The sequence below is a fragment of the Chiloscyllium punctatum genome, chromosome 37 (assembly GCF_047496795.1).
Source record: "Chiloscyllium punctatum isolate Juve2018m chromosome 37, sChiPun1.3, whole genome shotgun sequence".
Taxonomy (NCBI): domain Eukaryota; kingdom Metazoa; phylum Chordata; class Chondrichthyes; order Orectolobiformes; family Hemiscylliidae; genus Chiloscyllium; species Chiloscyllium punctatum.
Window position 1 is genome coordinate 5,479,580 of NC_092775.1, and position 71,905 is coordinate 5,551,484.

Sequence of the window (71,905 nt, forward strand, 5' to 3'; positions counted from 1 at the left end):
GATCATTGTAATCTCTTTTGGGGTAGAAGTGACCTGTACAAGAAGGATGGTTTGCACCTAAATTGGAAGGGGACTAATATACTGTCAGGGAGATTTGCTAGAGCTGCTCGGGATAATTTAAACTAGCAAGGTGGGGGTGGGGGGAAACCCAGGGAGGTAGTAAAGAAAGAGATCAATCTGAGACTGGTACAGTTGAAAACAGAAGCGAGTCAAACAGTCAGGGCAAGTATTTATTTCATTGCAAGGGGCCTAACAGGGAAGGCAGATGAACTCAGGGCATGGTTAGGAACAGGGGACTGGGATATCAGAGGAATTACAGAAACATGGTTCAGGGATGGGCAGGACTGGCAACTTAATGTTCCAGGATACAAATGCTACAGGAAGGATAGAAAGGTTGGCAAGAGAGGAGGGGGAGTGGTGTTTTTGATAAGGGATAGCATTACAGCTGTGCTAAGGGAGGATATTCCCGGAAATACATCCAGGGAAGTCATTTGGGTGGAACTGAGAAATAGGAAAGGGATGATCACCTTATTGGGATTGTATTATAGACTCCCTAATAGTCAGAGGGAAATTGAGAAACAAACTTGTAAGAAGATTTCAGTTATCTGTAAGAATAATAGGGTGGCTATAGTACGGGATTTTAACTTTCCAAACATCGACTGGGACTGCCATAGTGTTAAGGGTTTAGATGGAGAGGAATTTGTAAAGTGTGTACAAGAAAAGTTTCAGCTTCAGTATGTGGATGTACCTACTAGAGAAGGTGCAAAACTTGACCTATTCTTGGGAAATAAGGCAGGGCAGGTGACTGAGGGGGCAGCACTTTGGGGCCAGTGACCATAATTCTATTAGCTTTAAAATAGAGATGGAAAATAATTGACCAGATCTAAAACTTGAAATTCTATATTGGAGAAAGGCCAATTTTGACAGTATAAGGCAAGAACTTTCAAAAGCTGGGGACAAACGTTTGCAGGTAAAGGGACGGCTGGAAAATGGGAAGCTTTCAGAAATGAGATAACGAGATTCCGAGAAAGTATATTTTCCGAGAAAATCGGGGTGAAAGGAAAGGCTGGTAGGTATAGGGAATGCTGGATTACTAAAGAAATTGAGCGTTTGGTTAAGAAAAAGAAGGAAGCATATGTAAGGTATAGACAGAATAGATCGAGTGAATACTTAGAAGAGGACAAAGGCAGTAGGAGTATACTTAAGAGGGAAATCAAGAGGGCAAAAAGGGAACATGAAATAGCTTTGGTAAATAGAGTTAAGGAGAATCCAAAGGGTTTTTACAAATACATTAAGGACAAAAGGATAACTAGGGAGAGAATAGGGCCCTTCAAAGATCAGCAAGGTGGCCTTTGTGTGGAGCTGCAGAAAATGGGGGAGGTACTAAACGAGTATTTTGCCTCCATATTTACTGTGGAAAAGGATATGGAAGATATAGACTGTAGGGAACAGAGGAGGAAGTGCTGGATGTCTTGAAATGCATAAAGGTGGATAAATCCCCAGGACCTGATCAGGTGTCCCTAGAACTCTGTGGGAAGCTAGAGAAGTGACTGCTGGGTCTCTTGCTGAGATATTTGTATCATCGATAGTCACAGGTGAGGTGCCAGAAGACTGGAGGTTGGCAAACGTGGTCCCACTGTTTAAGAACGGTAATAAGGACAAGCCAGGGAACTATAGACCAGTGAGCCTGATGGTGGTGGGCAAGTTGTTGGATGGAATCCTGAGGGACAGGATGTACGTGTATTTGGAAAGACAAGGACTGATTAGGGATAGTCAACATGGCTTTGTGCTTGGGAAATCACATCTCACAAACTTGATTGAGTTTTTTGAAGAAGTGACAAAGAGGATTGATGAAGGCAGAATGGTGGATGTGATCTATATGGACTTCAGTAAGGCGTTTGACAAGGTTCCCCATGGGAGACTGATTAGCAAGGTTAGATCTCACGGAATAAAGAGAGAACTAGCCATTTGGATACAGAACTGGCTCAAAGGTAGAAGACAGAGGGTGATGGTGGAGGGTTGTTTTTCGGACTGGAGACCTGTGACCAGTGGAGTACCACAAGAATCGGTGTTGGGTCCTCTATCTTTTGTCATTTACATAAATGATTTGGATGCGAGCATAATAGGTACAGTTAGTAAGTTTGAGATGACACCAAAATTGGAGGTGTAGTGGACAGCGAAGAAGGTTACCTCATATTACAACAGGATCTTGATTAGATGGGCCAATGGGCCAAGAAGTGGCAGATGGAGTTTAATTCAGATAAATGTGAGGTGCTGCATTTTGGGAAAGCAAATCTTAGCAGGACTTATACGCTTTATAGTAAGGTCCTAGAGAATGTTGCTGTACAAAGAGACCTTAGGGTGCAGGTTCATAGCTCCTTGAAAGTGGAGTCGCAGGTAGATAGCTTAGTGAAGAAGGCGTTTGGTATGCTTTCCTTTATTGGTCAGAGTATTGAGTACAGGAGTTGGGAGGTCATGTTGCAGCTGTACAGGACATTGGTTAGGCCACTGTTGGAATATTGCATGCAATTCTGGTCTCCTTCCTATCGGAAAGATGTTGTGAAACTTGAAAGGGTTCAGAAAAGATTTAGATTAGATTAGATTAGATTACTTACAATGTGGAAACAGGCCCTTCGGCCCAACAAGTCCACACCGCCCCGCCGAAGCGTAACCCACCCATACCCCTACATCTACATCTACCCCTTACCTAACACTACGGGCAATTTAGCATGGCCAATTCACCTGACCTGCACATCTTTGGACTGTGGGAGGAAACCGGAGCACCCGGAGGAAACCCACGCAGACACGGGGAGAACGTGCAAACTCCACACAGTCAGTCGCCTGAGGCGGGAAATGAACCCGGGTCTCCGGCGCTGCGAGGCAGCAGTGCTAACCACTGTGCCACCGTGCCGCCCATAAGGAAGTTGCCAGGGTTGGAGGATTTGAGCTATAGGGAGAGGCTGAACAGGCTGGAGCTGTTTTCCCTGGAGCGTCAGAGGCTGAGGGGTGACCTCATAGAGGTTTACAAAATTATGAGGGGTATGGGTAGGATAAATAGACAAAGTCTTTTTCCTGGGATGGGGGAGTCCAGAACTAGAGGGCATAGGTTTAGGGTGAGAAGGGAAAGATATAAAAGAGACCTCAGGGGCAACATTTTCATGCAGAGGGTGGTACATGTAAGGAATAAACTGCCAGAGGAAGTAGTGGAGGCTGGTACAATTGCAACATTTAAGAGGCATTTGGATGGGTATATGAATAGAAAGGGTTTGGAGGGATATGGGCTGGGTGCTGGCAGGTGGGACTAGATTGGGTTGGGATATGTGGTCGGGTTGGACCGAAGGTCTGTTTCCGTGCTGTACACCTCTCTGACTCTATGGCCTGATCAGGTGTACCCTAGAACTCTGTGGGAAGCTAGGCAAGTGATTGCTGGGCCCCTTGCTGAGATATTTAGATCATCAATAGTCACAGGTGAGGTGCCGGAAGACTGGAGGTTGGCTAACGTCATGCCACTGTTTTAGAAGGGTGATAAGGACAAGCCTTATAGACTGGTGAGCCTGACATTGGTGGTGGGCAAGTTGTTGGAGGAATCCTGAGGGATAGGGTTTACATTTATTAGGAGAGGCAAGGACTGATTAGGGAGTGCCACTAGGATTCGTACTGGATCCACTGTTTTCATTATTTATATAAATTATATGGATGTGAATATAGGAGGTATGGTTAGTAAGTTTGGAGGTGTAGTGGACAGTGAAAAAGGTTACCTCAGAGAACAATGAGATCTTGATCAGATGGGCTAATGGGCTGAGGCATGGCAGATGGAGTTTTATTTAGATAAATGTGAGGTGCTGCATTTTGGAAAGGCAAATCAGAACAGGACTTATACACTTAATGATAAAGTCCTGGGGAGTATTTTTAAACAAAGAGTCCTTGGAGTGTGGGTTCATAGTTTCTTGAAAGTGGAGTCACAGGTAGACAGGGTAGTGAAGAAGGTGTTTGGTATGCTTTCCTTTATTGGTCAGTGCATTAAGTATCGAGCTGGGAGGTCATTATGTGAATTTCTGGTCTCCCTCCTGTCGGAAGGATGTTGTGAAATGTGAAAGGGTTCAGAAAAAATTTACAAGGACGTTGCCAGGGTTGGAGGATTTGAGCTATAGGGAAAGTCTGAATAGATTGGAGCTGTTTTCCCTGGAGCATCAGAGGCTACGGGGTGACCTTATAGAGGTTTATAAAATCATGAGGGTCAAGGATAGGATAAATAGAAAAGGTCTTTTCCCTGGTGGGGTGAGTCCAAAACTAGAGGGCATAGGTTTGGGTGAGAGGGTACAGATTTGAAAGGAAGCGAAGGGGCAACGTTTTAATGCAGAGGGTGGTACATGTATGGAATGAGCTGCCAGAGGAAATGGTGGAGGCTGGTTCAATTGCAACATTTGAAAGGTATCTGGAGGAGGGGTTTAGAACATAGAACAATACAGCACAGAACAGGCCTTTCGGCCCTCGATATTGCGCCGACCTGTGAACTATTCTCAGCTTGTCCTCCTACACAATCCCAAAATCATCCATGTGCTTATCTAAGGATTGTTTAAATCTCCCTAATGTGGCTGGGTTAACTACATTAGCAGGTAGGGCATTCCACGCCCTTACCACTCTCTGCGTAAAGAACCTGCCTCTGACATCTGTCTTAAATCTATCACTCCTCAATTTGGAGTTATGCCCCCTCATACACGCTGACGTCATCATCCTAGGAAAACGTCTTTCACTGTCTATCTAATCCTCTGATCACCTTGTGTGTTTCTATCAAATCCCCTCTTAGCCTTCTTCTCTCTAATGAGAACAGATCTAAGTCTCTCAGCCTTTCTTCATAAGACCTTCCCTCCAGACCAGGCAACATCCTAGTAAATCTCCTCTACACCTTTTCCAATGCTTCCACATCCTTCCTGTAATGGGGCAACCAGAACTGTATACAATATTCCAAGTGTGGCCACACTAGCATTTTGTACAGTTACAACATGCTATGGCGGCTCCGGAACTCAATCCGTCTTTGAATGAAACCTAACACACCACATGCCTTCTTAACAGCACTATCAACCTGGGTGGCAACTTTGAGGGATCAATGTACATGGATACCAAGATCCCTCTGCATATCCACACTACCAAGAATCTTTCCATTGACCCAGTACTCTGCCTTCCTATTATTCTTCCCAAAGTGCATCACCTCACATTTAGTTGCATTGAACTCCATTTGCCACCTCTCAGCCCAATTCCCCAGTTTATCCAAGTTCCCCTGCAATCTGTAACATTGTTCCAAACTGTCCACTACTCCACTGACTTTAGTGTCATCTGCAAAATTACTAATCCGTCCACCTATGCCTGCGTCTAGGTCATTTATAAAAATGACAAACAGCAGTGATCCTTGTGGCGCACCACTAGTAACTGGACCCCAGGCTGAATATTTTCCATCAACAACCACTCGCTGCCTTCTTTCAGAAAGCCAGTTTTTAATCCAAACTGCTAAATCACCCTCAATCCTATGCCTCTGCATTTTGTACAACAGCCTACTATGTGGAACCTTATCAAAGACTTTACTGAAGTACATGTATACCACGTCAACTGCCCTACCCTCATCTACATGCTTGGTCACCTTCTCAAAAAACTCAGTGAGGTTTATGAGACACGACCTGCCCTTGACGAAACCATGTTGACTATCTAGAAATCAAATTGTTGTTTGCTAGATGATTATAAATCTTACCTCTTATAATCCTTTCCAAAATCTTTCCTACAACAGAAGTAAGGTTCACTAGTCTATAATTACCTAGATCATCTCTACTGCCTTTCTTGAACAAGGGCACAACATTTGCAATCCTCCAGTCCTCTGGTACTAAACCTGTAGACAATGACGATTCAAATATCAAAGCCAAAGGCTCTGCTATCTCCTTCTGTAGCTTCCCAGAGAATCCTCGGATAAATCCCATCTGGCCCAGGGGACTTGTCTACTTTCACTCCTTCTAGAATTGATAACACCTGTTCGTAACTAACCTCGATCCTTTCTAGTCTAATATCTTGTACCTCATTCTTCTCCTCTACAATATTCTCTTTTCCCTGAGTGAAAACTGATGAAAATGTTCGTTTAGCACCTCTCTGATCTCCACAGGGTCCACACTCAACTTCCCACTTCTGTCTTTGACTGGCCCTATTCCTACCCTAATCATCCTTTTATTCCTCACATACCTATAGAAAGCTTTAGGGTTCTCCTTTATTCTATTTGCTAAAGACCGCTCGTGTCCTCTCTTTGATCTTCTTAACTCTCTCCTTCAATCCTTCCTAGCTAATCTATAACTCTCCATCGCCCCATCTGAACCATCTTGCCTCATCAACATATAAGCCTCCTTCTTCTGCTTACAAAAGGTGCAATTTCTGTAGTAAACCATAGTTCCCTCACAGTTCACTTCCTCCCTGCCTGACAGGGACATACCTATCAAGGACACGCAATATCTGTTCCTTAAACCAGCTCCACATTTCCATTGTCCCCATCCCCTGCATTTTGCTAACCCATTCTCTGCATCCTAATTCATGCCTAATCACATTATAATTGCTCTTGCCCCATCGATAACTCTGGAATGTACCTATCCCTTTCCATCACTAAACTAAACGTAACTGAATTATGGTTACTCTCTCCAAAGTGCTCACCTACAACTAGATCAAACACTTGGCCTCGTTCATTACAAGTACCAGATCCAGTGTGGCCTCCCCTCTTGTCGGCCCTTCGACAGACTGTGTCAGGAAACTCACCTGTACACATTGGACGAAAACTGATCCATCCAACATACGAGAGGCTAGAGGGATATGGGCCAAGTGCTGGCAAAAGGGAGTAGATTAATTTAGAATATCTGGTCATCATGGATGAGGTGGACTGTGTTTCTATGCTGTACATCTCTAGGCCTGTGACACTATCCAGTTGCAGAGAGTGGAGCCGAGACCAAGGCCAAGTAGTTTTCAAATCAGACTAGGGGGGATAATGGTGTTGAAGGTGGAGCCGTAGTTAATGAACATCAGTCTGACATTGGCATCCTTGTTTTTCAAATGTTCCATGGATGAGTGCAGGGATCGGGATATGGTGTCCGATGTGGATCTGTTCCGTTGCTAGGCAAATTGCAGCAGATCAAGGCAGGCTGGGAGGCTTGAATTGATATGGATCATGACCAGCTTCTGAAAGCACTTCATTGATTATTGAGGTCAGAGCCACTAACCTGAGATGTTCATCCTATTTCTCTCTCTGCAGATGCTGCTCAGAACTTCCAGAATTTTCCATTTTTATTTTGGAAAAGTGTAAATGTCGGCTCCATTAATAATCTTTTTTTTGCAAGCTTAATTTGGATGAGATTTGGAGCCACTGCAGTTAGATGGTATTGGATTCAGGTCGCAGCCGTGAACTCATTAATGAGTGGGAGAGGCTCAAAGGGGCTGAATGGCCTCCTGCTGTTGCTGACGGTGTATATTGGTGGTCATTGATCCCTATTGACGAGGTGAATCTTTGAACTGTTGACACATCTTGTATGCTAATTTGTGTGTTCTTCAAATAACTGTGTAGCACCTGACAAGAGGTGAGAGCTAATGACCGGAGTTGAAATTCTGCTATGGGGAAAACAAATGTCCCTTAATGTTCCTGTTTAACAACAGGTGCAAGTCAGCATTGCTTCAGTTGTGATGCTATCTCTGTGGTATAGCCCAGCGCAGGCTTTATGAGTGAAGGAATCCATTGCTGCATAGCGTTACAGGGTGGGATGGAACATAAAATAATATATAAATATTGTGGTGCCTGTGTCCCAATCATTCCTAACAGTGCAATTAAAAAGGAACTGATTTGGCCACGATTCAAACACCATAATAACGTTAATGGCGACACAGTATTCCAGGTACCTGCCTGGTATTAACAAGTTTATTTATCTGTTCCTATGTCTCTGGCCCCACCCCCCTGTGACACTTGCTGAGACTCCATCCCCAGGATAATTTCCCAAAGGAGGGAGGACTGTTGCCTTCATGGAGGTTGGGTTAAGAGACCATTGCACCTTTATCAGATAAATAAAATATTTTTTTTATATATTTAAAAAAAAGCAGAAACAGCGTCTTTAAAGTGGAACAGCAACAGGACGGCGTTTGGTAACCGCGGTTAGTAAGAACTTTATTGCTACTGACTTAACTGTTTGGTTCAAGTTTCACTGGGAAGGTTTGCAGCAAGTATTTGAAATCCCCAAGTTGGGATGATTGCAAACAAATGCTGGGAGTCTTTCGGAGAGACTTTTTATTGACTTTTTTTTCAGGGATGTTTTTTCTCTCTCTCGAAGTGCATCACGTTGATTCCCTCCTCCTATCCATCCCAGGCCAGGCTCCAGTCAGGAATTCGAGTAAAAGTTTCTTCAAGCCTTCCTCAGGTCTGCACGAAACTCTTCCTTATCTTCATTAGAGAATTAGAGGGTTAGGGAGTTAATGAGACAAACTCCGAGAATGATGCAAAAACTCAGCAGGTCTGATAGCATCTGCGGAGAGAGAAAAACAGTTAATGTGTCAAGTCCAGCGAAAAAAACAGGGGCTTTGTGTAACTTGATGCAATCCCGATGGGTAATTGGAAAGAGTTCTTCAGTTATCATCGGTGAGTAATTTTATAACAAGGATTCTGACCACGGAGAATTTCACTAGGACTTGGGTCAAAGTTCAATTCATCCCAGTAATGTTTCAGTGGACAGTGGCCCCAATATTTTATACTCAGTGTTAACAGCAATGCTCTCTCTTGTTCATATAAACATTAAAGTTGTTCCTCTACATTGAAAGACCTGCGAAACAAACTGTCTCCCCACAAGTATCTTTTCACTTTTTAAAAAAAAATTAAATGGGAGGTTAGGCTTCCTCAGGTTTGAACTGGTCAAATGCCTACCATCCTCAGCTCTAACCCGGAACTACATTTCAGCTAATATTCCCAGAGGTGAAAGTATATTGAGTTTCTCAAGTAGGATACAGTTCGTTTCTAATGTTTACTGTTCAGAGGGAAAGCAGAGGCTATTTTGGAGGGACTGTAAGTTGATCTAGTAGCAATAGGGAATCTCTCTTCTAAGATTTATTGACGTTCAACTGCATGGGTGCATTTTCAATGAGTGTGTTTGGGTGTTGGAATAACTAGAGCACGTCCATAAGGTGTCATTACCACATTGCACTGGGTTCTGTTTGTTTAACAATATCGCTGAAATGCAGCAGCTACGACTGTCCAAGGTCTGCATCTAATTGTTGAAAGGCTTAACTTTAATATTTTTCTCTAGGATGTGGTTTAAGCCATTAACACCATGTTAACAAATGGGAATGTAATAGAATCTATTAACAAAGATGCCTTTGTAAAGTAAAATCTCCACAGCCTTAGGGAGAGCTGGTTTAACCTGGAGGGTCACCATGCCTTGGGGAGGGGAGAGGAGGAGGAGGGAGAAGTGGTGACCTCAGCCAGTGCAGGAATTGAACCCATGCTGTTAGTGTCACTCTGCATCCTAAACCAGCCATCCTGCCCCTGAGTTAACTGATCCCTTGAGTTTATATAATACCCTTCACAATGATCAGACGTCTCAAAATATTGTACAGCTTATTTTTCTGTTTATTCACTGGAGTGAGAGCATTGTTGGCTGGCCTATTAATTGCTTGTCCCTTGTTGCCCCTTGAGAAGATGGGGGTGAGGTGCCTTCCTGAACTGCTGCAGGTAGACCCACAATGCCATTTGGGAGAGAATTCCAGGATTTTGACCCAGTGACAATGAAGGAATGGTGATACATTTCCAAGTCAGAATGGTGAGGGGAACTTGAAGGGGGTGGTGTTCCCATGTATCTGCTGTCCTTGTCCTTTTAGATAGAAGTGGCCGTTGGTTTGGGAGTTGTTGTATAGGGAGCCTTAGTAAATTTTAAGACTTTTTTTAAAACAGACTTTGAATAATCATTATTTGTAACTGGGAAATGGCATTCATTTTGTGCACAGCAAGCTCCCACAAACAGCAATAACTTGATAATCTGTGTCTGATGTTGATTGGCCCCTGGACACTGAAGATAACTTCCTTGCTCTTTTCCAAAGTACCTTTCCTGGGTCTTTCACATTCACCTGAGGAGGTAGGTTGGGCTGTGATTTAATGCCTCCTATGAAAAATGGCACCTGCCAGTATGGTGCCCTCTGGTGCAGGCACTTCAGTGTTCACCCTTGTGTAGGAATTGAATATGGAGCCTTGTGTTTCAGTTACCACTGAGCCCTGGCTGAGTCACAATGCGGTGATCGGATCGAAGCTGTTTTATTTTTAATGAATTTTCCCTTCAACTTTGGCAGTGTATTTTTCCCCCATGTTCATTGAATCTACACTCCCAACAACATCTCCTTACTACTTCACCCCCAATGTATGTTTTATTGTTCAAGAAAACAAATTTGTTCCTTTTAATACCTGGGCTGAAGGGACGCCATAACGAGCCCTACCGAGTGAGAGTTTAGTGACTGTTGAACTGGGGAGGTATCATGATTAAATTTTCTCAACTTTTAATAAGGTAAAGTCTCCCAGCCCCTTAGTCCAATGAGACACTCTCAGTGGAGAGATAACTGGTGATGGGTCACCATGCCTCAGGAACTGGGGGGGGGGTAGGTGGTTGAGGAGGAGAGTCCTTCATGGTGTAACCTCATAACCTCAGCTGGGACAGGAATTGAACCCACATTGGTATCATGCTGCATCATGAACCAGCTGTCCAGTCAACTGAGCTAGATCTATAGCTCCTTGCCAGCAAGGGAAGGCATGAGTGGAGTTGGGGGAAGTCACAGGGATGTCTCAGGATAGTGATGAGCTGCCTTTAGTATTGATTTTTCTGTTATGTCATTGGGAAATTCTCTGCCATAACCAAAACCACATGCTTTGTCTTTACCTATTCTTTATCTAAACACTTAGGATATGGAGCAGAAGTAGGCCATTCAGCCCATCAAGCCTGCTCCATCATTCAATGAGATCATATCTGATTATCCTCGCCTCCACTTTTCTGTCTCTTCCCATAATCTGAATTCCCTTCCCTGTTAAAAATCTATCTCAACCTCGAATAAACATGATCTAACCTGGACAGCTCTCTGCAGTAAAGAACTCCACAGACTCACTTCATTGTAAGAAGAAAGTCCTTCATTTGTCTGAAATGGATGATCCCTTACTCTGAGATGATGCACTCTGGTCCTAGACTGTCCCACAAGGGGTAACAACAAATCCATATCCACCCTGTCAAGCCTCCTAACAATGTCTATTCCAAAATGCCCCCCTCCTCCTAAAGAGTACAGGCTCCACCTCTCCTTATAAAAAAATCCATCGTATGCGGGGTCAACCAAGCAAACCACCTTTGGGCTTTTCCTGACATCAGCTGAAGCATCGAGCAGCCTAGTCCCCTCCACTGCCTGGAGGGGGCCGTGTGTTGTTTAAGAAGATTCCAACTCTGTGGTAATTGTTTCTGTTGGTCCTCACTGAGAAAACTCTTGAAATGTCTTTGTAGAATTGAACAGCTGCAGCCAGCAGAAATGAATGCAGCTGGGCCTGGCTACCCGATTGCCTCCCTGTATGTTGGGGACCTGCACCAAGATGTCACTGAGGCAATGTTATATGAGAAGTTCTCTCCTGCCGGACCTATCATGTCTATCCGAGTTTGCAGAGATGTTGTTACCCGCCGCTCCCTGGGCTATGCTTACATCAACTTCCAGCAACCTGCAGACGGTGAGTGGGGGCGAGTGAGGCCTTTCTTTGTTATAATTCTTTATGGAGTGCAGAAGCATTCCTAGGAATGACGGGACTTCCAAATTGATCCTGGTTATTTACAGAATCTGCAATTAATGTATGTGTTTAGCAAGGTATCCTAAGAGACATGTAGGGACCGGCCTTCAGGCCTACTTTGCCAGCTTGGACTATGATCATCTATTTCATGTTCCCTTGATTAATCAGTAAAATGGCATGGTGGCTCAGTGGTTAGCACTGTTGCCTCTTGGTGCCAGAGACCAGCGTTTGATGCCAACCTTCCACAACTGTGTGAAGTTCTCACGTTCTCCCTGTATCTGTGTGGGTTTCCTCCCAAAAATGTGTAGGGCAGGGTGGATTGGCCGTGCTAAATTGATCATGGTAATGCAGGCAATGTGGATTAACCATGGGAAATGCAGTGTTATAGGATAGGGTGGTGGGTTTGGGTGGGATATTCTTTAGAGGGTTGGTGTGCACTCAATGGGCCAAATGGCCTGCTTCCACATTGTAAGGATTCTATAATTCTTTGAAAACACAGGAGTTGGAGTAAGCTATTCATTCCCTTGAGCTTATCCTATCACTCTATCAGATCCAGGCTGCATCAGTATCATATTAATAGCTGGAAATTTATCAATGGTTGCATTTTAGGAACAGAGTACTAGTAGTGAAAGGAATCTGCATTTACATAGTGCCTTTCACAGCTGAGGAACTTCCCAATGTGCAAAGCAGAAAATAATTTTGCTGATTGGAGTCATTCTAATACAGAGAAATGCAGCATTCTGGATTAGTGGTGCTGGAAGAGCACAGCAGTTCAGGCAGCATCCAAGGAGCTTCGAAATCGACGTTTCGAGCAAAAGCCCTTCATCATCCCTTCGAAGCTCCTTGGATGCTGCCTGAACTGCTGTGCTCTTCCAGCACCACTAATCCAGAATCTGGTTTCCAGCATCTGCAGTCATTGTTTTTACCTCCAGAGAAATGCAGCAGTTAATCAGTGCACCGCAAGCTCCCACAAACAGCAGAAGCTCCTTTTGCTACATCCTGGTGGGAATAGTGTGCTGGAAGTTGAGCCCCACCCTTCCCAGAGTCGTCACAAATGGGTCAGTGACTAATTGAGTCACTAAGATGGTTAATTTGTCTGACTGGCCATTATCTCCGATAAAAGAAACTTTTTGTTATAATTCACTCATGAGATGCGGGCGTGGTTAACTGCCAACATCTTCAGAAGGTGAAGATGACCTGCTGCTATGAACCTCTGCATCTCTGGGGTGTTAGCTGGACCCACAATGTTGTTGGAGAGGGAATTGCAGGATTTGACCCAGTGACCGAGGAATAGTAATAATTCCCATGTCAGGATGCTGAGTAGTTTGCAGTTGGGTGGGTGAGGGGTGTTGATGATGGTAGATTCTAACATGTTCTCTATTACTGATGTCAAACAAACCATTCAGTCGTTCTACCCTTCCTCCCTTTGTAAATAATGGAGTAAATATTTGTTGCTTTCCAGTCAGTGTTCCCATGTATTTTCTTGCTTTTTTTTATTTTCATTTCCAGCTTCTAGCACGTGCAGTTCTTTTTGTTTTGATTCTTTATTCCTGTCTCAAATCCGAATGAATGGGACATATCATTTGCCTTTCCGATTGTGTGCTGCAACTACTTTCTATACTACCTTCCCAATAACTCTCTATTTAAGAAATATTCTGCCTTTGTTCTTTCTACTAAAGTGAATAATCGCACATTTATTCACATTTATATTCCATCTGTCATGCTCTAGTCTATTCACTTAGCCTGTCTAAGTCCTCTTCAACTCTTTCTACACTCCTTGCAATTTGTGTTCCACCCAGTCTTACATCCTCAGCAAACTGGGGAATATTATAACTGGTCTTCACTGCCAAATCCTTTATATAGATTGTAATTCACTGTGGACCATGCACTGACCTCACTAGTAACAGCCTGACACCTTGACAATGATCTGTTTAATCTTTATTTCTGTTTGACCAATTTTCAATCCACTTGAGTATATTTTGCCCAATCCCATATTGTTTAATTTTAGTTACTCGTAGGATCTTATCAAAAGCTTCTGAAAATCCAAATACACCACATCTGCTGGGTCTCCTTTATCAAATACTACATGTAATATACTTAAAAACTCCAGGTTTATCAAACCTGATTTCTCTTTCATAAATCCATGTTGACCTCCCACCCCAACTTCATTTTTTTCTAAATATTCAGTTCTCTCAATCTTCACAGTAGACACTGACATCTTCATTTCTACTGATGTCAAACAAACAGTTCTGTGGTTCTCTGTTGCTATTCTTCCTCCCTTCGTAAATAGTGGAGTTACATTTGCCACTTTCCAGAATTGACAACGTTTTGAAAAAAAAAATTGGTCAGAGGGCTAGCAGATATATCAACTTTGACTCCGCTGAGCCAGGGGATTTATCAACCTTTATCCACTTCACTTTCCATATACTACCTTTTTACCTGTTTCTTTTACTTCCTCAATTTCACAAATCTATTGTTCACCTGCACTTTCTGGGAAAGTTTCTGTATCCTTGTAAAGACAGACACAAAGTACTTGTCTGTCACTTCCTTTTATCCATAATAAATTCTCCTGTCCAGTCTTGTAATGGGCCCTAGTTAACTTTTTTCCTTTTTGCAGACCTAAGGAAGCTTTTACAGTCCACCTTTACATTCCTTGCCAGTTTGCATTCACATTTTCTTGTCTCTGAATGCATTATGTGGTCCTCCTGCTGCGTTCAAAATTGCTTCCAATCCTCAGCTTTGCCATTTCTTTTTCAGGCATCCCGATAAGACACTTTCTTCGATCTTGTAGAATCTTTAACTACTTTGGGTAACCACCATTGTTTTGTCCTGCCCTTTGGATATTTGTGTCTTGGATGGTTTTGGTATGAACAGGGGGGACCTTGGGTTGAATGAAATAATTCCTTGACAGTGAGGGTAGACAATATAATTAAAGTTTTTTAGCCTGTATTATTGAGAGCTTAACATTCATGAGTAAAAAATGTAACAATGAGCTACTACAAGGCAATGGCTGGACATAATTGTGGGCACTTTAAAGGTTCAATCATCCTATTACAGAAGGACTTAAAAGCAATGAGAGTATTCAGAATCACCAAGATGGTAGGAATCTCTAGATATGAAGAGGAACTTGGGACTGTCTTGAGTGACAGATGAAGGCATTATTGAGTTCCTATCAGCACGCTCTGAGCAATTCAATTGATCCTTTTCCTTCTGTATCTCTTTCCCTCCAACTCCTTGTCTAATTTTCTTTTTAGCCAATCACTTTGGATCATTGTCCTCCAACTTTTGACCCTTCACCAATGGGAGTGGTTTTTCTCTCTGTTCTGTGATCCCCTCACGGTTTTGAGCATCTATATTATATTGAAAGAGCAATGGCCACAAATCTTCAGGTATTTAAAGGATATTGACAAGGTAGATATGATGAGAATTTTTCTTTCCCTCGCTAGTGAATGAGTTCAATGGTGAAGGTTCATTTAAGATCATAAGATTTTGGCCCAGGAATGACAGAAGTAAAGTGATAGCACACAAGGTTAAGGGCCAAGTGGTGGATAATGAGATTATTTGATGGCTGGTGCAGACATGATAGTCTGAAGCACCTGTTTCCATGCTGTAAAAGCAGAATCATTCTAGGACAACTATGCCAATTATTTTTGATAATACATTAGAAGTTCAGAAAAATGTAATTCTAAATTTACTTTTTAAGACTGAGATTCTTGATTAACAGTGGAGTCAAAGGTTATTCAGGGTAGTGAGAACTGTGGAGTTGAGGTCACAATCCTATGTTCTTATTGACCAGCAGAATGGGCCACTACTGCCCCTAACTCAAAGCAAGGGAGATGCTTCAAAAGTCTCCAGTGGCTATTTCTCCATCAAATAATGGTCAGTTTTTTTTTGAACTGTAGAAGGTGATGGTGTCTCTGAGGAAACCCGAAGGAGCAGTCAGTTATTGAACATTTGGAATGGTTCTTGTGTTAAGCAGCATTTGTTATAGGGGACTCTATAGTCAGGGACATATACAAGGATGCTGTGGCAGTGAGTACATGTTGGTAAGAACGATGTATTTAGGGAAAAAATTAAAGCAGTACAGAATGAATTTAAGAGGTTGAGTAGAGGATTTTTTTTTTAAAACCTTTTAAAAGTAGTAATTTCTGGTTTACTCCCAATGCCAAACTCTCATGAGGGAAGCAACAAAAAGTTAAAAGAAAGAGATAAATCAATGGCTGAAGAGCTGATGTATTCGTCAGTGATTCAGGTTTTTGGACAATTGGAATGTTTCTTTTTAGGATAGAAAAGACCTTTTCAAAAAGGATGTGCCTAACCTAAACTGGAAAGTGACCAATATCTAAAAGAGACTTGATCGTTCTGTTAGAGGAGACTTAATACTGATAGAATTCATCCATCCCCCCCTCGAAGTAACACTGTAAATAGAAGGATTAATGACAAAGTTCTGAATGTGAAAGCATTTTGTCAATTAGAAAAGAAAGATGAACAAGCCATTATGTAGATCTCTGAAGAACTAAATTGGATTTATTCCAATGCAACTGGGTCTTACAGGTAAGACTAAATTCAGGGTATGTGTAAGAACATGGGATTGGGACATTATAGCTATTATAGGAACTTGTCTGAGAGATGAACAAGACTGGCAGCTCACTGTTCTGGGTTTTAGATGTGATAGGAAGGAGGGATTGGTGCTGGGTCCACTGCTTTTCATCACTTATATAAATAATTTGGATGTGAACGTAGGAGGTATACTTAGTAAGTTTGCAGATGGCAGCAAAATGTAGTAGGCGGCAGAGAAGGTTACCTCTGAGTGCAACAGGATGCTGATCAGATGAGCCAATGGGTTGAGGAGTGGCAAATGGAGTTTAATTTTAAATAAATGTGAAATTCTAATTTTTGGACAGGCAAATCAGGGCAGGACTTATACACCAATGGTAAGGTCGTGGGGAGTGTTGCTGAACAAAGAGACGTTGAGGTGCCGGTTCATAGGTCCTTGAAAGTGGAGTTGCAGATAGATAGGATAGTGAGGATGTTGTTTGGTATGCTTTCCTTTTATTGGTCATAGCATTGAGTACAGGAGTTAGGAGGCCATGTTGTGGCTGTACAGGACATTGGTTAGGGCACTCTTGGAATATTGTTTGCAAATCTGGTGTCCTTCATATTGGAAAGATGTTGTGAAACTTGAAAGGGTTCAGAAAAGATTTACAAGGATGTTGCCAGGGTTGGAGGATTTGAGCTATAGGGAGAGGCTGAACAGGCTGGACTTCTGACTCTATAATGTTGTTATAACGAGGGATGGTGAAGAATTTGTAATAAGTGTTCAAGAAAAGTTTCTTGATTGATATGTGAAAGCTCTGACTAGAGGAGGAGCAAATCTGGACCTTTTGTTTTGGGCAATAAGGCAGGGCGGGTGACTGATGTAGAAGTTGTGGAACACTTTGGGTCCAGCTACTATTATTTTATTAGTTTCAACATGGTTGTGAAAAAAAGATAACTTTCCATAAAACTTGTTTTTTTTTAAAATTGGAGTAAAGCAAAGTTTTAAGTGTGAGGTAGAATGTTTGAAAAGTTGGAGTAGACTGTTGGCTGGTAAAAGGACACCTGACAAGTGGGAAGCTTTCAAGCATGTGATAAGAGTTCAGAGGCATTTTGCTCCTGTTAGAGTGAAGGGTAAAGCTGGTAAGATTAAGGAACAATGGATGAGTAAAAATATTGAGTTTCGAGATAATAGACAACTTGGTTCAATTGAATCTCTTTAAGAATGCCCCTACATTTTTTATATTAAAAAAGAAATCAAAGACCAAAGAGATGGAGACAGCTTTGGCAGATAAGGTTCAGGATAATCCAAAGAGATTCTACAAGTACATTGAGTGCAAGAGAGTAACTAGAGAGATGGTAGGATCCCTTAAAGGTCCAGGGAGTCATCTTTGTGTAGGACCCCAGGAGAGATCCTAAATGAATATTTTTGCATCAGCTTTTACTGTGGAGAAAGAGAAGGTCTAGGGAATTTTTAAAAACCGTTCACTTTACAGAAGAGAAAGTTTGCTCTTGGAGAATATAAAAGTGGCGAAATCTCCGGGACCTGATCTGATGTATTCTAGAATTTTGTGGGATGTAAGGAAGGAAATTACGAGATCCCTTTCAAAGATATTTGCACCATCTATAACTATGGGTGGTGTGTTTGTTGACTGGAGTATGGTTAATTTTGCACCTTTGTTTAAGAAAGGGTGTAAGGAGCAACTCTAGACCTGCGAGTTAGACTTCAGTTGTAGGTAAATTGGAGGTGATTATAAAAGGATTTACGGACATTGAGGGGCAAAAATTGTTGAGGGGTAGTCAGCATGGATTTGTGAGAGGAAAATCTTGTCTCTCAAACTTGATTTTTTTTTGAGGAAGTTACTAAAATAATTGGCAGAGCAGTAGACATTACTATAATCCAAATAGACAAAGCCTTTGTCAAAGTTTAGCATGGTAGACTAATTAGTAAAGTTAGGTCGCATGGGATTTGGGGTGAGCTTGCAAATTCAATACATAATTGACTTAACAGCAGGAAACAGTAATGGTGGAGGGTTGTCTCTCGGACTGAAGGCCTATCACTGGCAGTGTTCCACAGAGATCTGTTCTGGATCCTCTTTTGTTAGTCGTTTATATAAATGATTTAGATGAGAATATAGAAGGCATGGTTAGTAAGTTTGTGGATCGGTGGCATAGTAGACAATGAAGATCTTCTAAGATTACAAAGGGAACTTGGTCAAATGGGTGAGTGGGTTGAAAAATGGCAGATGGAGTTCAAACTGGATAAATGCAAGATATTGCATTTTTGGTAAAACAAACAAGGGTAGGGCTTATATGATCAATGGTAGGGTTTTGGGTAGTATTCTGGAACAGAGGGGCCTCGGGGTGCAGGTACGTAATCATTTGAAGTTCGCGTCACACATCGACAGGGTGGTTAAAAAGGCATTTAACATGCTTGCCTTTATTGCTCAGTCCTTTGAGTGTAGGAGTTGAGATGTATGTTGAGTTTGTACAGGACATTGGTGAGGCCTCTTCTGGAACACTGTCCAGTTTGGTTGCCCAGTTATAGGAAGAATATTATCAAGCTGGAGAGGGTTCCGAAGAGATTTACCAGGATGTTGATGATGTGGAATGTTTGAATTAGAAAGAAAGGCTGGATAGACTGACTATTTTCCAATGGAGCATAGGAAGTTGAGATATGACCTGAAAAGTTATAAAATCGTGAGGTATAGATAGTTAATAGTAGTTGTCTTTTCACTAGGATGGAGGATTTCCAGTCTAGGGGACACATTAAGGTGAGAGGAAGCAGATTTTAAAAAGACTTGAGGGCCTTTTTTTTAAGAGGGTGGTCTGTGTGGGGAATGAACTTCCTGAGGTAGTGGTGGATGTGGGCACAATTACAACATTTCAAAGACATTTGGATTGCTACATGAATCAGAAAGGTTTGGAGGGATATGGTCCAGGAGCAGGCAGGAGGGGCTCATTTTGTTTGGGATTATGTTTGGCATGGACTGGTTGGACCAAAGGTCAGTTTCCACATGGCCAGTAATCTCTCATCCATCTCTCTCCAGCTGAGCGTGCCCTTGACACTATGAACTTCGAAGTGATTAAGGGCCGCCCTGTACGTATCATGTGGTCTCAGCGGGATCCCTCTCTGCGCAAATCAGGCGTGGGCAACATCTTCATCAAAAACCTGGATGAGTCCATTGACAACAAGGCTCTGTATGATACCTTCTCTGCTTTCGGCAATATTCTATCCTGCAAGGTAAGAGCCTGCCTGGTGAGTTTACAACAACATCACCGCCTCCCTGTGTTGCGTGTCTGCCACCCAGAGAGCTTCACCTTGATATGTCGTGAAAGACCTGCATTTCTATAGCGCCTCTCATGACTGCAGGACATTCTGTAGGAGTCACTGGACTCGCAGTTTGGCTACTAGGCTATGCACAGCAGACAGTAATATGGTAATGACCAAATGACCCCTTTACTACAGACATTTTGAATATCCCGGGTCAAGAGAGGAGAACTTCGTTGCTGCCTTAGGAAAGAGCTACTGCGATTGTTTCTGATTACCTGAGGATAGGCAGAGCCTTGGTTTGAAGCTATGACTTGGAAGACAACAGCTCGCTCTGTATTAGTTGTGGTTCTGTTCGCCGAGCTGGGAATTTGTGTTGCAGACGTTTCGTCCCCTGTCTAGGTGACATCCTCAGTGCTTGGGAGCCTCCTGTGAAGCGCTTCTGTGCTGTCTCCTCCGGCATTTATAGTGGCCTGTCTCTGCCGCTTCCGGTTGTCAGTTCCAGCTGTCCGCTGTAGTGGTCGGTATATGGGGTCCAGGTCGATGTGTTTGTTGATAGTCTGTGGATGAGTGCCATGCCTCTAGGAATTCCCTGGCTGTTCTCTGTTTGGCTTGCCCTATAATGGTAGTGTTGTCCCAGTCGAAACGTCTGCAACACAAATTCCCAGCTCGGTGAACAGAACCACAACAACGAGCACTCGAGCTACAAATCTTCTCCCAAACTTTGAGCTCTGTATTAGTGTTGTTAATCTACTGGCAGTCCCATAGCCTTATCCTGGGATTCAGGAACATGTGATCGCTTACCTCGGCCTATCCCTGTCTGACTGGGAAAAGCCTTTACTTCCTGCTGTCCAGTAGGAGTTGTGACAATCCTGAATTGTGGTTTTGGTTCCAGTTATTCAGCCAGCCGCCTGACTGTGCGTACGATGTAATGTCATGGGTTCAGTGCCTGAGGGAATGTAGCAGTCACAATGATTTAATGTTGGCTTAGTGCTACTGCTGCTGGTTGGTATTTCACAGGCCTGGGTGAGGTTTTGTTGACATGGGTCAAATCCTGTCTTGCTAGCTGAGGGAATTAAAATTTGGGTACAAAATGGAGGAGCGTTGATGGGGAGCAGCATTTACAGAATGCACTGTCTGGAAAAGTGGTGGAGGCAGGTTCTATTGAGGCATTCAGTTTGAATGAGAATGAAGTGCAAAGGGAGGGGGAATAATGCAGGGGATTGGCACTGGGTCATGCTTGTTCGATGAGCTAGTATAGACACAATGGGTCAAATAGCCTCTTACACCATAACAGTTGAGTATGATGTGCACACACTGTGTACACATGAGCATTGAGATTGTAGGTCTATTGACTTTGTTACTTAAGTGCGGTTAGCCACATCTGAATTTCCCTATTGTTTACAGTTTTAGTAATTAACACTTGCAGATGAGAGTAATTGTGGGGACTGATGTGTCTGGGACTGTCTTAGGTTAGAAGTCGGGTCAAGTTATTGAGAGCGGCCACTAACTAGAAGGAGAAAAATGATCCTGTTACCCACTGAAGGTTAATAGCACAGGGATCTTGTAACTGCAGCTGTATGGAAGTCCCAGGGTTATAAATGGAATTGATCCAGTAATATTCATTCACGGGATATGGGCACCACTGGCTAAGCCCCCAGTTATTACTCATCCCTAATTACCCAGAGGGCAGTTGAGTCAACCACATTGCTGTGGGTCTGGAGTCACTTGTAGGCCAGACCAAGTAAGGATTGAAGATTTCCTTCCCTGAAGGACATTAGTGAATCCAGATGGGTTTTTCTGACCATTGGCGATGGTTTCACAGTCATCCCATCTTAATTCCAGATTTATTTATTGAATTCAAATTCCACTGTGGTGGTATTTGAACCCAGATCCACAGAGGATCAGCTGGTCTTGGTTAATCGCCTGGTGATAATACCACCAGACCATTGCCTTCCCAGTAAACCAAGTACTCGTAAGGGTATTTGGGGGAGGGAGGGGTGGGTTTTTTGTGGGGCTTTGGAAACGATAAGATAGAGACAAAAACAGAAATTGGTGGAAAATCTCAGTCTAGCAGCATCTATGGAGAGAAAACCATTAATGTTTTGGGTCCAGTGATGACCCTTCAGATAAGCTTGTGCATTTGTCCAATGTTGTCCAGTGAATGGAATTCTGGACACATTGGGGCTGACAGTTCAAATGGAGGCACAGATTTTTTTGAATGTGTAGAGAGAGGGATGGTGTACCAAAGGATGCACCTTATGCTTTCTCAATTTAAGAACTTTTCTCTGTGCAGGTCGTCAGCGATGAGAGTGGATCAAAAGGATACGGTTTTGTACACTTTGAAACGCAGGAGGCTGCAACCCATGCCATTGAGACGATGAATGGAATGTTACTGAACGATCGGAAAGTGTAAGTCTGGGGCAGGCCAAACCGAGTGTGTTCCTTTGATTCTCCTCATTTTCAAACGCACAAAACCACTGATTGTCACCTACCAAGGCTATGCATTGGCAGCTTTGGCAAGGGGTTTGCAGTGAGAGAGAGAGAGAGAGAGAGAGAGAGAGAGAGACTCACGGAAATCCTTGTAGAGAGAGAAGGAAAACTTTTTCAATGTAGGCATTCTTGGAAGAGGTTTCGCAATAAGGTTAAACGCGGGTAGGAGAAAGTGAGGACCTACCCGCGTAGGGGGTCAGAGTCGAGCATGTAGTACTGGAAAACCACAGCAGGTCAGGCAGCATCTGAGGAGTGGGAGAGTCGATGTTTCAGGCGAAAGGACTATTCCTAATGAAGGGTTTTCTGCCCAAAATGTGGCCTCTCCTCCTCGAATGCTGCCTGACCTGTGCTTTTCCAGCACTACACTCCACTATAATCTCCTGCATCTGCAGTCTTCCCTTTCATCTGGTTTTGACAAGGTGCTGTTCTGACTATCCTTGAAGGTGTTGATCTTGCAGAGATGTTGAGAATAAGCCTACATACATTGATTTTAAATAAATACATGTGGTCCTGAAGTTGCATCGAAGATGCTGTCTTTATTTTCAAAAACATAAGTTGGGTATTTTATACATGTCCAGACAGGAGTGTTTGCTCATATGACCGCGAGGCTCCAATGTGACAAGGTGCAGACAGTTCAGTAATTGCTGGGTTTTTAAAAAATTGTATTCTACCTGAAGGTTCACTTGTTCCTCCTCATCCCTGAGCTGACCCACAGTGCACTTTTTCAGTAATTTCTGATTCTGGTCCAAAGTTTGCTGTTTGAAATTGATTTTAAATTTTCTGACTGAGGCCATGTTGGATGAATGGATCCATGGATTATAAGAGTATTTTCTGGATCCCAAGTAAAAAATGCTTTGTTTACAAGTTGAGGTTCTTCCATCCAGGAGGCATACCTCTATCACCACAAATAACTGTTTCCTTTCCTACACCCCCCCCCCCCCCCCCCCCCCCCATCATATTGTTGACCCGTTAATGTTGACAACCTCTGTCCAGAGATTTCGAGATCTGCTTTGCTATTGGGAATGCAGCCAATCCGTGCACAGCAAGATCCCACAAGCAGCAATGTGATGAATAGAGAGCTCAAGGACTGAATATTGACCACGATATGGGGAGAGTTTCCTTTTGGCTCCCTAGTGGGAGGTTGCAAAAACTCCATTGTACGCTTGTGAGGAAGTTGAATGAATTGAACTCCAGCTCTGCTGATCCTCAGCTCTTGCGTTTTGGCCAGCATTGGTTGCTCTCCAGTCCAAGCCAGAGCTTCCTTGAATTGACTGTTGCATGTTTATTGAGGTCTTTTCTGGGCTGCACACATGTCAGGATCTTTACATAAGCCATTCTGGCCAGTGTTCAGATGGAACATCATCTATCAGACTCCGACTGTGTCTGTCTTGTGAACTGTGGAGGACTTTCCTTTTAATGAAAAAAATTGATGGAGCTGTATGTACAGAAAGCAGTGACTCTCAGTAACGTCATTTTCAGTGAAATGCAAAACACAAGTCAGGGTAACGTGGCTGACCTACTGAATTGTTACTTCAGTCAGGGGCTAGGCCGTGACAGAATGCTGAAGCGTTGCCGCGATCGGTTTGTGCGGAGGAACATTCTGCAAGATGTATTTTTGATCTCTCCCCTTGCCCCTACCTGCTGTTTCCCTCCAGACTAATTTTGGGTATTTGTGTTTGTAAAAGGTTTGTGGGTCACTTCAAATCCCATAAGGAGCGAGAAGCGGAATTTGGAAGTAAAGTTTTGGAATACACCAACCTTTATATCAAGAATTTTGGGGAGGATATGAATGCGACCAGACTGCGAGAGATCTTCAATGCATTTGGTTAGTTTGAGTTCTTCTTGCAAGACCACAGCAGCTTCAAAAATCACCTTGACAACTGTTTTGAGGTGACAGCGACTCAGTCAATGAGCAGTGAATGGTATTGCAGTTTTCTGTTCTTGGCGGCAGGGAATTGGGTTTTGTTCAAGACTGTGTATCCAGGTTTGAGTTCAGCGAATATTCTGTAAGAAGGTCTGCAATCAACAACTCTGATTGTATTTACAAAGTACCTTTGTAATGTAATAACCCAAGGCATTTCAGTATTATAAAGCCAAATAAGACACTAAACTGCCTAAGACACATTGGGTTAGATCGGCAAATGCTTACTCGGATTTAGCTTTTTAAAGAAGTGTCTAAAAGGAGGACAGTGAAGGGGAGAGTCAGTCATATGGCATAGAAGCAGGCCCTTCGGCCCAGCTCGTCCATGCTGACCAGGTTTCCTAAACAAAACTAGTCCCATTTGCCTGCATGAGGCCCATATCCCCCTCAACCCTTCCTATCCTATTCATACACCCATCCAGATGCCTTTTAAATGTTGTCACTGCACCAGCCTCCACCACTTCCTCTGGCAGCTCATTCCATGCATGCACCATGCTCTGCATGAAAAAGTTACCCCTTAGGTCCCTTTTAAATCTTTCCCCTTTCACCCTCTGCCCTCTAGTTTCAGACTTCCTACCTGAGGGAAAAGACCTTGGCTATTCATCTTAGGCCCCTCATGATTTTTTTTAAACCTGTAAGGGTGGGTTGGCGGGGGTGGGTTGGCGGGGGTGGGTGGTGGTGGTGGTGGCGGCAGGGAGGTGGTTGGGTGGAATTGAAGCAACTGAAGCCACCAATAATGGGGTAATTATGATTGGGAATGCTCATGAGGTTAGAGTTAAATAGCACAGACGCCTGCGTTTGAGGAGATTAGAAATGGGGAGGGTCAGACACAAGAAAAGGTGTAATGGGCAGAGGGAAAGATCGGAAATGCCCCTGTCCACAGTGTTTGCTGGGATGATTCTTTTGGGTTGTTCGGGTCTTACTGCTCCTCCATCTTCCTTCAGGAACTTTTGGTTGTAGGGGACACAGAGTGACTGGTTCACATGTTATTGGCGAAGAGCACAGCTTGCAGCAACTAATGAGGGAAAACAAACTGATTTTCTTCAGGCTTGAGGTGTACACAGTTTTCCAGCTGTGTCTTAACTTGCATAGTTTTAGTAAAACCTCCCTGCTTTTATATTCCATTCCCTTTGAAATGGAACAAAAGAGAATAGTCTGTCACCCCTGACCATCCTGTGACTATCTTTGCTCTCTCTCCTCCCTCCCCTCCACTGCCCCATGTTTGACAAAGCTGTCCAAGATGGACACAGCATTTAAAGATGTTGTGCACGCTCAGAACAATCAGCCCAAAGTGATGTCTCAGTAACACTGTTCCACCTCCACATGTGGTGAAGAGGAGCATAGAGGCTATTTTGGCCCTTTTGAACCTGTTCCATCTTTCAATACAGCCGTGTATGATCTATCCAAACTTCACTCCACCTTCAAAACTCACCCCACCCCCTTTAATTCCCTTGTATCCAAACATTGCTCCACATTTTGAGAACGTGCAGCTTTCTGGGAACAAAATCCTGACATTTGTGCCCTTTTTAGGGAAGAGGCAGCTGCTTGTCTCAGTGCCAATTGGTTGAGTTCTTTTATTTTTCAATTGCCTCCCTGTTTTCTAGGTTCCCTACATGGTCACTGTGGGCAGCAGGATTTTATAACCGCGTATTGTGTTCTTTCACCCATGCTCAAAAATCACCTCCATGAAGGGAGAGGGAGGAGTAGAGGTTTGTATGTGAACTGGGAGCAGGAATAGGCCATTTGGTCCCTCTCGCCAGTTGTGCCACTCAATAAGATAATCATTGATCTGATTACTCTGCATTCCTGCCTACCCCTGATGATAGTGATTAGCCCCTGGGGAATTGAAGGCAATCAGGTCTACACTAATGCCTGGAGTTAGAGGAGGGCAGAGATCTGGGTTAAATTGGTCTTAGTCTGTTCAGTATATCTGTGGTGTTAAGTCAATCGCATCAATAAGTCTTCAAGACCCTTTTCCTCTCTGAAGGGAAGACACTGAGTGTTCGGGTGATGACGGATGAGCGAGGTCGCTCCAGGGGATTTGGCTTTGTCAACTTTGAAAAGCATGAAGATGCTCGCAAGGTGAGAATTTTCTGGAATTTCTTCCAGATGACCGTCAGGAATTGTGCATGGCTAAATATACTGCTGCTTTGTGACGTCCCTTGAATATTGTAACCAGGCCGTGGTGTAAATCTAGAAAAATGAAATGACAATGTATTGTGACTGGAGAGTGTGGTGCTGGACAAGCACAGCAGACAGGCAGCTTCTGAGGAGCTGGAGAGTCGACGTTTTGGGCAAAAGCCCTTCATCCTGATCAAGGGCTTTTGCCCAAAACGTCAACTCTTCTCCTCGGATGCTGCCTGACCTGTGCTTTTCCAGCACCATATTCTCGACTCTAATCTCCAGCATCTGCCGACCTTCCTTTTACCTCTGTTTATTTTGGCTGTTCGTGTGCAAAGCTCTCAGATCTGAAGGTGTCAAAATACGTTTCATTGTAAATAGCCTATTGCCTTTGGGGACTGTCAGCAGGTTTGGTAGCTTTAGTGGAGAGCGAAACAGCTAACATTTCTTCAGATCATTTTATGCAGTTGGATTTCATGTTCTGTAATTTTGCAACAAGGGAGACCATTCAGCCCATCTTGTCAATGCTGGGTCTTTTAACTAAACAATCCAATTGTTCTCAGTCCCCCTGCTGTTTCATCAGAGGATTGAAAACTTCTCCGTTTCTCCCCAAGTATTCCTCCAATATCCATTTTGAAAGTTCCTGTTTAACCTGGTTCCACCACCCCCTCGTGCAGCAAGGTGAGAATTTGTCAGCTTCCTTTTTAAATATAAATTTCTTGTTTTGGTGGTTGCTTTTCTACTTGTGCCTTCTGGTCATTCATCCTCCTGCAAGTGGAGTTGTTCTAATGGATTGAGTCTAGCTGGCCATTGCATTGCATTGAATCGGTCTATCGTTTTGGATGTTATGTGTAAGGTTGAAACTTGTTTGGTGGTGATATGGGCGCCTGGTCGCAAGTCATGCTCTCTATGTGAGCGAGGGCTGGATCCAGCCCATCTCCAAAATGCTACCCAGTCCTCCCTCCTCTCTCTCTCTCGTATTCAGGCAGTGGCTGAAATGAATGGCAAAGAGATTAATAGCCGAGCTGTGTATGTTGGCCGTGCACAGAAGAAGATGGAGCGACAGTGTGAGCTGAAACGCAGGTTTGAGTTGATGAAGCAAGAGAGAAACAGCCGCTATCAGGTCAGTGTTGTCTGTTCCTGTGTGGTAACAACCCAATCTCAGAACGGAGGCTTTTGGCCCATCCAGACTGTACTGGCTCAAATGAAGAGTTGTCTGATTAATCCACACAACTGTTCTCTTCTCTTTTTTTCTTTTATCTCCTGCAAAGCATTTCCGTATATTTATTTATTTTGAAAGTTACTGTTAAAGATCCTTCCACTTCCCTTTCTGGTTACACTACCCTGAGTATAGCAAAACCGAGGCAGGTGTCACAGGCTTTATAGCCATACTGGGCAAGTAGGTAAGAGCCAGCCACATTGCTGTGGGTCTGGGGGTCACATGCAGGCCAAGACAAGCAAGGATTGCAGTTTCCTTCCCCAAAGGACATTAGTGAACCGGGTAGGTTTTTTCCAACAATTGTGGTGATGCTGCTCCTTTAACATGTTATGTTGTCCTTGGCTTTTTTTTTTCAGAGAAGCTTTGAAAGACACATACTCCAAAAAGTCTAAGTTTGTAGGGTTTCAAGGCCAATTTGATTATGGCTAACAGATACTGCCTCAGGAAAAAGGCTTTATAGTTGAAAAGAAACACTTGTACAATGAAAGGGGAGCAGCCAGTTCTCCCAGCTCAGCTTTTCTCTGGTTTGGTTTGGTCTGGCTGTTCACTGAAAGCAGGCAGTCAGTTGTGAAGCTGCTGGACCCGAGAGAAGCAGGACCATGCTGACCCTCCCTGTCTCTGACTTCTCTCCTGTCAGACCCTGGGTTTGATTTTACCTTTTGTGCCAAGGAGTGTTTATGGGGATTGTTGCAAGTATTTGGAACAGCATCATTAAATCTGTTGGGTTTTCGAATAGATTAAGTTATTCAGTATTCTGTTCTCTTGTGTGTTTCAATCTTGTAAATAAATTCTGCTTTGTTTAAAACGAAGTGATTGGGCGAGCTGCATCCCTCCTGGAATATCCATGTTCCACCGACTTAAAACACCCGAACCGAGTTAGGGGCTGGGCTACTTGAAATGTTTTGAGGGGGTCTGGCCTGGTCCATAACACAATCAATAATGGTTTTGTGAACATCATTAGTCTCAATTCCAGATTTTTTTCATTGAATTCAAATTCCATCGCCTGCTTTGGGATTTAGACCTGGGTCCCCAGACCATTACCTGGGTCTCTTGGATTAAGGTTAGCAATTAATACCAATTTTTGCTATTGCATCTCCCTAATTTTAACAAACCTATGTCCTCCTCTCTTTTTTTTGCTGATTCACTCAAATTTCTATTCTTTTTACGGACCCTCTTGTCACTGGGGAGATTGGGAATATTTCACTCTCGAATCATTTTCATTCCAAATTAAATCATTCTTAAACAGCGTGGACAAGCATTCCCTCCAATACTGACTCTCCGTAGTAGCCGTGAGTACCATCTACAAGAAGCAGAACCTCCCAATCCCATGACCACCACCACCTAGAAAGACCAGAACAGAAGATGCATGGGAACACCAATCCATTGGCTGCTTCCATTATTTTCTGTTGACCTTTTAATGGTTTCTGTACCTGGACTGTTTGAGTGCCCCCTATGTATAATGCGTCACCATTTTAGAAATATCTGTCCTTTTCAGATCCACCATGATTCAGTGTCTTCACCGTTAGCTGTAGGTCCAGAAAGCCATTTGGTCCAATGTGCTAATCAGATAATCCTAAATCATTCTGTCAGCTTGGAAAAGTCTTGACAGCCCTTTGCAGTAAAGTATTTCACAGTTTCATTACCCTTTTCGAGAGAAGAAATTCCTCCTTATCTCTGTCTTAAATGGGTGACCCCTTGTTCTAAGATTATGCCCTCTAGTCTTAGATTCTCACATAATGGGAGCTGAAAAATGTGTTGCTGGAAAAGGGCAGCAGGTCAGGTAGCATCCAAGGAGCAAGAGAATCGACGTTTCGGGCATAAGCCCTTCAGAAATCTGAATCCGGAATCATAATGGGAGACAACATCTACCCTGTCAACCCCCTCAAAGTTGGCTCCCATTCCTTTAAGCTACAAAGAGGACAGGCCCAACCTACGTAACCACTCCTCATGAAAGAAAAATCCCATCATGCTCAGGATCAACCTAGTGGACTTTCTCTGAACTACCTCCGACACCAGGATAGGTTTCCTTGGTTAAGAACTACAAAACTCTTCACTGTATTTTCGGTGTAGTTGAAGTGTGTGTGCCTTGTTTATTTTTAGGAAGACTTTCCAGTTTTAATACTCCATTCCCTTTGAAATAATGGCCAACATTTCACTTGCTTCCTCTGTTATCTGCCAAATGTGATTTATTTTTGTGATTTAATGTACTTGGAACCCTGAATCCCTCTGTGCTGCAGCAGTCTCTGTCCTGTATCCATGCTATTGTACAACCTCCAACATGATGGGCTCGTAGCTTGTGGCCTAATGTGTGATACTGCATCAAGTGTCTTTTGGAAATTGATATTACATCTACCAGTCTCCCTTTCTCTATCCTGCTTGTACCACCTGGAGGAATTTTGTCAGGCATGATTTTCCCCTTCATGAAACCATGTCGTCTGATTATATTATGTAATTTGAAATGCTCTGCTATTTCATCCTTTTATAATAGACTCTAACATTTTCACAATGTTAGGGTTTAAACTAACTAGGGTATAATTACATGTTTCAGATCTCCCTTTTAAAATGAGAATTACATTGGCCGTTTTCCAACCCTTTGGGTCTTTTCCAGAATCGAAAGATTCTTGAAGATTATTACCATTGCGTCCATTATTTTTGGAACTGCATCCTCTTAATATCTTAATCCAACCCATCAGGTCCAGGGAACTTACCAGGCCTTAGAGAAATTAATGAAACTATTCTTTTTTTGTTCACTCATTCCCTCCCAAACCCTCAATCCCAGTTTTACCCCTTGAATATTTGGTAATTTTGGCAAGGTGATCATGTTTTCTCTTGTGAAGACTGATGCAAAGTATTTATTCAACTGTCATTTCCTGGCTGCCCATCATTTTTTTTCCAGCCTCATCCTGTAAGCGCTCTTGCTGTCTCCGTATGTTAACTGTGATCAACCTCTTTCCTTCCTCAACCCCTTTTCCCAACTGGGGTGGATGTTTGCTATGAGCCATAAACTATTTTCTTCAATATCTCTATTGTGCCTCAACCATTACATTTCTGTTAAACTCCTCCTTTCCCAGTCCACTCCTGTCAACTCTACTCTTATTCCTTTGTGATTGCCCTTATTTAAGTTGAGCACAATTGTTTCCAACTTCATTTTCTCACTTCCAGACTGAAAGTTAAATCCCACCTTGTGCTTACTGTTTCCTTGGGGGGGTCTTTCACTGAGATTGCCTGTTAAACCTGCATCATTAAACATTACCAAATCCAAAATAGCCTGATTGCAGCCACAACATATTGTTCTCAGAAACTATCCCGCGTGCATTCTCTGAACTCTTCGTGGCTATCTCTGCCACTTTGATTTTTCCCAAGATTAAAACCACTCTCAATTAATGTATTGTCTCTTTAACAAGCCTCATTACCTTCTGGTTTAATGTAGCTGTTGGTAGGTGGCCCATAGTCTGTGCCCACCAAAGTCATCTATCCCTGGTTATTTCTGCCTCAATAAGGTCTATTACACCTGATCCTGAATGATTTGCTATCTCACTGCTTCCATCTCATACCATCAGAGCTTTCCCACCACCCTTTCCTGCCTGTCCTCTGAATAATTATTTTCCCAGCTTTAATCTCCATGTAACCATGTCTCCATGGCCATGAGACCATACCCTTTAACCTCAATTTGTGGTGTTGATTCATTTACTTTGTTCTGAATGGTATGCCTGTTTTGTATGGAGAACCATTAATTTTGTCTTTTTTCCCATGTTTCCTCCTTTGACTCTCTTTGCTTTTCTCTGAGAACTGTGCCTTCCTGAAGAGCTGCGATGCTGTCAGATCCTTTTTGCTTTTGAAACCTAGGTTGCCTGTCTCTGGAACCCTCCTGTGATTGACTTTTAAGCCCTCTCCACAACTTGTGTTAATCAGGTTGCTGGTTCAAGTGAAGCCTCTTGCCAGAACAGTTTCCTTCAAAGTCTATAAGACTGTGGTGCTGGAAAAGCACAGCAGGTCAGGCAGCATCTGAGGAGCAGGAGAATCGACGTTTCAGGCATAAGCCTTGATTCAGAGGCTTATGCCCGAAACACCAACTCTCCTGCTCCTCAGATGCTGCCTGACCTGCTGTGCTTTTCCAGCACCCTACACTCTCTCGACTCTGATCTCCAGCATCTGCAGTGCTCACTTTCACCCAGTTCCCTTCTAAGCCCAGTCTTATCCAGTGAAGATTTACCCTGTCTGTAATTTCAAACATATCTATGACGGTACAAAATAGGAGTAGCAGTAGGCCGTTCAACCCTTCAAGCCTGCTCTATCAATGGTTATGATCAGGGCAAGTCTGTTGGTATTCAGAATACCACACCCCGTCTACCCCCAATAACCTTACAAACTCCTACCCCTCAGGAATCTATAACCTTTATAAAAAAAAATACTCCTTGACCAACCTCCACTCCATTGAGGCAGAGAAAACAAAACTCCACCATGTCCCTGTCCTAAAAGGGCATATTGAATCCATTACTGTGATCCTGTATCAAAGCTTCAGAAAGCAGTGCCAGAAGACTAGAGGAACAAGGAGTAGAGACAACGCTGGAAATTATAGATCTGTGAGCCCTACTTCAGTTGTGGGTAAAGTATTGGAAAGGGTTATAAGAAATAGGATTTATAATTGTCTTGGGAAGAATAAGTTGCTTAGAGATAGTCAAAACTATTGGGTTTTTTCAGAAGATGATCAAATTGGTGGATTAGGAGAAAAATTGGTGATTTCAGTAAGGCATTTGGTAAGGTTCCCCATGGTAGGCTATTGCAGAAAATACAAAGGCATGAGATTGAGGGTGGTTTGGATCAGAAATTGCGAGCTGAAAGAAGATAGAGTGGTGGTTGATGAGAAATGGTCCTCCTGGAGTTCAGTTACTAGTGGAATACCACAAGGATCTGTTTTGGGTCCTCTGTTGTTTGTCATTTATATAAACAACCTGGATGAGAGTGGAGAAGGATGGGTTAGTAAATTTGTGGATGACACTAAGGTTGGTGAAGTTGTGGATAGTGCAGAAGGATGTTGTAGGTTACAGAGAGACATAGATTAGCTGCAGAGCTGGGCTGAGAGGTGGCAAATGGAGTTTAATGTGGAAAAGTGTGAGGTGATTCACTTTGGAAGGAGTAACAGGAATTCAGAGTACTTGGCTAATGATAAGATTCTTGGTAGTGTAGATGAACAGAGAGATCTTGGTGTCCAGGTACATAGATCCTTGAAAGTTGCCACCCAGGTTGATAGGGTTGTTAAGAAGGCATACAGTGTGTTGGCTTTTATTGGTAGAGGGACTGAGTTTTGGAGCCATGAGATCATGCTGCAGCTGCACAAAACTCTGGTGCGGCCGCACTTGGAGTATTGTGTACAGTCCTGGTCACTGCATTATAGAAAGGATGTGGAAGCTTTGGGAAGGGTTCAGAGGAGATTTACTAGGATGTTGTCTGGTATGGAAGGAAAGCCTTATGAGGAAAGGCTGAGGGACTTGAGGCTGTTTTTGTTAGAGAAGAAGGTTGAGAGGTGAGTTAATAGAGACATATAATCAGAGGGTTAGATAGGGTGGACAGAGAGCCTTTGAGGATGGCGATGGCTAGCACGAGGGGACATATCTTTAATTGAGGGTGATTGATATAGGACAGATATCAGAGGGAGTTTCTTTACTCAGTAGTAAGGGCAAGGAACACTCTGCCTGCAACAGTAGTAGACTCGCCAATTTTAAGGGCATTTAAATGGTCATTGGATAGGCATATGGGCGAGAATGGAATAGTGTAGGGTTAGATGGGCTTCAGATTGGTTCCACAGGTCAGCTCAATAACGTGGAAGGGCCTGTTATGTGCTGTAATGTTCTCTGTTCTGATAATCTTACTATTTTAAAAAGGATGCTGAACGGTTTAAAAATTTCTGTCGTCCCAGTTTCTCCTGTCCCTCCCATGTAGGCTCCTTATCACTGGGGTAATCCCAGTTAATCTATTCCATACCCCCTCTTCATCTTTCTCCTGCTCCCTGAACTGTCCCCAGAAATTCACATGTTTTTGACTGAATCCAGTTTTTGTTCTGGTGGAATTTGTTCACTTCAGTCCTCTCTCTGACCTTGTCAATAGGAACATTTAGTTCACACCCTTTTTAATAGCCATGCCAAAGAAAATTCTGTTAAGTTCTTTTGTGAATCTCCCAGTTCCTATCAAGGACCCCCCTTGGGAACAAAATTATTTCCGGCGCAAAATCAAATTGCTGCAGATGCTGGAAATCTGAAATGAAGATGTAAAAAGCTGGAATTAGCAAGCCCAGCAGAAATAGTTTGAGATGAAAAGTTATTGCTTAATTTGTCCCATTCTAACAGAAGATTGTTTCATAAGTCAACATTGTTTGAGTAAGGATATCTGGCATGCTTGCCTGGTCTGGTCTAGCGTGTGATTCCGATCCATTGTGATGTGGTTGGCTCTTACATGTCTTCCAGAGGAAATGGTGGATGTAAGCTATCTGGATAAGTACGTGAATATGAAAGGTTTGGAGGGATATGGTCCAAGCGCATGCAAGTAGGAGTAGTTTAATTTTAGAACATGGGTAACATGAACTGGTTGGACCAAACGGTCTGTTTCCATCCTTGTATAGCAAAATCACTCTGTTTCAAATATTTATGAAGTCAAAACAAGGAATTAAACCAGATGTAACACTTCCAGGGCCGAAGTCAATGCCACCACAATTCTGTAGAGCTGCAAATTCTCCACCCACCCCCAAAGCAGCTTTCTGGGAATTTGGGTGAGCTGTCCCACTGTGTAGTCCAATAACAGCCTGGCATGGTCGTGCCCTCTCAATCATAACAACATACTTTAAGACTATTCCAGACAGTCGTACCAGAAGGTGGTGGCACAGGGATATACCATTGGAGAGGAACAGTTCTGGGAGCCCACATTGACTCCTGACCCCAGGAAATCCCATTGCATTGTTAAATGGGGGCAAGGACCTCCCCAGCTGGTGAATCCACTCTTGACCAGAGGGAGAGTTGTGTGAAAAGGGCACAGACTTAATCCTGGAGGTGTGGGGATAAACGCAATGTCTATCACTGGATTAGGAGCAGTACCCATGACTGAGGTTCGAGAAGCAATGCTGTGAGCCTGGGTCTGTGGCAGGTAATGAAGGAACCAACAAGCAGGCAAGCCATACATGACCTTGACCTCATCCTTCCCAATCCACATGCTGGCGTGTCCATCCATCACAGGCTCGGTACAAGTGACCACTGTGCAGTCTTTTGTGGAGACAGTCCCACCTTCACCATGAGGTCACTGTCCATTGTGTTGTGTGCCATTATTGCTACTGACATAGGACTGAGTTTGAACAGATCTAAAACTTAAACTTGAGCTTGAGGCATACTTATTCCAACACAGTCTGTAACCTCCTGGCCTGGCATGTCCCTACTGTACCATCACCATTAAGCTAGGGGATCAACCCTGGTTCATTGGAAAGTGCAGGAGGGCATACCAGGAACAGCACCTGAAAATGCGGTGTCAGCCTGGTGAAGCTACCAAACAGGACTACTTTCATTTTGAGCACCAAGAGATAAAGTTAAGCGACACCACCACAAACAGATTACATCTAAAGTGCACAGTCCGGCCATATCCAGTCCTGAATGGTGGTCAATTACATCAGAAACTGAAGGAGGGGGCTACACGTATATTCCAATGTCCCAGGTGAGAGCCCAGCAAGACAAAGCTGAAGTCGCATCTTTGTCAATCATCAGCCATGAGTGCTGAGTGAATGATCCATCATAACATCCTCCAGTGGTAAGTCTGTAAGTTAGCTCGCTGAGCTAGAAGGTTTGTTTTCAGACTTTTCATCACTATCCTCGGTAACATCAGTGAGAGTCTCCGGCAAGGCGCTGGTGGTATGTCCCGCCTCTCTGTGGATGGCACAGTGGTTAGCACTGCTGCCTCACCGTGCCAGAGACTGGGGTTCAATTCCCGCCTCAGGCGACTCTGCGTGGAGTTTGCACATTCTCCCAGTGTCTGTGTAGGTTTCCTCCGGGTGCACCGTTTCCTCCCACAATCCAAAAAAAAAAATGTGCAGGTTAAGTGAATTGGCCATGCTAAATTGCCTGTAGTGTTAGGTGAAGGGGTAATTGTCGGGGAATGGGTCTAGGTGGGTTGTGCTCCGGCAGGTTGGTATGGACTTGTTGGGCCGAACGGCCTGTTTCCACACTGTGTAATCTAATCTATTTATAGGTCTTGATTTCTTAAGGTGGGTGATGTCATTTCCAGTTTTTTTTAAGGGAAGGTGGATAGGATCTAAGCTGATGTGTTTATTGATGCAGTTCTGGTTAGAATGCCGTGCCTTTAAGAATTTTTCTGTGTGTCTTTGTTTCGCCTGACCTAGGATGTGTTTGTTGTCCCAGTCTAAGTGGTGTCCTTCTTTGTCTGTATATATGGAAACTAGTGAGAGTGGGTCATGTCTTTTTTTGGTGGCCAGTTGGTGTTCATGTATCCTGGTGGCAAGTTTCCTGCTAGTTTGTCCGCTGTAGTTTTTTTTAAACAGTTCTTGCATAGTATCTTGTACATGATGTTAGCTTTGCTGGTGGTAACTAATGGATTCTTTAGGTTCATTAGTTGTGTTTTAGTGGGTTGGTAGGTTTGTAGGCTACCATGATTCCAAGGGGTTTGAGTAGTCTGGAAGTCATTTCTGATATGCCTTTGATGTAAGGTAATGTGGCTATAGGTTTTGGTTGCGTTGTCTGTTTGTTTGGGTATGTTTCTGTGGAATCAACGGATTGGTGGCTTATTGGGTACCAGTTGTTTTTGAAAATGTTGTATAGATATTTTTCTGCTTTTGTAGTTCTTGATTGGTGCAGTGTGATGTAGCTCGTTGAAATAATGTCTTGATGCAGCTCTGTTTGTGGGTGTTGGAGTGATTGCTTCTGACGTTAAGTATTTGGTCCATGTGCTTTCCTGTAGACGCTGGTTTGAAGCTCTCCATTAACTGTACGTTCAGCTGTCATGTCTAGGAATTGGGAGTCTGTTCTCATTCTCCTTTTTTTTTGTGAATTTTATGCCTATCAGGGTATTGATGTTACAAGTTTCCTCTAATGTCGTCCATTTTATGACGAAGGTGTCATCTATGTAGCGGACCCAAAGTTTGGCTTGGATAGATGGGAGCGCAGCTTGTTCAAATCTCTACTGCTTCCACTGTAAGCCCTGATATTGGTGATCTCATGGGTGTTCTGTTGACTTGTTTGTAAGTTTTTTTTTGAATGTGAAGTGGGTGGTGAGGCACAGCTCCACTAGCTTGAGGATGTTGTCTTTGCTGATGAAGTTGGTCATCATTCAATAACAACCTACAAACAAGTAATACAGAGACTTGAACAAGCTGCCCTCCCATAGATCCAACCCAAACTTTAGGTCTGTTATGTAGATGATACTTTCGTCATCGTAAAACGGAACAAGTTAGAGGAAGCATGCAGCACCAACAATATTCTGACAGGCATAAAGTTGACAAGAGGAGGAGAATGATAACAGATTCCCATTCCTAGATGTAACAGTTGAGCGTACAGTTAACGGAGAGCTTCAACCCAGTGTCTACAGAAAACAACACACTGACCAAATAATTTGCTTCAGAAGCAATCACCCCAACACCCACAAACTGAGCTGTATTACGGCATTATTTCAATGAGCTATATCATACTACAGCACCCAATAACTAACTAGACTGGCAGGACATATCATCAGCGCGTCACCAGAGACACCCACTGATGATGTTACCTCGTATGGTGACGAAATGTCTGAAAACAAACCTTAAGTTCAGTGAGCTAACTTAAGGACTTATCATCCTGAGCTACACATCCTCTCTAAAATCGCTAATCCTCCAGTGGTCCCCAGTATCACCGATGCCAGTCTTCACCCGACTGGATTCACTTCAGATAATATCGAGAAATGGCTGATCAGTGACTATGTGAAGGTTGTTAGGCTGGGTGGGTGTGGGGCGGGGGGGGGAAGGGGAGAGTGGAAGAGAAAGGGGAGATTCTATCAACATTATGGCAGTGTTACTGAAGGCACATTCTCCAGAACTAGCTGTGCCCCTAGCCAAGCACAAGCAAAGGAACAGCCTGTTCAGTGATGCTCAGTTTGGGTTCCACCAGTGTCCTCTGGTTTCCTGACCACCTTGCTCCAATCATGGAGGGAAGTGCTGAATTCCATAGGTGAGAGTGACAGCCCTTCACATGGAGCCTGATTTGACAGAGTGTGGCATCAAGGTTCAATGTCCTGTTGTCTATCAACAAAGACGGCATACTCAAACTACTGGACCTGTGCCTCACAACACACTTCACATTCAACAACCAAATATATGAACAAATCAACGGCACACCCATCTCTGGACTCATAATGCAAAGATTAGAACAAACAGTCTTACCGCAAATTCAACCCAAACTCTGGGTCAGATATATGGATGACACCTTTTGTAATCATTAAAAACACAGAAATAGAGAACACACACCGGATCATCAACACCACACTCACAGGAATCCGATTCACGAGAGAGGAAGAAAAGGACAACCAACTCCCATTCCTAGACGTGACGGTACAGAGAACACCGAACGGAGAATTCACCACAAAGGTTTACAGGAAAGCCCCACACACAGACCAAGTCCTAAACTATGAAAGCAACCACCCCAACACAGACAGACGTTGCATCAAGACACTATTCAAAAGGGCCACAAAACAGTGCTGTACACCAGAACTGCAAAAAGAGGAAGAAGAACACCTATACAATGTATTCACCAAAAACGGATACCCCCACAATTTCATCAACAGATGCAGAAGGGAAAGACAACAGAATGAGGACATGCCGCAACCCAAAGGACTAGCCACACTACCATACATCAAAAACATTTCTGAACTGATAGCCAGACTACTGCGACCACTAGGACTCATAACAGCACACAAACCAACAGCCACTCTCAGACAACAACTCACCAGGACGAAGGACCCAATACCCAGCATGAGCAAAACCAATGTAGTGTACAAAATCCCATGCAAGGACTGTACAAAACACTACATAGGACAAACAGGAAGACAGCTAACGGTCCGCATCCATGAACACCAACTAGCTACGAAACGACACGACCAGCTATCCCTAGGAGCCACACACGGAGATGACAAGCAACATGATTTCGACTGGGACAACACTACTATTATAGGACAAGCCAAACAGAGAACAGCCAGGGAATTCCTAGAGGCGTGGCACTCATCCACAGATTCAATCAATAAGCACATCGACCTGGACCCAATATACCGACCACTGCAGCGGACAGCTGGAACTGACAACTGGAAGCGGCAGAGACAGGCCACTCTAAATGCCGGAGGAAACATCACAGAAGCGCTTCACAGGAGGCTCCCAAGCACTGAGGATGTCACCTAGACAGGGGACGAAACGTCTGCAACACAAACTCCCAGCTCGGCAAACAGAACCACAACAATGGTATTACAAAACTCTGGCACAGATAGGGCTTGAACTCAGGGCTCCATGCTCCGAGGTAAGGACACTACACCTACACTACAAGAGCCCCCAATGCCTTGGTGTAGTATCCTCTGCTCAATCATATTCAGCTGCTTTGTCAATGACCTTCCCTCCTCCAGAAGGTCAGAAGCGGAGTTTTTCTTTTTGGTGATAACTGCACAATATTCAACACCATTTGAGATTCCTCAGACTGAAACAGTCCATATCCAAATGCAGCAAGACCTGCACAATGTCCAGGCCTGGGCTGACAAAGGGCAAGTAATATCATGTCATATAAATGCCTGGTAATGATCATCTTCAAGAAGAGAGAATCTAACTATGACTCCTTGAAGGTCAATGTTGTTACCATCACCGAATTTCCCCACTATCAACATTGTGGGGACTTCCCATTCACCAGAAACTCAACTGGACTGAACACAAACACAATGGCTACAAGAGCAGGTTAGAGATAAGGAATACTGCGGCAAGTAACTCACCGCCTGACTCCCCAAAGCCTGTCCGCCATCTACAAGGCCCACGTCAGGAGTGTGATGGAGTACTCCCCACTTGCCTGGATGGGGGCAGCTCCAACAACACTCAAGAAGCTTGACACCATCCAGGACAAAGCAGCCTGCTTCACTGGCACCACCTCCACCTTTTTTATTTTTAACATTTACACTCTCCATCTCCGATGGAACATGGTAGTGCACAGCGTTTACAAAATGTGCTTTAGTAACTCACCAGGTCTGACAGCATCTTCCAAATGCTCCTTAAAGGGCAATCACAAAATCTCCGAATTGTTATGGTGTAGAAGACAGTGGTTTAGCCAATAGTCTGCAGCAATTTGACATGATGCTGATTTCCTGTCCTTTCCCCATGACCCTGGGTGCTTTGTATTTAAGTAATCATCCTGTGCCCCTCAACTGCTTTAACTGGTCCACTACTCACCCACCCACCTTTTTTTTTTTTTTTTTTTGCAGCGTATTCCTTACCCTAACTACTTATTCACTGTATGAAAATGCTGTTTTATTTTGTTACCTTGCATTTGATTCTTCAGGGAGCACAGTTTCAATCAGGAACATAGTCATAGAGTCCTATAGCAAGGAGACAGGCCCTTTTGGCCCAAACTGGTCCATACCGACCAAAATTCCCTCAACACCCATTTCCCTGCACTTGGCCCATATCCTTCTAAACCTTTCCTATCCATGTATTTGTTTCTCTTCATCAGCTTTATCTAAACCTTTTGTGATTTTGAAAATTTCCATCAAAACTCCCATTTACCTTTTACACTCCCACTTCAATCTATCTTCATCATTGAAGTTTCTCATCTAAATCATTCTCCTAAGCCTCTCCTGCACTCTTCCCATGTATTCACATCCTTCTAAAGTGTGGTATCAGGACTGAGATCTAACCAATGTCATTGTAACCTCCTATAGCCCTATGAATAAACTCCAGATGCTATACACTCAATAGGGCAGCAGGTACGTGGGATGTCACCTCAAGTTCTCCAAGTTGATCACCACCCTAACTTGGAAATGTCACTGTGCCCAAATCTTGGGACTCCCTCCCTAACAGCATTGTGGGTAGCAAAAACTGCAACAAGTCAGTGCACCTTAACATGCACTCGAGGGGCAGCTAGGGATAGGCAATAAATACTGGCCCAGCTAGTGCCACCCACATCCCATGAAAAAATAAATTTACAAAAGAAGAATGAGTGACTCTTTAACTGGTCTCTGAAATGGCCCAGCGTTCAGCTGACCATTTAGTTGAAGGGTATTTGTGGCTGAGCAACAAATCCTGTCTCCCCAGTGCTGCCCATAGCCCACAGAAAAATGAAGAGGAAATGTTGGTGAGGTCAAGGTAATTCCTGAGGAATTAGACAGAATGCAGTTAGTTTGATCCCAAATTCAATCCCACTTTTGTTCCTGTCTGCTTCCTTCCCATGGTCTAGATTCTGAAGGTTCTTGTTTTACAGGGAGTGAACTTATACGTGAAGAATCTGGATGATGGGATTGATGATGAGTGTTTGAGGAAGGAATTCTCTCCATATGGAACGATCACCAGTGCAAAGGTAAGAATCTGGAATTTCCCAGGTGGTGATGTTATGGGGCAAGGCCTGACCTGGTAGATTATGTTTTGGTTCTAACAAGGTGGTCCCTCACTGAAATATAAGCATGTGATATTACAGTTTTTTATCCAACAATAAAACAAGTATGTTAGGCAAAAAGGAATTGAGATAACATGGAATAAACCAGACTATCAGATTACAACAACAGTTTAAAAAGGTTTTGAAACATGGTGTAATGTAGTCCCAATAATCTTTCACAGCGTTGTTACAGATCCCAAACCCCACCCTGGTGCGATAGCCAAAAGCACCGTGCTCTCACCAGGAAACTCCTTTCTCTAACGTCTCAGTGGGTTCATTTTGATTTTAATTTCCGGTCAGGAAAATCTGATGGCTTCTTCCTGGAGTTATACACCTGGTCTGAAATGTTCTCTGCTTCAAATCACCTCTTCAAGATGTGATGAAATGTTTCTGGTCCAGGTCTGTCACTGCTCCTTATTCTAAAGTCATCCAGTGTTAACGTGTCTAACGTTTTCTCCCTTTCTGAAAGTCAAACTGAAAAGTTATTCCACTGCCACTCTGGGTGTTTTCCCTGAGCTTTTTTCTATATTTAAAAAGGTAAAAAAATTTCTAATCAAAACCTTTTGAAGTACAATAGTTTGCCTAGCTGGCCATAAACCTTCCCTAGTTAAATAAAAGCCTATTAGTTCGGAAAACAAAAGCAATTTGGTGTTGAAGAAATTCACCATGGCTACTGAAATGTATTCCATTTAACTATTAATTCCTTCTGACCGGCAGAAAAACCCTTATGGCCCTACTTCAAAATCCAAACTTATATTTTTTTCATATTATTAAAGATAAACTTCAGTCTACATCACAAAACCCACAGTAGTACCGAAAGTAGTGACCCAGTTGGAGATTCAGTTGGAGCTGGAGTGATTCTTAACCTGAAGCAAGTTGAGGATAGACAAAGTTATTCTTAGGTTTTGTGTTGCGATGCTCTTGAAAAGAATGACCTTTATTTTTATTGAACAGGATGATTGTCCAGTGCCATAAGCAGCCCAAAGATGGAGTGTTTAGATCCTACATTGAGAAGCTGAACAATTGAATCTGGTGTTTTAAAGCTAGGTTCAGGAAGACTGCCAGCTGTGTGATTTGAAAAATCCCAGAGGGGTCTAATGCAGAAAGGGGTCCTTTTTGGCCCATTGTCTGCATCAGCTCTCCAAATAAGTATTACAAAAGTTCCCCTCCCTCCCCTTCCCCCAAATCCTTGCACATTAGTCAGCCCATGCCCCTCTTGAATCCCTCTATTGCATTGACATTTGTGCAGTGTAACCCTGATTTAATTTTGATACTTTCTCCCCTACTCTTGACTTTATCGATAAATTTACAACTTTCTATGCTGGAGCTACCTGTCTCTCCAAGCATTTTGTGAATCCTGGCGAATGTTTAAGTTGCTGTAAATTAGAAAAGCTGCTCTAATATTCTCTTTTAGCTCCAATGCTTCTGCCAAGTTAGTTAAAAGCCTTTCAATGGCTACAGCAAAATGCCCTACAAGGTGGTATCTCCCTCAGCACCATTCCCAGGAATCTAAGGTCCCCTTTCCAGTCCCACCCTCCTCTGCCTTTGCCTGCTGATTCCATACTCTTCTGCATGATACCAGGAGTAATCCAGAGATTTAAGGTCCCTGTTTTTTAATTTTCAGCCTAGCTCTGTAAATGCTGATTTGAGGAAGGGGTATGTAGTTCTGCAATGGAGAGCATTAATGTAGACCCAAATCTCCCATCTGTTCACCCTCCCCACAGGAGCATTTCCTGCAGCTGATCTGAGATGTTGACCCTGGCATCAGTGAGACAATGCACAATCCTAGAGTCAAGTCCACAGGCTCCCAACCACCAGTCTGTTCCCCTGTTTAACCCATCCCTTGCTCATTGTCCTCCCCTCTTGTATAGCCCAGCGGCTTGTGTTGCCACAAACTGTCTGCACCTTCAGTTTTCTGTTTTGGAAGACAGATTTTTGTGAGCAAGTGCTTGCCACTCCTGTCCCACCTTCCTGGTGCTCCTTGGCTGGTGGTAACCCATTCCATTTCCATTGTGACCACCTCTTTGAGAATATGACTTGTATAACTCTTCGTCTTGTGGATGTGCCACAGAGACTCCAGCCACTACTTGAGCTCTGAAACCTAGGGCTTATGTGTTTTTTTTTTTAAAAAATTCATTTATGGGGTGAGGGTATCACTGACCAGGCCAGCACTTGCTGCCCATCCCTAATTGCCCTCTTGGTAATTAAGAGTCAACCATGTTGCTGTGGATCTGGAACCATATGTTGGCCAGACCAGGTAAGGATGGCAGATTCCCTCCCAGATGAGTTTTTCTGGCAATCGACAAAGTCCATCATTCGACTTAGTTCCAGATATTTATTGAATTCAAACTCTACCATCTGCTGGGGTTTGAACCAGGTCCCTGATACCTTACCGGGTCTCTGGGTTAACAATGCAGCGGTAATCTTGGGTCATTGCCTCTCCTTTGATTCTGCAGCTGCCCAATACTTCCTGTCCATGCTGACATCCAGGACACCAATAAGAATCTGTTGTGCCCCATGTTCCACTTGGCTGAGCTGTGCTGCCATACCTTCCAAGTCGATGCAAGGGATATAGTTATTTTCATTTGATTCCTTACACTGTGTTATTGCATTGACCCTGGCTTTCCATTGTTCCTGGTGTTTCTCAATTTAATCAACAATAGCTACTTGAAGAATGATTTTCTAATTTACTGCAATTTAAAGTCAATCACTAATGTGTTTCTTCTCTCTCCGTAAGTTCTTTCTTTAATAAGAAAGAAAAGCCCCTCCTTTCTGTACTTTACTAAACTTGGTGCAGCAACCCTCCTTAAAGCCTCTCTTCCACCTCTGCATCAGATTCCGAGTTTGAACCAATTTCCCAATATAGTCAAAAACCTAAACAACAGGATGCTGGAAATCAGAAACAAAAACAGAAATTGCTGGAAAAGCTCAGCAGATCTGGCAGCATCTGTTGTGTGAAATCTGTTCATGTCCAGTGGCCATAGAACGTTACAGCACAGTACAGGCCCTTCAGCCCTTGATATTGCACTGACCTGTGAAAATAATTTGATGTCCATCTCCCCTACACCGCTCCATTATTATCCATATGTTTATCCAATGCCCATTTAAATGCTCTTAACATCGGCGAGTTTACTACTGTTGCAGGCAGGCTGTTCCATGGCCCTACTGCTGAGTGAAGAAACTACCCCTAATATTTGTCCTAAATCTGTTCCCTCATGTTAGCCTTCACTATCTGAGGAAAAAGGTTTTCACTGTCCACCCTAAATCCATCCTCAGAACTGTTCTACACTGACCGTTCACCCTTACTGTGTATTTTTTTTAAAATGCCCTTTTTCTTTTAGAAATGATGAATCCCTTTTCTAGTTTAATGTCCTGTTATAGTAATCAGCTTTTCAGGAAAGGGATTTCCGATAATTCAGATACATTAGGGACATTTAAGCGACTCTGGGATAGGCACATGGATGATAGTAAAATGAAGGGTGTGTAGGTTAGCTTGTTCTGAGAGTAGGATAAAAGATTGGCACATCGAGGGCTGAAGGGCCTGTAATGTGCTGTACTGTTCTATAACTGCCAGCGTAGAAAGTGTGGCACTGGAAAAGCACTGCAAGTCGGGTAGCATCCGAGGAGCAAGAGTCAATGTTTTGGCATAAGCTCTTCTGCCTGAATCGTCGATTCTCCTGCTGTGCTTTTTCAGCGCCACATTTTTCAACTCTGACTCTCCAACATCTGCAGAACTCCCTTCCTCCCAGATACCTGCCACTGACAGACAGCTGCCCTGCTTACCAAGACTCTTTCAACTTAAAAGCTGTTAGTTTTAGTTCATAATCAGATGGTTAGTCAAATTGAACTGGAGATAAATTAACAAGTTAAGTTGCCACTTTGTATAACATTCTCAAATATATTCACTCTCTGCTTCTGATTCACCCAGGTGAGCTCTCCCTCACTGACACTGTCTGCACTTACTGAGCTGCATGGTAGTTTGAGGTATCTAATAAATGCTGCCTTATCCCCACTGATAGGAGAAAGTGAGGACTGCAGATGCTGGAGATCAGAGCTGAAAATGTGTTGCTGGAAAAGCGCAGCAGGTCAGGCAGCATCCAAGGAGCAGGAGAATTGACGTTTTGGGCATAAGCCCTTCTTCAGGAATGAGGAAGGGCTCATGCCTGAAGCGTCGATTCTCCTGCTCCTTGGATGCTGCCTGAGCTGCTGTGCTTTTCCAGCAACACATTTTCAGCTCCTATCCCCACTGATGCCAATATTCAGGGACTGTGGATCAGATCTTCCTGGAATAGGGCATGGTGCTATGTGCAATGGAGGGGGGTGGGTAGCTGATTTGGAGGGAGAGGGTACTGTGGGAGTTATCACTTGTGATCTGGGCCCTTGGTAAATGATAGGACCGACACCCACACATTTAGCCCATGAGATTTAAACATTTGAGAATGAGTGAGGTAAAAGAAATCTGGTCAATTAGATTAGGGGCAAAGAGGGGAAAAACAGACAAATGTAGAAAAAATCCTAAATTTTTAGATGTTGCCTAATTTGCCACATGAAGCTCTAATTTAAACTATAACTAAGGAGATGGGAGAGATTTATTTGTTTGGCTTTTCATTAACTGTCGAAAGGGTCCTTACACACTCAATTGCTAGACTTGCCTTTTGGCGGCATTTTAATGGGAAATTGTTATGCAAATCCAGTGAGTTTTTTTTTAAAAGTAAGGCAGCTGTCTGTGCAATGAAGCTCTGAAGAGTTGTATAAAAACCAGTGCATTTCAAGGCTTTGCCATTCACTATGTATCTTGAAGAGTCCCTGAGCTTTCAGACTGGGCATGTTCAGTAATGCTGAGTTGCTTCTGATTGATGTGGAGCCGTTTGTGTCTCTGTGTTTGCTGAGATGTCTGACTCGTGCTGTCTTTGATTTTCTTTTTGTTTCAAGGTGATGACCGAGGGAGGTCACAGCAAAGGTTTTGGGTTTGTCTGTTTTTCCTCACCCGAAGAAGCAACGAAAGCCGTCACCGAGATGAACGGGCGGATTGTCAGCACCAAGCCCCTGTATGTGGCCTTGGCTCAACGCAAGGAGGAACGCAAAGCACACTTGACTAACCAGTACATGCAGCGACTGGCAAACATGAGAGCTCTGCCCAACCCCTTGCTTGGCTCATTTCAACACCTGGCACACTCTGGGTACTTCATGCCAACTGTGCCACAGGTAAAGCAACCAAGGACATGCTGTTGGCCTATGGCAACATTCTTGAAAGAATAGAGACGTACAAGATAATACATGGCTTGGAAAGGGTGGATGCTAGGAAATTTGTTTGTTAGGTGAGGAGACTAGGACCCGTGGACACAGCCTTAGAATTAGAGGGGGTAAATTCAGAACAGAAATGCGGAGACATTTCTTCAGCCAGAGAGTGGTGGGCCTGTGGAATTCATTGCCGCAGAGTGCAGCGGAGGCTGGGACGCTAAATGTCTTCAAGGCAGAGATTGATTGATAGATTCTTGTTGTCTCGGGGAATTAAGGGCTACGGGGAGAATGCGGGTAAGTGGAGTTGAAATGCCAGTCAGCTATGATTGAATAGCGGAGTGGACTCAATGGGCCGAATGGCCTTCCTTCCGCTCCTATGTCTTATGGTCTAATGCAGTACTGAGTCTGGTGTTGCAGTTTATGTGGAAACTGGACTGATGATTCAGAGATTCCCATCATGAGTATTTAAATTCAGTTGAGAAATGAAACATTTGCTTCTGACAATGTAAGTGTTGGGATTGTCCTAAAAAACTAAATTGGTTTCTGGTGAAGGAGATCTGACGTCTGGGTGTATAAGTAACTCTTAGTCGTGTCTCCGTCACTCAACAAGTGGCTACTTTAGAGGACAGGTATTTGAGTGAGTGGACTGTCAAATTGAAGGATGAAGGTGGCTTGTAGCCATCCCAGTACAGCGAATGAAGGGAAGCCAGTGCAGAGATTGCTACTGATTCCCACGTCCTGAGTTAATTTTCAAATAAATATTTCTCATGCCCCTGGCCTCCAGCTTACTGCAGAACTGTACACATTTTAACAATGAGTGACACAAGATTTCAAATATGTTTCAATGTTGAGCTGTCACAGCCCCACTGTGATTAGGGAGTTTATCTCTGTTTCACCTCTGTTCCTGCAAAACTGTGATAGACAGACTTACAGAAACAGGTGTGGAAACTTCCAGATCAGTGCTTGCTCCTTACCTAGAGTAAATGTGGGGGGGGGGGGGTCGAGAATGTGGTGCTGGAAAAGCACAGCAGGTCAGGCAGCATCCAAGGAGTAGGAGAATGAATGTTTTGGGCATAAGCCCTTCATCAGGAATGAGGCTTGTGGACCAAGAAGGCTGCAACATAAATGGGAGGGGGGTGAAAGTAGCTGGGAGTGTGATGGATGAAGGTGGGGGGTAATGGGGATAGATCGGGGAGGAAAGTGCAGCGGATAGGTGGGAAGGAAAATGGACAGGAAGGTCAGGTCCAGAGGGCGGTGCTGAGTTGGGAGGTTGGATCTGGGATAAGGTGGGGGGGAGAGAGGAATTGAGGAATCTGGATTGATCCCACGTGTTTGGAAGGTCCTGAGGCAGAAGATAATGCGTTCTTCCCCCAGGTGGCAAGTGGTAAGGGTCTGGTGATGGAGGCATCCAGGACCTGCATATCATTGGGAGGGGTAGGGGGGTGTTTAAAGTCTTCGGCCATGGGGTGGTGGGGTTGTCGGCCATGTGTCCCAGAGATACTCTCTGAAGAGTTCTGCAAGTAGGTGTCCTGTCTCCCCAGTGTTGAGGAGACCGCGTCGGGAGCAACGGATACAGTAAATGACGTGTGGAAATGCAGGTAAATCTCTGGATGTGGAAGGCTCCTTTTTAGCCTCCATCGCTAGACCCTTGCCACCTGATGCATGGAGGACGAATGCCTCATCATCTTCTGCCTTGGGGCTCTTCAACCACGTGGGATCAATGTGGATTTCACCAGTTTCCTCATTCCCCTCCCTCCATCTTATCCCAGATCAACTTCCAACTCAGCACTGCCCTTTTGACCTGTCCTACCTTACCACCTATCTGCTCCACCCTCCTCTCCGACCTATCACCTTCATTTATCGCATTCCCAGCTACCTACCCCCCAGCCCCACCCCCTCCTATTTATCTCTCAGCACCCAGCTCCCGTCTCATTCCTAATGAAGGGCTTACACCTGAAACATCGATTCTCCTGCTGCTCAGATACTGCCTGAGCTGCTGTGCTTTTCCAGCACCACAATCTCGACTCTGATCTCCTTGACTCTGTAGTCCTCACTTTCTCGTAGAGTAAATGGTGCATCAGCTTTCTGTTTGCACTCTAATATCTTGCATTCCCTGAATCTCCATCCATAGTATTTTCAGTGCATCATCTACCCTAGACTTTCTCTGTTCTCTTTTTGCCTTTGTCCAATGTCTCTCCTCTTGGCTAAAGCAGTCAAACTGCCCTCCCATGCCACTCCCCACTTGCTTCTCTTTCCAGCCTTGCAAATATCTCTCTCTCTCTCTCTCTCTCTCTCTCTCTCTCTCTCTCTCTCTCTCTCTCTCTCTCTCTCTCTCTCTCTCTCTCTCTCTCTACTACCTTCAGCTCAATATCCAACAAGCTTTGTGTTAACTGACAATACTCTGCCCTGCTGCTAGAGTGCCTGTCTGGCATCCCATCTCAGATGAACTATTGCCCTCTTCACTTAATTATCCAGAAGACTACAGCCATTGCCTTGATCTCCCATCACCATTCCACACCTCTGTGTCTGACAGAACAGATCATTCACCAACACTTCTTGGTTTGACATCCTGCAGAGTGCTGACTCTCACCTTGGGCACATCTGTTTCCAGCCACTGTCTTGACTCATTGCTGCTGAAACCCTCATTCAGTTATCTTCAGACTAAAGTTGCCTTCCGTCGGCCAGTCTTCTCCACTGCCTGAAGTCCACTCATCTGAAACCCGACCTGATCATTTTCCCATTCGCCAACGGCTGCTGACTTCTGTGTTCCCCACATCCCTGAAACTTCAGTCTGCCATTGTGCAATCTCCACACAGATAGTTGCCTTTCTCCCTGTGTCTCTGTGGGTTTCCTCCCACAGTCCAAAGATCTGCAGGCTAGGTGGATTGTCATGGGAAATGTATTACTGGGGGTGGGGAGGGGTGTCTGGGTGAGATGCTCTTGGACTCGCTGGGCTGAATGGCCTGCTTCTATGCTGTAGGGGTTCTGTGGTTCTATGATGACTCGGTCCCTTTGTCACCTCGCAATCCTACAACAGTTGTAATACTCTACCGCTAACACATCCTTTGCTGTCCTAAACATTCCTGTCTTTCCTCAAACTTGAGAAAAGCCAATCAGCAAGAAAAACAGTAATATTTCAAAATGAATGTATTTAATTGTACAGTTTGATGCAAGACAGGTCAGACCGATGTGTCATTGACAAGTTCGATTGCGATCTGATCCCCTCGCTCCCCAGTATTGTACAAGATGACCTATTGATGTCCCACCTTGGACAGTGAGTCTAACTGATTTACTGCACAGAATTCTAAGATTTTACACTTCCATTTTATGGTTGTGTGAAGTGAAGACTGATATTTTTGTATTTTACTGTAACTGGGATGTGTTGTTTTATTGGGCTGTTGGGAATTTGGGGATGGTTTGGTGCTGATTGATTGTTTAGCATTTTGATCTTCACAGATTCAAAACCGAACTCCATATTATGCCACGTCTCCAGTGACCCCAATGCGACCTTCTCAACGTTGGACAGGCCAACCCATTAGGCCTCAGAGTAAGTGAAGGCTTCCTCATTTTACCAGGAAGGTGCCTCCTCCTGAGAAATCCTCACCCACTTCTGCAATGTTAAAGAATTACAGAAAAAAACAAACAAAATTGATCAAACCCCCCAAACTAAAAATGCTGTAGTTAGTTAGTTTCTCAGGAGCTTGTTCAAAAGAGTTTGGATTATAAAGAAATACTGGGACTATGTTCACTGGATTGTGGGAGGCTGAGGGATGACTTCGAGGTTTATAAAATCATGAGGGGTATAGATAATGTGGAATGGCAGGTGTCTTCTCCCTAGGGTTGAGGATTTTGAGGCTTAGTTTTAAGGTGAGAGGAGAAAGATTTGAAAAGAGACCGTTTGTGTGTGGAATGAACTTCCTGAGGAAATGGTGGATGCAGGTACAGTTACAATGTTTGAAGAGACATTTGAACAAGTACGTTAATGTGTGGTTAGCAGGGATATGGGCCAAGTGCAGGCTGGTGAGACTGGCTTAGTTTGGGAAAATGGTCAATATGGACTATTTGGACTGAAGGGTTTGTTTCCATGCTGTATGTCTCTGACTCTGTACTTGACTCTCTTTGGTTTTGTCCAGCTGTTGAATTGGTCATAAGATGATCAATAGAGGGCAGTCTTTACCATATAACCTGACTGCATGTTTTTCCTGATCACTTCCTCTTTTTTTCCCCCCTGTCTCTTGCATCTGCACTTTTTTGACTTTCTTCAACCTTTGGATATAATAATAATAATTGGGTGTACTTTGACAGAAAGATAAAGGAAATTCAATGAAAGGCCATCCATTTTTCACGCAGTTTACATCCCAGAGATTGTGCTCTTTGTTCCTCGGATGATGTCACTGGTTAGAGGTTCGTATTTGTTGTCTGTCTCTAATACTTTTTGAGAAGATGGTGATTGGTTTCAATCTTGGACTGTGGTGTAGTGGGGATATCTACAGCAGTATTAGGAAAGAACTAAAGTTCAATTTCTGTAGGAACAGATTCTACCCAATTTGTAACCCACTACTAACCAGATCTATTGGGGTGAGGTCAGAGCCATCACTAATACATTGCTACCAAAAGCATGCACCGACATTGAATGGCCAGCCCTTGCTTGGATCCTGCTGCCTGGGCTCCATGTGAACTTCACCTTTTAGACTCAGGCTGAAATATTGCCACGGAAGTTACAGGGATCAACTTTGCTGTTTTATAAAAGCTAATTTTACAACTAAGTTATAGCAATGCACTAATTTCATCTCAGTCCCACTCCTCTGCAACAATAATTCTCCCTTGAGGAGGTGCGCTACCACCTTGAACCGCTGCAGTCCGTGTGCTGTGGGTTGACCCACGATGCCCTTTGGGAGGGAATTCCAGGATTTTGATCCAGTGACAGTGAAGGAACAGTGATATATTTCCAAGTCAGGATGGTGACTGGCATGGAGGGGGACGTGTAAGAGGTGGTGTTCTCATGTATCTGCTGCCCTTGTCCATCTTGAGGTGGTAAAGACGCTGGGTTTCGAACATGCTGTCAGTGGGATCTTGGTAAGTTGATTACTTTGATAGGTCAGCAACTCCATTATTATCTTGCAACTCCAAGTTCGATGCTTGTGAAGATTAAGGAGTGAGATGCTGAAGTGCTTTACAGGATCATCCAGAAAGAAATCTCTCCGCGTTTCCCGTCCTGTGCTTTGTCTTGTCAATGGAAAACAATTGGAATCGGAAATAGAACCTTGTTTGAGAGAAATTTTCCTCCGTCTCTCTTTTTGTCCTGTGTGGTTGTGGGTGAGGATAGCTAGTGGGTTTGACAGCGTCAGGATTGGTCAATGTTAAGTGCATTTTGGTTTGGTTTCTTGCATGCTAAGATCTGCTTGGCTTTGTTTGTGATTCTAAACTCAACCGCGATGGTGTGGATTTTTTTTCTTGTTTCCAGCCCCCTACCACAGCATGCTCCCCTCAATGAGAGGGACTGCACCCCGAAGAGTAGCTACAGCTATCAGTACCGTCCGGCAAGCATCTACCCAGGTTCCCCAGCTCCCGTCCAACACGCAGAGAGTGGGTGAGTAAGCTGCTGAGGGGAACCCGGTTTCTACAGAAAGACCAACCTCCGTGGAGGGGATAAACAACTCCTGGTTTGGCTTCACTGTCAGAAGGTGCTTTATAAATCTGGCTCTTTAGCATTCTCCCCCCACCCCCATTGCTCATCTTGAGCACTCTTGTTGCTGACTGTGACTTCAGCAGCTGATGCTCTCGCTCTGGAATTCAATCTCTAAAGCTATCTGCTTTTTTTTAAGGATGCACTCAACTTTGTGCAAGCTTTTGAGCATCTGTCCTAATAACTCTGTATATGGTTCAATGTCAATCCTGCATTGATAAAGCATTTTAAGCCATTCTACCAGGTCCAGGTGCTATACAAATGTAAGGTGGCACTTTTATTCAAATCATTGCCTCTGAAAGATCGCACAATCTTCAGCGTCAGAGTTTTCATCTTTGTGAGCCAAACAAAACAAGTCTTTAAAATTGTGATCTTTATGAGAAATACACTTTTTTGTTTAGAATTGAAAACCTGAAGCAATTTGGTCTGGTTTTTAAACCGATTTATTCATGTTGCTTTGAACTGATGGCTATATTTCAGAGAGCAGTTAAGACTGTGTGTTAATGTGGGACTGAAGTCACATTAGGCCAGACCAGGCCAGGTAAGAACAGTAAGTTTCCATCTCAAAAAGGACATTGGTGAACCAGTTGGTGTTTATTTTCCGGTAGCTGAAATCATCTTCTCAAATAATCGTGTAGTTGAGCTCTCGTTCTCCGATTGTTAAACAAGGCCTGAGCAGCAGACCTGATGGGCCAAATGGCCTGACTGCCCCTGTTCCATCACTTGGCCTCTTGCTAACTCATCCTTTAGCCTGACCCCCCTTTACTATCTATCTGTGCCGCCTTTTTATTCCTGGTTTTAGTGAAATTGGATTAATGTTGGAGCCCATTGTAGTGCAGAGGAGCTGTTGTGATTGAATGATGTTAACTATCTGTCTGTGTGCTTTTTAAACCCTTTTTTATTATCCTTTGCTCACACCTTCCAGCCACTATAGGGACTCAGACAGCGGGACCTCGTACTGCTCTTTCAGGACCGATGGTGCGAGTGCTGCCCCAGTATAAATATACATCTGGAGTCTGTAACACACAGCACCCTCCTGGTGCTCAACAGGTACTGACCACAGATACTCGGTGAAACGTTGAGTGACAATGGCAATAATCTGCAAATCACATTGGGACACGTTTGTTGGATTTTTCTTTCTCGTGAGATGTAAGAGCAGAAGTTGTCCATTGAGCCTGCTCTGCCATTCAATGAGATCATGGCTGATTTTGGCTTATCCTCAACTCCACTTGCCTGCCTTTTGCCCGTAAACTTTGATTGCCCTCAGTGATTAAAAAATCTGTCTCAGTCTTGAATATACTCAGCAACCCAGCCTCGACAGCCCTCCGCAATAACATTCCACAGATTCGCTGCCCTCTTGAGAGAAATTCCTCCTCATCTGTCTTAAATGTGTGCCTCCCTACCCTGAGTGTCTCTAGTCTGAGACTCTCCCACGAGGGCACTTTTCCACATTGACCCTGTTAGCCTACTAAGAATCTTTGACATTTCAAGAAGGTGGCCTTTCATTCTCCAAGCTTTTAGTTAACAAGTAAAAGTCAGTAAAACTGTGTTTACTTCAGCAGTGGGAGCTATAGAACATTGAAACTGTCTCATTCATTCTTTTATCACTATTAATGCAATAGTGACTCTGAGCTTTCTCATGAGAAATGTTGCTAAACACCTTTTCCAAGCATTGCCTGCCTCAGTTTCCAATGTGTGGCTGCTTAAGAGTTTGGTAGGATTCCTGCAGGAATACTGGGCCTTAGGATGTTGGGAAAGGGTGAGGGATGGAACTGAAAAATATTGGAACATTGGCCATCAAGCGGTGATACCAGGAAGGGTGTTGTCTCTCAGTCGCAGGAATCTGGAATGTTCTCTCAAAGCTGCAGATGCTGGGTGATGATTGAAGTTTAAGGCAGCGATGGGTTGACCTTTTGAAGGGGTTACAAAGCAAAGGCAAGAACGTGATTCTGTCAGTGATTTAATCAGAGAGGACAGAATGACCACCTGCTACTCCGTTTTACTGGGACGTGCTAATTTTGGGTTTTGTGTTTGGTTTGACTTTGGCCTGACCAGTGATTGGGTTTGCTGATGTGATTTGTGTTTTTCTTTTCACGGTGATGTGTAGGTGCCTGAGCCAGCTGTTCATGGTCAGATGCCCCTCAGTGCCTCAGTGTTGGCTGCTGCACAACCACAGGAACAGAAACAGATGCTGGGTATGTTTGAGAGTAATCCACCCCCCTCTCCCGCCCGACACGGAATCAACAGCTGTGTTTGTAACCTGCCTACGCTCATGACTTCAGTCTCTCAACCCACCCTTGACCAGGACAGTCCCCAGCTCCCTGAGCTCTGAAACACACTCCAACCTCATCCCTTCTCTCTCCCTCCCTCCCTCCTAAAACCTTTGCCCTCCATTGGCCAGGTGGTCAACCAGCTCAGAATATTAGGCCCCCCCCCCCCCCTCCCACCAAAAGCTTTTGACTCAGTCGTATGTTTGTCTGATGTACACTTCTGTAAACTACTTTGGGATGTTTTACAGTGTAATTTGTACTAGATCAATGCAGCTTGTTGTAAGAGTTTTACCAGAGTAAGCAATGCTTTGTATTGAATTGAATTTATTGTCACGTGTACCAAGGCACAGTGAAAAGCTTTGTTTTGTTAGCAATACAGGCTGATCACATGTCGTCTCCTTGCTCTTTGTGGGGTTTGCAGTCTCTGATTTCTTGGAGGTTCCATTGAAACCCATTGACACCAGTATCTGTACCACTGGCTGTCCCCACTCTGAATCATAGCAATGTTTTCAGGACTGATGAGCACTTTGTTACTATGCAAGTTACGATCCCTTTTCCTTAGTGGGTTGAGAGCTGAGGAGCATTATCTCCTGGTTCAGCTCACAATAGACTTCAGATTCAACAACTCTCCCAGGAGAAATCTGAGCAGGGGGTCGTCATTGGACACCCCCTTTCAAACCTGCTCCACCATTCAGCAAGATCTTCTTGCTTAACTCCATCATCCCCACTTTTCAATCAGCATCCCAAAATCTATCATTCTTGATCTTTGAACATATTCACTGAGCTTCCAAAGATTCATCACCCTTGGACATTTTGAGTTTCTGCCTGAAAGAACTACCCTTTGATCTGAGTCTGTGTCTAGGTTCAGTAGATGTGAAGCTGGGAAAAAGCACAGTAGGTCAGACAGCATCTGAGGAACAGGAAAGTCCGTGTTTCAGGCTGAGTTTGGACCAAAACATTGAAATTCCTGCTCCTTGGATGCTGTGACCTGCTGTGCCTTTCCAGCTTTGCGTTTTTTTGACTCTGGTTTCCAACATCTGCCATCCTGTCTCCTGCGTCTACGTTCCTCGGTCAGGGAAATCCTTCCTCACTGTCTGCCCGCTAAAGCATGGGGGGAGTTTTGTTTCTGTTAGTGATGCTGAACTGTGTCAAGTTTGGTGTCTAACTTCAGGTTTTGTAATACTGACTTCTCGTCTTAAGGTTGGATTTTCTTGGTGATGCTTTCGGCTGGCCATTCTTAGTTTAGAATATATTAAAGATTTTTCAAAAATAAAATTCTGCATAAGTTTTGACTTGCTGGCTCTTTTTGAGGAACATTAAAATGACTGACTGCTTAATAAGGTTAGATTACATGGGATCCAGAGAACTAACTAACTAGAAACAAAATTGGCTGAACAGTAGGAGACAGGCTGTTGGTAGAGGGTTGTTCAGATGGGATGCCAGTGACCAGTTGGTGTGCCACAAGGATCAGTGCTGGGTTCACTGTCATTTATGTAAGCTATTTGGATGGGAACTGCAGAAAGACTGGTGAGTGAGTTTGCAGATGACACCAAAAATTGTTGGTATAATGGACAGTGAAGAAGGTTATCAAAGATCTTGATCAACTGGGCCTATTGGGTGAAAGAATGGCAGATGGAGTGTAATTCAGATAAATGAGGTGTTGCATTTTGGTAAGATAAACCAGGGCAGTACTTATACAGTTAATGGTAGAGGCCTGGAGGAGTATTGTTGAGCAGAGAGACCTTGGGCTGCAGGTATATAGTTCCTTGAAAGTGGCGTCACAGGTAGACAGTGATGAGGAATGCGTTTGGCACGCTAGCCTTTCTCAGTCAGAGCATTATGTACATTATGTTATGGCTGTACAAGACAATGGTAAGGCCACGCTTGGAATACTTCATACAAATCTGGTCGCCCTGCTATAGGAAGGATGTTATTAACCTGGAAAGAGTGCTACAAATATTTTACCAACACTGTGGAGTTTGAGATCTAAGGAGAGGCTGTGGGACTACTTTTCTTGGACTGTAGGAGGCTGAGGGGTGACCGTAGAGGTTTATAAAATCATGAGCATGAATAGCCAATGTCTTTTCCCCAGGATCAGGGAGTCCAAAACTAGAAGGCATAGGTACAGGGTGAGGGGGGAAAGATATAAAAGGGCCCAAGGGGTGGCAACTTCATGCAGAGGTTGGTGTGTGTATGGAATGAGCTGCCAGAGGAAGTGGTAGTGGTGAGTGCAATTACAACAACTTGAAAGACATTCAGACAGGAAAGGTTTAGAGGAATATGGCCAAATACAGGTAAATGGGACTAATTCAGTTTAGGAAACATGGTTGGTATGGGCGAATTGGGCTGAAGGCTGCCTGACACTGACCACTTGTCTCCGAGACAGATTCTGCCAGACTACTGAGTGTTTCCCAGAGTCAAAAAAACCATGTGGTGCTGGAAAAGCACAGCCGGTCAGGCAGTATCCGAGGAACAGGAGAGTCAACGTCTTGAGCACAAGCTCTTCAGGAATTCCTGATGAGCTTGTGCTCAAAATGTCGCCTCTTTTGCTCCTCGGATACTGCCTGACCGGCTGTGCTTTTCCAGCACCACATGGTTTTTTGACTCTGATCTCCAGTATCTGAAGTGCTCACTTTCTCCTGAGTATTTCCACGCCATTCTGTTGAATTGGAGCGGTTTGTTACCTAGAGAAGATTCAGTTTTTGTTTTTGTTTTTGTTCAGGTGAGCGCCTGTATCCACTGATCCAGGAAATGCATCCAACACTGGTCGGCAAAATTACAGGAATGCTGCTGGAGATTGATAACTCAGAACTCCTCCACATGTTAGAATCACGAGAGTCCCTTCACTCCAAGGTAGGAATGTGTGTGTTTTTGTTGGGGAACTTTGTTAATAACAGGCATTTAGATGTTGATTCAGTATTTCTGTGCTCAGTTCTTGTCTCTGATATTTGGAGTATTCCACAATCCATATCCAAGTGCTTAATAATTGATGGCTTCAGATTGTCCCCTATAAACATTTGTAATACAGGGTGACCCTCATATCTGTGGAATTGTTTTCTACAGTTTCAGTTAGCAGTGGTTTACCGCAGGCCGAACATGTTATGAGAACCTTCCAGGACCCAGGGGGTGCTGGGAAGGTACATTTTCCCATTGAAATGAATGGATTTGCTCCTATCCGCAGTTTTGGGTTTCCATGGAGGGTCATGGAATGTCTTTCACGTTCCTTCTCTTCCCCCCCCACTGTGGGTACAGGGTGGGGGTCCACCACTGTATTCCTTTTCTTTTTTTAAGAAAGTAATTAAACTGGATGTGGGTAAGGGAAAAAAGGAATGGAAGGAGAGATATTAGGAAGCACTTTTACACAAGATGGTACATGTTTGGAACTCTCTTCCAAATTTGGCAGTGGATGCTGGATCAGTTGTCAGTTTTAAATCTGAGATAAGTTTTTCTTGAGCTAAGATATTAAGAGGCATGGACCAAAGGCAAGTATTTGGAGTTAGGCCACAGCTCAGCCATGATCTCATTAAAGCAGCTGAACAGGTTTGAGGGACTGAATGGACTAAATGGAGATCCTGGTTGTTATAAGGGGATGTATGAAGGTTGTTTTTAGAGGAATTTCTCCTCCATGTACTGAAGACGAGCTGAACTCCCGCTTCCCATTGTACAAACCTCAGATTTACGTGCAACATGTTGGGAGCTCAAATTTTGAAAGTTGCCTTATTGTAAAGGATCCCATGGTATTCTGGGCTTTCCATCCTCTGTAGATTTGCTTGTTTCTGTATCAGCGTACACTGACAGTCAGCTGTGGAGAGAGAAATGCCAGTGCTGCTCCTAATCAGAAGGTGGAGAGTTCAAATCCCACTCTAGCGACTTGATTGCAAAGTCTAGGCTGGTGCTTCCCAGTGCTGTGCTGTCAGAGGTACTGTCTGTTCGGAGATAATGTGAAACAAAACCTTTACCTAATTCCTCAGGTGGCCGTACACCACCCAGATGCTGCTATTTCAGAGTCCTGACTAATTGTAACAAACTGCATGAAGGGCTTTTGCCCGAAACGTTGATTTCGAAGCTCCTTGGATGCTGCCTGAACTGCTGTGCTCTTCCAGCACCACTAATCCAGAAAAACATTAGCTTGCCCATCTGGTGTAACCTTCCAGAAACACTACCCATTTCACAACCTGTTTTTTAAAAAAAATAGCCGTGTTTATACAGAGACTTTGCAAAAGTAAAACACCCGAAGTTGCTTCATGGGAGCATTATTAATGAAAGTGACACTGAGCCACACGAGAAGATCAGGACAGATAACCACATACATGGACAAAGAAGTTTCAAAAAAGGGGAAGGACTTTTCAAAAGGAAATATTTGGGTTTGAGCCTTTGTAAGCACAGCTACTGATGACAGTGACAGCAGGTTGAGTCACACCAGACTCTACACTAACCTGGTTCTCTCTCTCTGCAGATGCTGCCAGCTCCTGGTTTGTTTCAGCTCCATAGTTTTGCCTTTGGTTTCAAGGGGCCCGCTTGAGGATTTTGAGTTGTGTATAGTGATGGGTGCTGCACTGCCATAAATGTCATCATACAGTTAGAATGTTAACCTAAAATCTCAATCTGTCCTCTTGGGTGGACATTAAAAATCTTGTCACACAATTTCAAAGAGGAGATTATTTCTTCCTGGCCACTAGTTACTTTTCAACCGGTATTACGGAAACAGATTATCTGATCATCATTGCAATTGCAGAAATTAGTGACTCTACTTCTGTCAATGACAGTAAATCACTTTAGGATGTCCTGGGATTGTGAAAGGTGCTATGTAGATGCAGGCTTGTCTTGTCATTAGCCGAGACATTCTGGCCCGATAAGCTTTTTTCCATATTTCAGCAGACACCATTACCTCACGAGTAGAATTCATTCCCTTAACACGTTTCTCTGAAATGGCCAAGCAAGCCACTCTGTTCAAGGGCATTGGGTGTGGGACAAATGCAGGCCTTGCCAGTGATGCCCATGTCCTATGGAAGAATTGGTGAGGGGGGAGCAGCTGCAGCCTGAAGATTCCATTGTGTTTCGGGTTCTTTCAGGTGGAGGAGGCAGTTGCTGTGCTTCAGGCTCATCAAGCTAAAGATACGGTGCCGAAGAAAGGGAGCACAGCTGCCTGAACAGGTGATGTGCACAGTTCACCACCACGGTAAAACACGAGAGGTTTTGGCTTGTGTTTGATACACTAGTCTATTTCCAGCACAATAACAGGCGCGTCCTCTCCCTTTCTCCCTATTGTTGATCAATCCTTCTCTCAGCTACCTCCATTCTACTCTCTCCAACCTATGGCCACACACTAAGTCACTTTTTTTGGGCAAGGACCTTCCTTCTGATTCCCAATTAAACTACCCCCCTCTTCCCCCTCTCCCTCTCTCTTTTTTCTCTCTGGTTTTGGACTTTCTTTTACAATAAGGAATCACCTCTTCTATGTCTCTTATTGAACCCTTTGGTCATATTAATTCTTATGTAAAACTTCAGTCATTTTTCTGTGGAAAACTAGACCCAGTCTTTCCTGATGGGCAGAATTGTTTTTCACTTCTGGTGTCTTCCTACTGTCTTTTCATCTTTCCCTGGTGTTTCTCTGCCCATGTGGAGACCAAAATTGAATTTGACTGAAAACTGTCAGATTGTCATAAAACAAATCCAACTGGTTCACTAATGCTCTTCAGGGAAACCTGGGGTCCTTACCTGGTCTGGGACTGAGACTCCTGCCCCTCGTGGTCAAGTGGCAAATGCAGCTTGACATCCAACACATCCTGAGAACAAGCTGCAAGGCAAATGGCGGCAGCAGCAGTAGTTCCGGGGCTTGGCAGGAGTGAAACATAGCTTTCTGGTTTGACTTCTCTACTGTTTACTCCCGTGGTTGATTTAATGAGTTTCCTGTTTCTTGCAGGCCGGACCTGAGCAGCAACAAGCAAACTTTCACGAAGCAAAGATAATTTGGTCGCATGATTAAACTTTAGGTGGGGATCAAACTGAATAAGGATCTGATGTGGCCTGGAGAGAATTTTCTCCACTCACATTCAATTGTGCTCTGAGATTTGGCTTTTGTGTCCTGTCCTGTATTTGGTTTGTCTTGGGCTGTATTAAAGAACACTGAAACTGGATTGTGGCTGCCTCTGTCTTGAATCTTTTGTTGTTCCCTTAACAAACAACTTCATTGAAATGTTAAGATGTTGGAGGATTTGGGTGTAATACTAGCTGCTGGTGATACTGGACAGGTACAATCCCAGAGGAAATTAGCTTCATGGTCATGTTTTAGTTTGAGCAATTTGTTTTTCATTGAGATCAGTCACTGAACATATCTAATAGAGGCTGACCAGTACTGTTGTTAGAATATTGAAGATTTCTAGACTGGTGAGCAAGGTTAGAACCCATGGAATACAGGGAGAACTAGCCATTTGGATACAGAACTGGCTCAAAGGTAGAAGACAGAGGGTGTTAGTGGAGGGTTGTTTTTCAGACTGGAGGCCTGTGACCAGTGGCATGCCACAAGGATTGGTGCTGGGTTCCACTTTTTGTCATGTTCATAAATGATTTGGATGCGAGCATAAGAGGTACAGTTAGTAAGTTTGCAGATGACACCAAAATTGGAGGTGTAGTGGATGGCAAAGAAGGTTATCTCCGATTACAACAGGATCTTGTTCAGATGGGCCAAGAAATGTCAGATGGCGTTTAATTTAGATAAATGTGAAATGTTGCATTTTGGGAAAGGAAACCTTAGCAGGACTTATACACTTAATGGTAAGGTCCTAGGGTGTATTGCTGAACAATGAGACCTTGGAGTGCAGGTTCATAGCTCCTTGAAAGTGGAATCATAGGTAGATAGGATAGTGAAGAAGGCGTTTAGTATGCTTTCATTTATTGGTCAGAGTATTGAGTACAGGAGTTGGGAGGTCATGATGTGGCTGTACAGGACATTGGTTAGGCCACTGTTGGAATATTGCATGCAATTCTGGTCTCCTTCCTATCAGAAAGATGTTGTGAAACTTGAAAGGGTTCAGAAAAGATTTACAAGGATGTCGCCGGGGTGGAGGATTTGAGCTGTAGGGAGAGGCTGAACAGGCTGGAGCTGTTTTCCCTGAAGCATCAGAGGCTGAGGGGTGACCTTATAGAGGTTTATAAAATCATGAGGGCATGGATAGGATAAATAGACCAAGTCTTTTCCCTGGGGTGGGGGAGTCCAGAACTAGAAGGCATAGGTTTAGGGTGAGAGGGGAAAGATATAAAAGAGACCTCAGGGGCAACCTTTTCACACACACAGGATGGTACATGTATGGAATGAACTACATTCTGGAGAAAACAGGCATAATTTGTGTAAGGTCTCCGCATAACCTGTAAACCTACATTATGCTTCCTCCAAAGCCAATATACCCTAAGGTATGGTGCCCAGATTTGTTCACTGTACTCCAAATGGCATATCGCCAGGGTTTTGTATAGTTGCAGCGTAACTTCTGCATTCTTGTGCTCTCGATAAAAAAGACCACCATTCCATTAGCTTTCTTCATTAACATTCAGGAAGCTGCTCAATCCCTGCTACCAAAAGGATCCCTTCATTCCCAAAGCAATACAGCCAATCCAAGTGGGATTAACCGAGTGGGCAAGAAGGTGGCAAATAGTTTAATCTGCTTCTACCCCACTGTGTCTTCCAACTGATTTCTCTCCACAGATGCTGACAGACCTGAGTTTTTCCAGCAATTACTATTTTGTTTTTGATTTCTAGTACCATTTGTAACATACCCATCCAGATGCCTTTTAAATATGAATAAGAAGGGTTTGGAGGGATACGGTCCAGGTGCTGGCAGGTGGGACATCGGTTTGGCATGGATGAGGCGGACCGAAGGATCTGTTTCTGTGCTATGACTCTGACTCTCTTCCTAATTCAAAAGGAGAAAATGGCCAACTATATTCACATATTCAAGGATTATTTGGAACTGACCTATTACAAATATCAGAAAATAAAGTCAACTTCACTAACTTTACTGATACTGAAACCTCCAATTCCTTGATCGGTTACGACCTGGTCCTGTCTTTGTCTCCTGCGTCACTGGAGTCAGGGAAAGTCCCGGATGATTGGAAGATCGCTGTTGTAACCCCATTGTTCAAGAAAGGATCAAGACAAAAGATGGAAAATTATAGGCCAATTAGCCTAACCTCAGTTGTTGGTAAAATTCTAGAATCCATCATTAAGGATGAGGTTTCTAAATTCTTAGAGCAGAGTCTGATTAGAACAAGTCAACATGGATTTACTAAGGGGAGGTCATGCCTGACAAACCTGTTGGTATTCTTTGAAGAGGTGGCAAGTAGGTTAGACCAGGGAAACCCAGTGGATGTGGTCTATCTAGACTTCCAAAAGGCCTTTGATAAGGTGCCACACGGGAGGCTGCTGAGCAAGGTGAGGGCCCATGGTGTTCGAGGTGAGCTACTGGGATGGATTGAGGATTGGCTGTCTGACAGAAGGCAGAGAGTTGGGATAAAGGGTTCTTTTTCAGAGTGGCAGCTGGTGACGAGCGGTGTCCCGCAGGGTTCAGTGTTGGGGCCACAGCTGTTCACATTATATATTAATGATCTGGATGAAGGGACTGGGGGCATTCTAGTGAAGTTTGCCGATGATACGAAGATAGGTGGACAGGCAGGTAGTACTGAGGAAATGGGGAGGCTGCAGAAGGATCTAGACAGTTTGGAAGAGTGGTCCAGGAAATGGCTGATGGAATTCAACATGAACAAATGCAAGGTCTTGCACTTTGGGGAAAAAAGAATAAAAGCACAGACTACTTTCTAAACGGTGAGAAAATTCGTAAAGCCAAAGTACAAAAGGATCTGGGAGTGCTAGTCGAGGATTCTCTAAAGGTCAACATGCAGGTTGAGTCTGTGATTAAGAAAGTGAATGTGATGTTGTCATTTATCTCAAGAGGGTTGGAATATAAAAACACCGTTGTGCTACTGAGACTTTATAAAGCTCTGGTTAGGCCCCATTTGGAGTACTGTGTCCAGTTTTGGTCCCCACACCTCAGGAAGGACGTTCTGGCACTGGAACGTGTCCAGTGGAGATTCACACGGATGATCCCTAGAATGGTAGGCCTAACATATGAGGAACGGCTGAGGATCTTGGGATTGTATTCATTGGAGTTTAGAAGATTAAGGGGAGACTTAATAGAGACATACAAGATAATACATGGCTTGGAAAGGGTGGATGCTAGGAAATTGTTTCTGTTAGATGAGGAGACTAGGACCCGTGGACACAGCCTTAGAATTAGAGGGGGTAAATTCAGAACAGAAATGCGGAGACATTTCTTCAGCCAGAGTGTGGTGGGCCTGTGGAATTCATTGCCGCAGAGTGCAGTGGAGGCCGGGACGCTAAATGTCTTCAAGGCAGAGATTGATTGATAGATTCTTGTTGTCTCAGGGAATTAAGGGCTACGGGGAGAATGCGGGTAAGTGGAGTTGAAGTGCCCAGCAGCCATGATTGAATTGCGGAGTGGACTCGATGGGCCGAATGGCCTTACTTCCACTCCTATGTCTTATGTCAATGACCCCTTGCTACAAGGCAGTTTTTTTTCCCCCTCTTCAACTCTCATTTCTAGAATTCTCTCCCCAACAGCATTGTGGTCTACCTATAGCCTAGGGACTACAGTTCACCACCACCTCCTTCAATAGGGACCTTGGGATGCACAATAAATGCTGGCCCCGGGCAATGCCACCAAGGTCCCATGAATGAATTTAAGAACATCTTCTATTGAACACCCTCTGGGAATGGCAGGTGCTTACTACTCTTCACTCATTTCCCTCAGGATGGTGGGTGACATCCTTTTCATATCAAATGTAACAATGTAAATATTCTGAATGTAATATTTGTTCAGAATTTATCACCACTTGGGTGGACAGGACTTGAACCTGGGGCTCCTGGCTTAAAGATAGGGTTACTCACTGTGCTACAAAATTCCTCAGTATTACTTTTCAGTTTAAAATCATAATGCATTATTGACACCTCAACTAAAGGGAAGAGCTACCTTCTATTCACAGCCCTCAACCTTCTCTGCTCCATAGAAAACCACCTGAGCTTATCCAGTGCCTCTCTCTCCATGACTGAACTGTTCTATCCCAGGCAACAGCCTGGTGAAATCTCCTCTGCAGCCCCTCCAGTGCAACTACCTCTTGGTTAGAGAACACCCACTCAAACTTGCCATGAAACATGGCTAGAATGTGCTCCATTTGATGCAGTGGACCTTGACCCCAAGCTGTTGAGCTACCGTTTTGTTTGTGTTTTAATATATCTGCAGTTATGTTTTCTTGGTAGTCAAGGTCAGATTGTGGTAACATCTCCATTAACAAAATGAGAAAAAAATGCCTTAATCATTAACATTTAATACCTGAGTCCAAACGTTTTGCAGTGCAACACAACATTCAAACTAAACCAACAGTACATAGACAGTTTACAAGTCTAGATATTACATTTATGAAGGAGATGAATGATCAAAACATCTTTGCTCTTGCAAAAGATTTGAAAAATGTTTTTCATTATTTGCTGAATTGTAGGACTACCCTAAGACAGATGTTAACTTGTCATGTTTCCTGAATGTATGCTGCTTCACGGACTGTATCCTGTTCACTAGCAGCAATACACACTGAAACAAACTGAAATAGTGCTCATGGAAAAGTCTGGTTTCCCCACAACTTGTTAGTTGCTGGAACTTTGACAACAGAAATAAACAAAGCTGCAATCTCTGATTCCTTCCATTCAAAACTACCACAGTTGCAGCAATGCAGAGCAACATGAACAACTGCTTTACAAATATTTCTGTAACAAACAAAAGCTATGTCTGCTGTAAATCAAACAAAAACAGAAGTTGCTGGAAATGCTCAGCAGGTCTGGCAGCTTCTGTGAACAGAAATCAAGTTAATAGTTCAGGTCCAGTCAGCAGACTTGAAACATTAACTCTGATTCATCTTCAGATGCTGCCAGACCTGCTGAGCTTTTCCAGCAATTTGTTTCTGTAATGGATTTTTAAAACCAGTTTACTCCAATTTGTTCTGTAGCAGCAGAACTGTATGCAGTCATGTACTTGTTTGAATGTATAATAGTTGTTGGGCCTTTGGGGAACTTTTACCCTTTAAGTATCATTCATGAATCTATTGTTGTTATAGCCATCGAACTATGGGCTAGAGTGTCTCTGGCCATTCAAAATAAAGTGACTTAATTCTGGTTTTATACAGTTTTACTAGTATGGAATAAAGTTAAACCAGTTAGGTTTCTCAGTAATTCCCACATTCTCAGAACTTGTGGACAGTAATGTTAGTGTTTCCTAGTTCTCCATGGCACCTACAGTTGGGTTTCTGATTTTAAAAATTGGAGACTATCTGAAACAACCCTTACAGGCAAAGGAATGACAGAAGTTTGGAACTCATCTATGAGCAGTGGTTGATGTTGGCTATTATTGATTTTTATATTTAATTGCAATCCAAAAGCATGAAGGAATATAGGGTAAAGGTGGATAGTTAAGTTCAGTCATATTCTCAAAATTAAGGAACAATGATCTCCTCTTCCTACACTTAAGCAAAGTTGCTGATATTTTTAAGTATACATGCTTGATTTAAGTTCTAAGTATTGTTTCTTGATTAGGAAGTGTCTCAGTGCAGAGTCAACTCAAGAGTGTTGGCAGCAACCATGCAAAGCATCGAGTTGAAGGGGTTTTTCAAGATGAGGAGGAAGTAGTACTGCAAAGCAAAGTGAACAGTCTCGAAGCAAGTTAAGAGACTGTCCTCAGCCTGGTCTCTCTTTCCCCTGCACTCTTGCCTACCCCCATTAGCTCAGATCCTACCCATAACAGTAACCCCACAAAACGATCCTTTAAACACAGTCAGAGGTTTCAGTGCTTGGTATCCAAGTTAATAAAACTCAAAAGGTGGTATTCAGGTTACTTAACCTCATCTGAAATGGAGAGTGTGGGTTTATGGGAGACGTGAGGGCATAATCGGGGTCAGATGCAACATTGCTTCGTTCTGTGTCAAAATCAAGAATGACGTGACTGAAAAGATTAAAAGTGCAAGCTTGCAAACACAGCTACCATAAAATGGACTACCCTAAAAATACCACACAACACACATCAAATTCCTCCACAGCAAGATGATTATTGTACTCATATTAAATCGGAGTTATGCAATTTGCAGAGATTAATTGAGGCAGAGGATCCTGTTGATAAGTCAATAACTAAAGAGGGATGGCGCAGTGGAGGAATTGATGCTGTGTGTAGGAATCAAACAGAAATTGAGCTGTGGACAGTTTGACTCATATTTTCACACAGTGCTCTTTGGTGTCAAGACAAATGATCTGTAAAGCCCTTGAAAAGCAAGAAAAATGCAAAACGAGAGGGATTAGAAACCTGCCCAAGCCCCCCTCACATGCAGATATATTGAGATCTGGTTTCAGAGGTTTGAGTCTGAAATGCCCATGAGGATAAGGTTTTATTTAAGAAACATCTGGACTTCCTGCAAGAGGCGTTGGCCAGGAGAGTTGGTGGGGTCCCGTTTCAGCATCTCCTGAAGATCAGAAACACTGCCAGTGTAATCCTGAAGGAATAAAAACAATATTCAGCTTGTTATCTCTCTCCTCATAGCTGAACAGCATAATGATAAAACAGACATGATGTACATGTTGCTTTTACTTTGTGCAGCAATGTTGCTGCCTGTTTTTGCACTAAGATTCCAGTATCATGTGGATACTGGAATGACAATGGTTTTAAGAGATGCATTTTGTCCTTTTTTTTGAAGGGAGGTTTTAAGGCAGAGCTGTTTACACAGAGCCACGAGTAAACCGCTTGAGAAGCCTCGGGTTTTTTTTTTAAAAACATTGGAACAATAGAAGCAGCCTGAATGGGTGTGGTCAAACTCCCACAGAACCAGGATTTTTCATTTCAGTAGCAGTTGCTGCTAGGATCTTGACGTGTAAGCTGTTTTCCCCTCTCGGTTACAGCTAAAAACTGGGAGTTTTCTTGCTGCTGCTAGTGTTGCCTGAGAGGCACTTTTTCTGAATTTGTCTTTGTCAACAGTGTGTTTGTGGGATGTTACTACGGTGGAACAGTAACTGCTTAGTAGTTAAATAATCTATTCTGTTACGTTTTCCAATAGAGTTAAACTATAACAAAAAGAAATTGGAATAATGTAACTCTAGTAGATGAATAAGTAGTGTATGCTTAAGTTGAATAGTTTCAGCAATCAAATTGCATCCTGAATTCAACATCTTACATTTTAAAAAATAAATAAAAGAGTCTAGACCCTATCTTCTGAATATATTCTGAGTGGTCCATAATAATATAAATTGGCATAATCCCAGATTCAAGTTGAGCAAATCTATTCAGTGTTGTTTTTGGGATTACCCTTCAAGGTCTGCTCAAACTCTTAGATTGACATGCAGTAGGATGAAGAAGCTCTCTCATTTCAAATAATAATTACTTAAAGTAACAAGGGTTCATCAATGAAACTATTAAATGGGTCAGTATAATTTTAGGTCATTTTTGATTATTTTAAAATCCATTTTCTCAGGTGGATGGTTGAATGCTCATATCAAAACAAAAACATTTTTAAACTGAAATCTCTCAGGCAGCAACACCATACTTAATAAAGGTTTTGGAAGTTGAACTCTGAACTAAACGAACCGAATTTCACATTTCAAAAGTATTGCCAAAGTTCATCCTGCCAAAGTCTTCATTCAGGAATCAGGATATGAACATTGGTTGGGTGGATGCAAATTTGTCAGTCCCTGTGTTAGAGTTAGGATCACTCTGCCTAGTCTCTGAAAAGGAATGCCATACAAAGGCCACAAATTAAACTGGGTCAGAGAGCTGGGATCCGGCTCGGATTAGGATGCCTCACAGGTCAGGTTCAGATCTCAGTCAGGAAGGAGACCCAAACTGGGCAACGTGCTTAGACAGGTCTTTCAAGCTGGCTGGACAAGATGAAAAAGCTGATTTTTTTTCTGAAATAGCGTGGAATTCTTAATAGAGCAAATAATAAGGAACAGGATTTCATTGACAAAAGCATTGGTAATCAGAGAAAATGGATGTAAGGTCATTAATAAAAAGGAAAAGATGAGAAAATATTCCTTTTTTAAAAATATGGCACATGGCTATAGCCTGAATGACCATAAGACATTAGCCTAATTTCTGTTCCTTTCAGCCCATCAAGTCTGCTCTGCTCTGCTCAAACATGGCTGATAAGTTTCTCAACCCCATTCTCCTGCTTTCTCCATGTAACTCATGATCTCCTTGACAATCAAGAACCTATCTCCTTCTTTCTTAATTATACTCAATGACCTGGCCATCACAGCCTTCTGTGGCAACAAATTCCACAGATTTACCACTCTCTGGCTGAAGAAGTTTTTCCTTAAGTCGGTTATAAACGATCTTCCCTTTACTCTACAGCTGTGCCCTCGGGCCACAGTCTCTCCTACCAACAGAAACATCTTTCCAACATCTACTCTGTCCAGGCTATTCAGTATTCTGTAAATTTCAATTAGATCCCCTCTCATCCTTCTAAATTCCATCGAGTATAGTCCCAAAGGCCTCAAATGGTCCTCATATGTTAAAGATTTTAATTCCTGGGACCATTCTTATGAATCTCCTCTGAACCTGCTCCAGGGCCAGTACATCCTTCCTGAGATATGTGGTCCAAAACTGTGCACAATACTCCAAATGTGGTCTGGCCAAAGCCTTATAGACCCTCAGAAGTACATCCCTGCTTTTATATTCAAGTCCTCTCAGAATAAATGCCATCATTGTATTTGCCTTCCTAACTACTGACCCAACCTGCAAGTTTATCCTGAGAAAATTCTGGACTAGAACTCCAAAGTCTCTTTGCACTTCAGATTTCTGAATTTTTTCCCCCATTTAGAAAACAGTCCATGCCTCTATTCTTCTGAACAAAGTGCATGACCTCACACTTTCCCACGTTGTACTCCATCTGCCACTTCTTTGCCCACTCTCCTAACCTGTTCAAAATCCTTCTGCAGCCTCCCTGCCTCTTCAAAAGGGTAGTGGTAATAATGTGGAATTCACAACTGTAAGGAGTGGTTCAGTCTAATAACAAAGATGTGTTTAAGGGGAAGGGATGCAAGGGCCAATTTGTCTGTAGACTTAATATGAAAAATTCCAACCTCACCTCTTCCAACATCAGTGATGAGCAATAGTTTCTAAAGTCTCCCTTCTATCACCTGTTCTCTTAAATATTCATTAATGGGACCTGTCAGCCAATCCCAAGGCCAGGATTTAATTCCCATTCCTCATTGCCCTTGAGGGGTGGGCCTTCTTAAACTCTACAGTCATGGGCTGTGTAAACAGGAGGCAGTTCCAGGATTTTGACCCAGTGACAGTGAAAGAATGGAGATATATTTCCAAATCAAGCTGGTATGTGGGGCTTGGAGGGGAACTTGCAGGAATTGAGGCTCCTATGGTTTGGTCGTCTTTGTTATTCCAAACGGTAGAAGTTGCAATCAATTCTACGTACAAGTGTCTCACCTTTTCACTAATGTTTACAGATCCAGACCTTACTTACCATCAGCTCTTTGTGAGCTACAGCCCGTCGGTAGAATGCCTTCACGTTGTTGGGATCCAGAGCCAATGCCGCTGTACAGTCCTGCACCGCTTCAGGATATTGTTTCAGCTGCAGGTGACACAGGGCTCTGTCGAGATAAACAACACAGACCGTGTCACTCACCAAACTACACACTGTGCTTCAGAAAGACTGGTATCTGGACCTCCAATTCCTCACACACATTTCTATTTCAGTTTTGTAACAAAGGGAGGTCTTAGTGTCCAAGCAAAGAGTCTAAATATTGGACTGGGGGGGGGGGGGGGGGGGGAGGAAAGGGGCTTTTCAATCTGTTGATCAACCAAGTAAAATAACTAAAGGGCAGCATGGTGTCTCAGTGCTTAGCACTGGTACCTCACAACACCAGGGACCCATGTTCGATTCCAGCCTGGGGCGACTATCTTTGTGAAGTGTGCACGTTCTCCCTGTGTCTGTGTGGGTTTCCTCTGGTTTCCTCCCACAGTCCAGAAATGTGCAAGTTAGGTGGATTGGCTATGCTAAATTGTCCATGGTATTCAGGCATGTGTAGGTTTGGTGGATTATTCTTGAAAAATGCAGGGTTACAGGGACAGGGTAGGGGCTGGATTTGGGTGGGATGCTCTTTGGAGGGTTAGTGTGGACTCAACAGGCTGGAGGGCCTGCTTCTATATGGTAGAGATTCTATGTTAATAGAAATGACGGGACAAGAAAAGACTAACCGGTTTTACATGGTAGTGATTCTTTGGAATTCTCTTTCAGAGGGCTGCAGAGTCTGGGTTTTAATGAGGAAGCAAGTTAAGGATGAGAGAGAAAAGACAGGAAAGTGGAGTTATCAGGTCAGCCATTATCTCACTGAATGGCATAGCAGGCTTGACAGGATCAGGACTCAGCTCTTCAGCTTGTGGCATATGAGAGACACTCCCCAATCTGCCCACAGTTCTGCATTCTCCTGCAATAAACAATGATAAATAAAGCAATCTTTTCTGCACAAGCGTTTCTAAATTGTTCACACTCCTGATATTGAGTAGTTCCAAAGCTCTCTGTGATGGTGAACTGCCAAGCATGGTCCTCCCACATCTCACTATTTGAAATAGTTGGACCACATAAAAAACACAATCATTTTCATTATTTTATCAATCTATACTTTCTGAAGCATACAAAAATGGTCTGAGGAGAGCCAGGAGGGGCACGAGAAAGGCTTGGCAGAACGGATTAGGGAGAACACAAAGGCATTTTACACTTATGTGAGGAATAAGAGAATGGTCAAAGAAAGAGTAGGGCCAATCAGGGATAGCATAGGGAACTTGCGTGTGGAGTCTGAGGTAGTAGGGGAAGCCCAAATGAGGTTTTTGCTTCTGTCTTTACAAAAGAAACAAACTTTGTAGTGAATGAAACCTTTGAAGAGCATCCATGCTGGAATGGATAGAGATAGAGGAAGCTGATGTGCTGAAAATTTTGTCAAACATTAAGATTGACAAGTCGCCAGGCCCGGACCAGATTTGTCCTCGGCTGCTTTGGGAAACGAGAAATACAATTGCTTCGCCACTTGCATCTCGCTCTCCACTGGAATCATAACTGAGGACTGGAGAGAGGCAAATGTAATTCCTCTCTTCAAGAAAGGAAATAGGGAAATCTCCGGCAATTACAGACCAGTCAGTCTCACGTCTGTCGTCTGCAAGGTGTAAGAAAGGATTCGGAGGGATAGGATTTATGACCATCTGGAAGAGCATAGCTTGATTAAGTGCAATCAACACGGCTTTGTGAGGGGCAGGTCATGCCTCACAAACCTTATCAAGTTCTTTGAGGATGTGACTAGAATAGATGATGCGGGTCGAGCTGTGAATGTGGTGTATATGGACTTCAGCAAGGCATTGGATAAGGTTCCCCATGGTAGGCTCATTCAGAAGGTCAGGAGGAATGGGATACAGGGGAACTTAGCTGTCTGGATACAGAATTGGCTGGGCAACAGAAGACAGCGAGTGGTAGTAGAAGGAAAATATTCTGCCTGGAAGTCAGTGGTGAGTGGTGTTCCACAGGGCTCTGTCCTTGGGCCTGTACTGTTTGTAATTTTTATTAATGACTTGGATGAGGGGATTGAAGGATGGGTCAGCAAGTTTGCAGA

The 71,905-nt window shown here is 43.5% G+C and overlaps 2 protein-coding genes across 2 annotated transcripts in view; one reads left to right on the forward strand and one right to left on the reverse strand.

Moving 5' to 3' along the window:
* Window positions 1-8,986: 8,986 nt before the first annotated feature.
* On the forward strand, window positions 8,987-60,329 carry LOC140463212 (embryonic polyadenylate-binding protein-like). The gene is made up of 15 exons (XM_072557001.1): window positions 8,987-9,061; window positions 11,526-11,743; window positions 19,387-19,580; window positions 21,904-22,019; window positions 23,786-23,925; window positions 26,009-26,103; window positions 27,128-27,265; window positions 40,825-40,920; window positions 45,928-46,200; window positions 49,693-49,783; window positions 51,701-51,826; window positions 52,848-52,972; window positions 54,030-54,117; window positions 56,915-57,045; window positions 60,116-60,329. Exons 2-15 carry the CDS (start codon window positions 11,551-11,553, stop codon window positions 60,176-60,178), a joined length of 1,869 nt encoding a protein of 622 aa, XP_072413102.1. The 5' UTR covers window positions 8,987-9,061; window positions 11,526-11,550; the 3' UTR covers window positions 60,179-60,329.
* A 4,238-nt stretch (window positions 60,330-64,567) lies between these two features.
* tomm34 (translocase of outer mitochondrial membrane 34) overlaps window positions 64,568-71,905 on the reverse strand; it is a 20,265-nt gene continuing 12,927 nt past the window's right edge. The window contains 2 exon segments of the mRNA XM_072556156.1: window positions 64,568-66,789; window positions 69,769-69,895. Coding sequence (XP_072412257.1) covers window positions 66,685-66,789; window positions 69,769-69,895 — 232 coding nt within the window. The 3' untranslated portion in view covers window positions 64,568-66,684.

What these genes read in the sequence shown, in the direction of transcription:
- LOC140463212 (XM_072557001.1), top strand. Translation starts at nt 11,551, where the DNA reads ATGAATGCAGCTGGGCCTGGCTACCCGATTGCCTCCCTGTATGTTGGG. An exon ending in GCAATATTCTATCCTGCAAG is followed by an intron (nt 19,581 to 21,903) that starts GTAAGAGCCTGC and finishes TTCTCTGTGCAG; the next exon opens with GTCGTCAGCGATGAGAGTGG. An exon ending in TTACTGAACGATCGGAAAGT is followed by an intron (nt 22,020 to 23,785) that starts GTAAGTCTGGGG and finishes TGTTTGTAAAAG; the next exon opens with GTTTGTGGGTCACTTCAAAT.